The sequence below is a fragment of the Cydia pomonella genome, chromosome 15 (genome assembly GCF_033807575.1).
Source record: "Cydia pomonella isolate Wapato2018A chromosome 15, ilCydPomo1, whole genome shotgun sequence".
In the NCBI taxonomy this organism is placed as follows: Eukaryota; Metazoa; Arthropoda; class Insecta; order Lepidoptera; family Tortricidae; genus Cydia; species Cydia pomonella.
This window is the reverse complement of record NC_084717.1, coordinates 20,847,697-20,919,785: the sequence shown is the minus strand read 5'-3', so window position 1 is coordinate 20,919,785 and position 72,089 is coordinate 20,847,697. Positions and strand designations below refer to the sequence as shown.

The 72,089-nt window shown below is 37.3% G+C and overlaps 2 protein-coding genes across 2 annotated transcripts in view; both read right to left on the bottom strand.

Annotated features, from left to right (window-relative positions):
* Positions 1–639, bottom strand: part of LOC133525468 (uncharacterized) — a 16,245-nt gene extending 15,606 nt beyond the window's left edge. The window contains exon 1 of the mRNA XM_061861717.1: positions 482–639. Within this exon, the coding sequence (XP_061717701.1) occupies positions 482–524 (43 nt within the window). The 5' untranslated portion in view covers positions 525–639. The remainder of the gene's footprint in view (positions 1–481) is intronic.
* A 27,032-nt stretch (positions 640–27,671) lies between these two features.
* Positions 27,672–61,165, bottom strand: LOC133525469 (xanthine dehydrogenase-like). Its single transcript, XM_061861718.1, has 19 exons — positions 60,753–61,165; positions 60,168–60,322; positions 59,338–59,498; positions 56,792–56,986; positions 56,261–56,445; positions 55,420–55,643; positions 53,828–53,930; positions 37,500–37,627; positions 36,496–36,641; positions 35,944–36,088; positions 33,960–34,121; positions 33,431–33,559; positions 32,530–33,014; positions 31,987–32,170; positions 30,734–30,929; positions 29,545–30,308; positions 28,880–29,072; positions 28,362–28,475; positions 27,672–27,849 (listed from the first exon to the last, which is right to left on the bottom strand). The coding sequence occupies exons 1-19, from the start codon at positions 60,793–60,795 to the stop codon at positions 27,779–27,781; spliced, it is 3,783 nt and encodes a 1,260-aa protein (XP_061717702.1). The 5' UTR covers positions 60,796–61,165; the 3' UTR covers positions 27,672–27,778.
* Between the last annotated feature and the right edge of the window lie 10,924 nt (positions 61,166–72,089).

The window sequence follows — 72,089 nt, the reverse complement described above, 5'->3', positions numbered from 1 at the left end:
TTTAAATAATATTTTTTAAGAGTCCATCCATCAGTGCAAATCACTGAGAATTACCATAAAGATTGACCTGTAATGATATAAAATAAGACAATGATGTAGATAATAGATAACCTTAGCTTTATTTCACAAATAGTTTCAGCCTTGACTTTGCACACATGTGGAATGTACAAAATCATTCTTTTTGTTTTACTTAGGTACATAACACACTAATATACCCTAATTACTTGATTGTCCTGAATTAATTAAAAGGATCAAACACATTTTAGAAAAAGGTCACTTCTCTAAGTAATAAAAGTTAACAACTCTAGTATACTCGTAATTAGTCAAAAAGAGTAACCCGCTAGTAAGAACGCAGCGTAAGAATTAGCTTTAGATCTCCTGAATTTGGCGACGTCTACAGAAAAGACGCACATGAGTTAATCATGCTATAAAATCTATGACTCAATTTATTTTAAGACAGAAATCAAACTCATCAACTCACCTGAGTGAGGTTCCCCATTGACGGTAAAATTCACTCGATCCATACTGCTCAAACGTGTCAACTGGACAGTGTACAGCACGGTAAACTGCAATACAGACTATTGACTATTCCATAGGTACGTGACGTTATAATGTGCCCTATGAAAACATACGAATCGAAACTCGTGGCGGCAGCGCTTTGTTTAATTTTTACCTTATTTGTGAGTATTTCATTCACGTATTCAGATCACGCCAATAGAAACTTAAATAATGTATCGAAACTGTCACGTGACTATTCGTAGCATCTGTCATTCAAAAATATGCTTTTGTTTGGCATTTGTTATTCACCATTTTGGCTAGTCCCCCGGAATACTATGTTTTTTGAAAAAGGGTTTTTTGTCAGGTACTTTTTAGTCTCTATAAGTCTAGTCGCCTATTATCGGTTTTTAAATTAAAAAAAAAATAACAATATTTATGTACGTAAAGAAAAAAAAAACAATAATAAAAACTGTTACTCTGGATTTTAACACAATTAAATAGCATTAGCTTATCTTAGATAGATAGATAGATTTATTTATTTCATAATACAGATTACATTATAAATTGCAGGCATGTCAATCTACAAGAATTCATATTATGATCGTGAAAATAGATATACAAAAACATAATCAATAAAATATCTAGTCAAAAATTAAATAATTACAGGATACTAGTATTTTAAAATAATGTCTAGATAGTATATCCTGTAGAGGATCGTCAAAATTTTTATACATCGTTCATAAATTCCTTAACAGAATACAACGGTCTATGAGGTCTATCCAACAAAAAATCTCTCAATCGGCGTTTGAATGTCTGATCACACAGTTCACTTCTTATATCGGCTGGAATTCGTTCATAATATCTAGGTCCTATCACACGAGGATTTTTTTGAGCTAAGGCCATACGGCGGGGAACAGTTCTCAGCCGTCCCGTCGAACGGACATTTATACCCTCAACATGAACGCGTTTGAAATCTGATATACTTATTGTTTCTAACGAACATAATGATTTCAAAAATATATAAGGCAGAGTGCGTCATAATACGATGTTCTACAAACAGATCCCTACACGAGTGTCTAGCATTCACTCCGGCCAAGATACGTAGTATTGTATGCAACGTTGTATAATTAGGTCAAAAAATGCTCATGGCGTATCCTTTACAATGTTCGTCTACGCCGGTGGCTCCGGCTCACATTGTATTTGTAACCACGCCACTCGCCTATTTCTTATACAACGGTTGCATAAAACACTATTTTCTACTCCAGCACTTTTATTTGTCGATTAAATGACTGCCAGTGAGAGTAGTGGGAAATGGCGCATGGGGCCTTTGTCTATAGGGTCCTTAAAGCAGTGTTGTTAGGGATATTCCTACAATATTATGCAACTGTTTTATGTATTTTTTTTAATGTTGTCTTCTAGGCAACGATCTCCGTGTTAGTTATTCTCAATATTAAGGGGAAATCATCATATCAGAGGGCTTACCGCGAACCACGTTCGACGTGTTACCAGTTACCACTCTGTCACACTTACGTACGAATTTACAAGTGCGACAGAGAGGTAACACGTCCAACGTGGTTCGCGGTAGGCCCTCAGAGGGCCTACCGCGAACCACGTTCGAAGTGATGCGTCCCTGTCACACTTACGTACGAATCTACAAGTGCGATAGAGAGGCAACACGTCGAACGTGATTCGCGGTAGGCCCTCAGAGCCAAGTGCAGGCCAAGGCGCCCGCATGATCTGTCTACAAGCGATGATATCATTGTAACATGACTATCATGTTCATTTTAATATGTACCTACATTATTTCACCTTATTCGAATAGATGAAAGTGAAGAAATGTTTACGTAATTAAATCGCCTTAACACGAAACATATGTCAATAGGGTACTTACGGTATATTCTTTATTCAGCTGCGGGTAAATCCTCTGCTTATAAGTACGTAATTACTTAAGGCGCTGTAGGTTTAGATAGCGGAGTTTTCAAATAATCGTGTCACTTTTTCAGATCACAATACGGGTGCCAAAAATTTAATTAACAATGTTGAGGATTTGACTAAGTGACTTCATCGATTCAAATGCTGATTTTTTAGATTTTTGCTCGATAAAAAAGAAACACGAACATATGTCTAAAACGCACTTCAAAAATGTGTACCTAGGTTATATGTACAAAAGCTAAAAAGCTTCTACAACTGCGCAATTTTAATTATGAGGGAACTCATCAATTGCTTGTTTTGCTTTAACATACAACAAATTAAAATTCAAAAACTAGCAGCCCGATTCGAAGAATGAGATACGATAACGATAAGTTCTAGTTTAGATAAGTTTCATTTAGATATCGTTTGTATGTCGTATGACAGAAGCAGCTCGATTCGGGCAAAAAATGTTACTTTGGCATTAGAAATATCGTAGATAGATCTTATTGGGATCACAGCGGAATCGAAACCTCAATTTTGACATCTCGTTTAGTTATTGATCTTTATTTAAAGATCTTTCCAAGATCTTAAACGTGTCTTAATCATTCTTCGAATAAGGCCGTAGATATCCGCGCACATCCATCTCACTGAAGCTTAGGCTCAGTGTTTCTGCTAATGAGTAACGCCAATAAATAAAATATATCTACTCAGTTTCGAACAAGTACTGTCCTGAATAAAGAAAGAAAAATGGTTCGACATAATCGTGGTTACAGCCGGTCAAGACTGGTCACAGAAAGCCTAGGAAAAAATGGGTGAATCTGGAGGAGACCTTCACCCGAAGAGGGGTCTCTACAAAGTAGTTATAATTTTTAACCTTTATGAACCTTTTAAATTTTTTTAGTGTAATATTTTAAAGAATGAAAATAGTGAATAATAGACTTAGAATTTACCTTATATTTTATTTTATTTACTGTCCAAAGAGTGCACAAATAAAATGGACATTGTTTCTATTATGTTAAACTTAGTAAGGAGGAAGAACGATATCTCGTTTTTTTATAAAATGTTTGTATTATAAAACGTTTATTTCATTACTTTTTACAACAGTTCATAGGTATAAATGTTAGGTAGGTAAGTAGTCCATCTTAGGTACAAAGTGTAGGTAAGTATATCTCAACAATGTGCAACAATTTTATTGTGTAAGTAATGAAAAAGGTGCGCATACAGCTTGCTGAATTTAAACCCGCCCTTAGTCAGCTAATTGGAGAGGTATCGGTGTTATTTAGCGAATTATACAATTGACATAAAACGAGAACATTTAGTATTAGATAAATTAAAACACTAACCGGTACCGTCTAACCAGCAAGCAGGCTCATTCAAATCGAAATTGATACAACCTGTTGATATTCCGAATCAGTCGCCGAAAACCTACAGACTAATAGAAACATCCAAGCCAGCAAAAATACCTAAACCACCAAATCAATGTACAAAAATATAAACGACCCTTTGTTCAACCCATACATTGCTGCTTTCCCTTGAACGTAGGTAAGGCTATTGGGAAGAAAACTAGTAATAGAATGGCGCTTTAGAAAAGCGATTGTGGAAATGGTTTTAGTAAATATTAGGTGGTAGATGTAGAACCGGATGCTGGTGCAAATTGGTATCGAAAACCGGAAATGGCTTATCGTAGGCTTTGTTCTGGGGCTGGCCCTATGAATTGTGTTTGTGGTGCGGTACTAGTGGTTTAAGAGGTTATTTTTTAATTTATGTGGTTTTATGGAGCATATTGGTTTGATAACGTACAACTAGGGTTTTTTACGCTAGGTATCGAAAAACGAAGAAGAAAAAATCTTCAATAGTTTTATATTAAGCAAAGTAAGCACCTTATGAGCGTTTTTTTTAATGTAGCTAATCATCGTAAACAATTTTTATTAATATATGTAATGGCTTCCGTGCACAAATTCGTTCGCGTACAAAGTAAAAGAAAGATTGGATTGTAAAAAATCCTCTAAGTGTAGGATCTAGGCTTAGGACTTTTGGTAGCATACCGTGGTTCTAGAAATCCATGGAGACGAAAAACATTTTTTTTTTCAAAGTCAAACTAAATATAACATAAATATTTATGTGTAAAAATTAAGTCAATGCTGGTAAACTAAATTAACGGTTGGGGTAATATGGGGTAGGGGTCGGTTTTGGAACGGAAAATTTTTAATGAAACAATTTTTTTTTACTTCTACCATCGTAAATAATGTATTTAAATAAGTGTGTGATGTGCACTTATGTTCTCAAATCAATATTTACCGAGATATACCTACTGAAGAACCCTAAATTATTAAATATTGATCGGAGAAAAAAGCGTATCTAACAAAACACACTCATTTAAACACATTCTTTACGATGGTAAAAAAAAATCATCAAATATTTTATGTTCAAAAAACGACCCCTTACCATACCCCAGTCGTTTATTCTGTTCACAAACATTTACGTATTATTTACATATCAATATACATATAATATTTACTTTAACTTTGACTTTAAAAAATGCGACTCCATGTATTTTAGAACCACGGTATGCTACCAAAAGTTCTAAGCCTAGATTAATACCTGAAAAATATAAATTCAATTGGATTTATATATAAAGGCTGTGCGTTGTCGGATTGTTTATAATATTTTCTTAGTGCGAGTTTATTTCGGTACCTACCTATGTGCAGGGTTTATAAATAAATGTATATTGGGATAAATAATTATAATAACGAGATATTTTGGACCACTTTTGACCCCTGCGTAGCCTTATATACAATTAACCCACACAATTATGATTTAACAAGTCTCGTTAGACCACCATCTACTTAGTTACCAAATCCTTCAATATAAAACTTTTGACCGTCCAAGATAGTTTGACGTTTATCAATCACACGTCATGTTTTTAGTGCTTGACAAAATAAAAACATCGACAATCCTGTTATCGATATATACCCCTTCATCGTCAATCATTTCCCATATTTTCGCTATGCACCCATTACATCAGTGGAAGTTGAAATTTTTTTTATTCAATTTATGTAGATTTTTTCAAAGATGCGAAGAACCCGGAACTATGGAAAAAATTGATTGTTTACTTCAAGAATCATATAACAAAAACCTGTATGATGGTTGGTGATGGCGATTTGAAAAACAATCTTGGTGTTCTAAAGTATTCATAAATAGATAGTTTCGTTATTCTCGTTCATTTATTTACAAACAGGGCACACTTGTATACATATAATATTATTATGACAGTTATAAAATATCGATACTGTAAGATATCGACGAACTAAATATCGAAAGGAAGTCACTAGCGTTGCCTCGTTCATGCTAGGAAAATTCTAGGTCTATTAATCACAATTTTTACCACTGACTCACGCACTCATCAAAAAATTCGATAACTGCGACGTCGCACTATTGAGTAGCAAATAACATAATTCTCAAACCATTTTAAACAATTAAAGAAGCTTTTTACTTGACAGGAGCATGGTGGTATAAGGGTCTTTGAAAGAACTTGGTTTCCAGTTAGATCTCACTTTTTTATTAGCAAAACCATTAAGAGGCTGTCAACACCCAATGTCCTTGAAATTGATGTTACTTAAACAGTTTTTTAAGAAAGACTATTTGTTTTAGTCAAGTAAGAAAAATATATGTTCATATTCATTATATTTCAAAGACCTAGGTTGTACTCGATACATGATTGAACGAAATCGGCTCGATAGAAAATAATTGCAAAGATTGGTCTTAAAATCACAATTAAACGGTTTTATGTCTTTATTGTTTTGACTTATGGGTCTGCAATTAAAATCACAATTTCAAAACATTTATATCTAAACCGTGGTTGAGTAAAATATTACACTAACAATCCACTTTTTTTTATTTAAATATTTTTCTTATTATTCCCTTGCCCAGGCCCAGTAACATGCGTCATTGCTATCTCATTTACTCCGATACAAATAGACAGTGTGCGCGCTTTAGGTATTGACAGCCTATTAACGAACTTGGCATACTTTAACGTTCATGCTTTTGGTGGAATAAAACAAATAATTTAAATCTGATACTCGTATCTCTACGTCTGGTGTCGAGACTCGATTGGAAACCATGGTAACCCCTCGGGGCTTGTGAAACTTATCGTCTATTAAGTCAGTCTCTGTCAACCTGAATCCCAATGATTCTCGACCTTACTGCCTAAATTTCAAAGTCTAATTCACCCAAAACTGTCACTGCCCACGGTATTTGCGGCTTTCGATTCATTTGTGTAGCTAATACACTGCGAAATGAAATTCACTAGGTATATTGAATTTAAGCTGAAACATCGTCCATACAATTAATTATCAATTTTGACACAAACCTTATTTATTTAGAAGGGAAGATACTAGAGGTCTTGGTTCCTTGGAGCCTAGGACAAATTTTAGCGTGGGATGCTACCTGCGTAGACACACTGGTACCGTCCCATCTCCAACGGACTAATGTAAAAGCGGGCGCAGCGGCGGAAAGCGCCGAAATTTTGAAACGCAACAAATATGAGATCCTCGGTAGAGAGTACCATCTTATACTATCTTGCGTTGAAACTCTAGGTCCATGGGCTCCCAGCGCGCACAAGTTTCTTGTAGAAGTCGCGAAACGTATGGTTGACGTAACTGGTGACCGAAAAGCTGGCGGCTTCCTCGCACAACGTATCGGTATTGCGATACAACAAGGAAATGCCGCCAGCATCCTTGATACAATGCCTTAAGGGCCTATTTTAGATGTAAAGCTATATTCTTTATCTTCCGGCATTGAAATAAAAGTGAACAAACAATTTGTACCAATGTACAAATTACATCGGGGGTAAATACGGGTAGTTATAACATTTATTGGTTAACCAACCAAATACAAAACCGACTGGATCTGTCAATAAACGACCTGATTTACTTGATCATGTAATGTTTTTATGTCATTCCAGATCTAGAGTAGAGCCCAACTGGATAAATACCTCCACCTTACAGAAAGCACAGCCAATTAACACTAGACCCTACTCATAGTGTTGTGTTCCTGCCGGTGAGTAGGGTGACTACCTAGACCTACAAACTACGCAACATATGATGGAGTGTTCCCTGTGTCCAACTACGTGCACTGTAGAAGACCTCATAAAAGCTACCCCCCGGGGGTTAGAGGTGGCAAGATATTGGCAAAATATTATTTAGTCATGATCCCTTCACACGATAAGAAGAAGTAGGGTGCCAGAGCTCAACAAGAGTAACTCCTCTGGAGATGCAGGCCTACATAGGCTACGGAGACTGCTTACCATCAGGCGGATCGTATGCTTGTTTGCCACCGAAGTAGTATAAAACAATAGAGCAAGTAGAACTAGTACAAGACATAGATATATATTATATATATGTTATGTAAATGTTCATGGCAAGTTTCATTTTAAGAGGAAAAGGGATGGTCCGCATCTCCATACAAATGTAGTCCCTGTTTTCCTCTCTAGATGTTGACTTGATGGAAAATATTTTTCCATAATTTGATGTATAGCTATGCCCCTACGTTAGACTTTTTTTTATTGTTGTAAAAATTACGAGCTGTAAATAGATCACTTATATAACGATTGAAAAATCAAAAAAATCAAATGTAAGGACATTCCTGTACCTGATATACAACAAATTAAGTCAAAATATTTTCAATATTGTCAATATTCATAGAGGAAAATTAGGACTACATTTGTATGAAAGGAGGACATATACCACGTAATTAAAACAAATAAATATAACAACCCACCACCGAAAATACAAAACTATAATTTTGTATTTTCGGTAGTGTGTTGTTATATTTATTTGCGAATTTATTTTTGCGGTGGGAGGTTGGGAACATTAATTTCATGTAAAAATACGCAAGTAAGTATAACGGGTTAGCACTGATTGACTAGCATGTTATCTTTTCGCGGATTAGCAAAGTAATATTTTTGTTTTAATTAATATGGATTCCCGCAAAGTAACGCCTGATTCTATTCAGTATATCCATGTGATCGTCCATACAAAAAGAGAAAACGTAGGGTATTCTTCCCTATTAAAATGAATGTGTAACTGCTTATAGTGCTAATAAATGAGATTGGCAATTTGGTTGCGGGTTCGCTGAAGTAGACGTTTTGTACACGCCTTTAAGGGTCCTTACAGAAAATTAACGAAAACACTCATTTTAAAAAGTGTTTAGACTGTCATGCAAGTCGCATAGTCGATATTGATTGCAATATACTCCCGTATATTTTATACCGCGTTATTACTATATCTATTCATTTCTTTATTAACAGTTATTTTTAAATCCATTGTCATATTACTTACCATTATAGTTAAAACAAAACATATTTGTTAACAATGTTGTTTATGACGTAGGTAGATTATTATTATTACCATAATAGAAATACGGTCACAATATGTTTTCATGTTCTTACAATAAACATTGATTCGTGTTTTATTTATCAAAACAATCTAGAGGCAGATCACGTTGCAGTGATAGAGTGCACGGTCATAGTGGTAATTTCACAATTTGTTACTTTAATTAAAGTCCATACAGATTCAGCTTAGAATAATTAGTTTTGGCAAAAATTTCATTTTTGTTACAAGCTTTTATCGCTGACTGTACTTTTCTTTCCACGTGCCACTAATACTCATCGAGCCAATTCTAAAAACCCCAAGCACAATTAGGTTGCGTTGTTTTATCACAGAGTTCCTATGCCCACCTCCTGTCTCCATCATTGGATCAGCTCGATGGTACCGTAACATTGCATTGTCACCCGACTTACATATGTATGCAAAGCTGTAGCTTCATCGGAAACCGGGAAGTGGGTCTAATTTAACCGTACATACATAGGTAATAACAAAAAACATCGGCGGGCATACAGCGCTCAGTGGGTGCACTTCAACAACGCGGTGTTCGGGCTGCCGTGACACTGTAGCGCTCGGGTATGTTCGCGCGGGGACGGATCGACGACTTCCACGCCATCATCAGGGATCGGTGTAGCCAGCTCGAATACCCTGTACACGTTGGCCGACCGGTGAGACTCACCGTGGCTGAAGCACTGGGTGCAGCTACATGTCCCACCAAAGGAACTCTGTGATAAAACAATGCAACCTAATTGTGTTTGGGGTTTTTAGAATGGTCTCGATAAGTATTACCTACTTGTCTGTAGTGTGGAAAGAAACATTCAGCGCCAAAAGATTGTACCAAGAATGATTTTTTTGCCAAAAACTTATAATATAACCATAATAATCACATAATTCACATCTCATCAGATTATGACCAAAGCAGAAACGCTGTCCATATAGATTTTCGTACATTTACCTAGATAGATGTTCCTGCTTTAGGTAGATGTTCCTAACAAAATCACGTATGGATAACAATGGATGTGAAATGAAAGTCATAACATAAAGTCTATAAAGTCACTGAAATTATAAGCATAACATTTCTTGTCTCATATGAGAGGTTTTCAACGCGAAATCTACTATAATATACGTGCGCTCGATATTAAATGTATGCGCGTCACGTACCGTCTTGGCACCCTATTTCTGTACACCCCGCACTGCCTCTTGAAAGGAATACCGCAGTGCTGGCACCATCTATTGCCAACCTATTATCGCGGCTTTGTACTCACTAATTGTATTATTAAAATTTGTTAAAGGAGCCACTGGTCTCTTAACTAACGCGTCATTTATAATCTTAATTTTATACGTACTTATAGTAGATAAAGACATAGGAAAAAAACATATAAAATGGAAGTACAGTGTAGAATATTCATTAAAAATAAAATTTAAATTTAGACTTTAAAATTAGAAGTCTAGTACAATCTAGCACCGTAGCGAACGTCACAGTCCGTCGCGAACTTCCCTTGCCAGCTCTGTGGCAAAGTATGCCGCTCTCGCATCGGTCTTTTCAGTCACCAAAAAAGATGTTTTGCGGACATTGCACTATAGATCGTCTGAAATAGACGCTAAGGCCAGTATGTAGTACATTTAAGAGAAAAATATATTTATGAGTGTTAAATAGGAGCTGGCCTCAGCTATGTTAATTAATAATGTTAATAAATAATTATGAAATGTGAATTCACACATAAGATTCTTTATTTCCTCGAATTTCGTTAAGTACATCCAGCTGCAAAAGTGCATACCCACTTCACCACAAGTGGACAGCGATCACCGGGGTCATTGGTCTCTATGGGTGTACCGCAGGGATCAATATTGGGGCCGTTCCTGTTCCTTATCTACATTAATGACCTGCCTTACCTTGTAAAGACCCACCATGACATAGTATTGTTTGCAGACGATACCTCACTTATTTTCAAAGTCAAACGACAGCAACAAGCTTGCAGTGATGTAAACAATGCTATTTCTAAAGTAGTAAATTGGTTTAATGTTAATAATTTATTGTTAAATGAGAAAAAGACTAAGTGCATTAAGTTTGTTACAAGTCACATAAGGAATGAGCAAACAGGTGTCATTGTCAAGGATGAGGAATTGGAACTAGTAGATAGCACAGTTTTTCTTGGTATAACTTTAGATTCTAAACTACAATGGGGTCCCCATATTGCTAATCTCTCGAATAGACTGAGTTCTGCAGCTTTTGCAGTGAGCAAGATCCGTCAATTAACAGACGTGAAAACAGCTCGATTAGTTTACTTTAGTTACTTTCATAGCATTATGTCATATGGTATTTTACTATGGGGTAGTGCTTCAGAGATAAATACCATTTTTGTTCTGCAGAAGAGGGCTATTCGTGCAATATATAAAATGTACCATAGAGACACACTTAGAGATAAGTTTAAGAACATTAACATAATGACAATGCACTGTCAATATATTTATGAGAATATTCTGTATGTACATAAAAACATTGCCAGTTTTAAGAAAAACTGTGAAATACATAATATTAATACTAGAAATAAGCATAAGCTCGCAGTGCCCTTCACTAGGCCTTCCATAAAATTAAGAAATCATTCATGGGTAATTGTGTAAGATTTTACAATAAACTTCCTAATATTATAACTGAATTGTCTGTTAGTAAATTTAAAAATTATGTAAAACGTAAGCTTATCTCTAAAGCCTATTATAGCACACAAGACTACATGAATGATGAAACACCGTGGGATTAAGTGTGATTGTAAAGAATGAATTATTTATTGTTATGTTATTAATGATGAAATTGATAATTCAATGTACATATATACCGTATTTTTTGACATTTAGATTTTATTCTAGAAAGGTTCTAGACTAGTATTTTTATACAATTTTGATGTTTGACGATCTTTTTGTGAAATTCTTATTATTAAGTTTACCATATCTATAATAGTTCAATGTTTTTTTTAGAACAATAATAACTGCATCAATAAATTGCTCTGATATTTAGATTAAGATGATATTTGTAAAATTTGACGATTTAAAAGTGCTTGTTGCTAGGCCTATTTGAATAAAGAATATTTTGACTTTGACTTTGACTTTGACTTCACTTGATACCTACGTAAAGTGAGTATGCACTTATGGCTGTGTGTAAATTTTAATGATTATGGGTCCGTAATTTGCCAAACGATGGATCAAGAAAATAGTCACAATATGGCTGCAATTAATTTACTATTTCGATCTCATCTATCGCCGTGTGTAAAAATTGTTTCTAGGTTTTTAGCATCATCGAGAATTACATTTTATTATATATGGGTAAACCATGCATATTTTCTACCTCCCTCAATAAATAGCAGTTTTCTGCATTGAAAAAAAGTAGGTGTGTTCCTAACCCAGTTAAGAAGACACAATTTCACTCACTAAGGAGTTTTTACCATTTTTCATGTATTAAGAAATCATCGTCTCACAGATAAAACATTTGTTTTACTCGTTTTTACAGTCTCAGTAAACAGGTAAATAATTCTCCTCCCATATCTATTGGATTGACTGCGAAATCCGACCGCAACGGCAAATTGGGCTAAATGCGATCAGCCGGCCAGGATAAAAACAATTTTATTAGAACCGGGGGTCGCTTACGAATCCAACAATTCAATCAAACTTAGATCCCAAGCTGGCACAGGCACAGCAGGTAATTATGAAAGACAGTAATTAATTTTTGAAAAAAAAACGGGCTTCCGTAAGACTTGCGTGTGCGTGTATTAGAGAAATAAGTATGCTTAGTATGGTTATTCAATTACTAAGATTTTAAATAATAAGTTGTATGGAGCTGGAGCCGCAGGGCAGCTTGTGGCGAGCTGTTGAGGAGCAACGACACCACGAGCCCTAGTGCTCCCAAGAGGTCAAGGTTTCCGTCTCCGTCTTCTTCCTTCAAAGAAGATCCCAAGGGGACCCGTAGGACTCAGCTCTCAGCTCTGGCTTGCCTCAGCTATATGATCCTGAGGTGGAAGTGAAAGATGCATAAGACATGAGTTGGGACAGTGGTTGTTAACAGCCACGGTAGAAAGCGACGCACACCTCTCGACGCCCCTGAGCCGCTCACACCGGTGTTGCTCCTGGTCGTCTTCCCGATGGTAGTTTCAAGGGCCCATCTAGTGTGTGGCAAGTCACCGTCTGCCTCGATAACCGATATAGGCTGGTATACTGTTCACTTTTTTCCAATAGTCCCAATACTTGCTGAGACCGGTTCATGGGTGTCTATTGTTGCATTCTACATGACATTAAAGTCTACAAGGGGCTCTACGTATTGGATCTATATCCCTTCGTAAGACTATCAAAAGACCGGGATTTAGAGGCTCACGAAATCCAAAGTAGAGATAAAAATACATAAGTTGTATGGGAGGTATGGCAAAACGGATTACGCATAATTTTAAACTCACTTAAAACTTATAGTTAAAACTTAGTTACAAGAGTTATGAATCATTCAAATATCAAAAAGCACTCAATAAGTATTGATAACTGTGGCTGACTTTAACATTAAGGTCTGTTTACGAACTGATTAATGATGAATAATGATCTACCAAAGAGTATAATGTCTACTGCGAGTTCATACGTTTGCTACTTGCTACTTGCATTTAGTGGCATATATATGAACTCGCACTAAACACAATATGTTAATAGGTCCCTATGTACGGTCAGCTGTAGAGAAAAAGTACCCCCCTGCATACAAAATCTATATTACAGATGTAGTGCATAATTGTTTTCCATCGTATTTTCTCGGTAACGATCGTATTTGTCACGCTAGTTCAGTCAACCTCAGTACTTTTTGTACTGACTGAGACTGGCTGAAATAGCAAGACACATTCGTACGTTTCTGTGAAAATACGATGGAAAATAACTATATACTACATCTGTATAGGCTGGCCACACTTACCCACAGTTATCCGTATTGTCCTTAAATTTAAATTGGGTGGGGCCTGTAAGAGAAACAATTTTTTTTCTGTAGGCTGTACTCTTTAAACTGACCACCATTTGTTTAGAGATTTTAAAAAATAACTTGTGTTTTGATTTTTTTGGTACACTTTAAATTGTATTCTAAGAAGCAAAATTTGTTTGTTGTCAATTACAATAATGACGCCGTATATTGAATATCAGCATTATCATCATTTTAGCTTCCAGTCACACACTGCTGAGCATATGCCTCTCTTCGTGTACGCCACTTATCCCGGTCCTGGGCTAGTCGCATCCAGAAGTGTCCCGTGATTTTTCGAATGTCATCCACCCAACGAGCCAACGGACAGGCGCTTCTTTCATCCGAAAGAGGCCACCAATATGTCAACATTCACCTGCCATCATTCTGCGTGGCAACATTGAATACAATATTTAATTTGAATGAAAAATAGGAAATTTTTTAGACTTCATAATTTTTAAGTTATTAACCAGTGTCACCGTTTGAGAAGTACAATCTATGTTTTATTGATATGCTCGTGTTTTATACCCCACCCGGTATACAGAATAATTTTAGACTGGTCTACTGCGACGTGAACTACTGTGTCTCGTCGGACACGGCGTACCGCTCCTAGGGTTTTTGGTAAAAAGCCGAGCACATTCCAACACACGTTGCTCCTAAGCCACAAATTAAGGACACCAAATTGGTGGATTTGAACAAGTCCACTGGTTAGGACAAGAAATTATTTGGAGAAAATAGTGGAGAAATCCAGTAAAAACAGCTAGAAAGCAATAAAAATGAGCACATCGTTTTAGGAATACCACTCAAAGGTAACCAGTTTATTCTAAAGTAATTACATTTCCATCATCACCACTTAGATTGTTGATGGTTAGCAGTCCTCATCCGTGCATTTCTCCGGAAACTTCCTAGTTCACACGGCTAAACTGTGGAATGGACTGTCGACTGAGATATTTTCGGATCGATACGACCTTCAAACCTAATGAGGTAAATGAGGCTTTGTGGTCTGAAAAAAAGGCATACTTTCAACATAAAATTAATAATACTTCAAAAAATCCTCGACAACTATAATAATAATAATAATAAAAAAAAAAAAAAAAAAAAAAAAAAAAAAAAAAAAAAAAAAAAAAAAAAAAAAAAAAAAACCGCTGACACTGACGCACGCGTCAATGAAAAAAATCACTATTTTATTTAACTTTTTAGTATTTTTATCGCCGTTTTTACTTTTGGAAACAGTTTTTGTGTATTTTTACCCTTTTGAAATTACATATACCTAACATCCAACATGTGTTCCCAAGATCATAGTGCTAAATACACGGATTACGTAAACTGTCAAACGGCGATGTGAATATTCAAAATAGTGACAATGATAACAAGATCGCGTACGAAAGCGGCACAACAAAGCGCACGACCACCACCCCCGCCCGCGTCGTCCAGCTCCTCGCATTCGTCGTCAGGCGACGAATACGCTACTGCGCCTGACGCGAACAGCAGCGAGTCGAGCAGTGACGAGCGCGGGCCGTCGCCCTCGCCACCACCACCACCAGCGCGACGAGGAAGGCGACCGCTGCCGGCACGCTTGGGGCCTGCGGGACATCCTGCCCCGCCCAAGGCTCCCGCTGCCGGTGGTGCAGTGCGCCGCATGAAATGGACTCCATCTATAAACGAGAACGTCATGCGAGCGTACTATGGGGCTACAGAGGGGGGAACAAAACTATCCGCGTATCGTTCAAGAATACTGCCTCTGTTTCAGGCTCTTGAACCCACCATCATCGTGTCGGAGCAGCGATTATCGGATCAGGTGCGCGTCATTCAACGGCTAAAGCGGTTGGATGACGCGACACTTGATCGGCTTCGCCAGGAGGCTCTCTCTGCTCGCACGGCCTCCACCTCGGTGCGGAATCTGCCTGCCACGTCGCCGGATCCGGTGCCCGCACCCGACCTGGCACCGGGGGCACCGCCGGCTGATTTCAGTACCGACGAGGGGGACGTTGCGAGTCAGAGCGTGAGTATACCTGTTAATGAGCAACTGAGGAGGACTTTGGAAGAGGCGATTACGCAGTATCGCGCCACAACCAATTCTAGGCCACGATTACCACGTTTGCCTATGAATAGACGCAATCTAGCGCTAGTGGGAGCCCTAAACGCTTTACTAGAGCCATACATACGGACTAGTAAAGATTTAGATGATACGCACTCGATCATGTACTGCGGAGCCATCGCGGCGTGCCGTGTTGCTCGAGTCAAGTTTCCGGACGCTGAACGTGCACCTAGGACCGTCGGAGGTGTCCCTGCATGGCAAGCGCGGATCGAGCGTCGTATCAGCTCGTTTAGGACTCATTGCAAAGCTGATCTGCTTCAGGGAGGGCAACAATCGCCCTCGAGTAATGCGCTTTGTGAACCAGGCGTTCGCGGGGACGAATATCAGGCCCCGCGAATACATGGCCAATGTCACGGAGCGCATCGACTTTCTAAAGCAGAAAGTCTATGCATGGGCAAACCGTATTCGCCGCTACAGAGAGCGTGTGGATCGATTCCAGCAGAATCGTCTTTTTCAGAGTGACCAAAGGAAGGTGTACCGGAAGTGGGAGGAAACCAACCCTCGTGCGTCCGACACGCAGCCGCCGGATGCTACTGCCATGACTGACTTCTGGCGTAGCATCTGGTCGGTGCCTGTCGGACACACCGAGGGGAGTTGGATGAGTGTTGTCGAGCGTGAGTGCGAGTCCATCGAACCTATGGGGGCAGTCACCATCAGCCCCGATGACGTAAGTTGTGCCATCCGCACGGCCCAGAATTGGAAAAGCCCTGGGCCGGATGGATTGCACAACTTCTGGCTAAAATGGTTTCGATGCTCGCACTCGCGCTTGGCAGCACAATTTCAACAAGCCCTCGAGCTTGGTTCTCTCCCACCTTCCTTAACAACTGGTGTCACCTTCCTGCTCTATAAGTCCGGTAGTACCACGGAAGCGAAGAACTACAGACCCATCACGTGCTTGCCTACACTTTACAAGCTCCTTACATCCATTTTGAGATCAAAAATCAACGCGCATATTGTCGCTAATAACATTTTGGCCACTGCTCAAAATGGATGTAGGGTTGGGTCCCGTGGTACTAAAGAGCTCCTCCTCATAGACATGACTATTTGCCAACAAATCCGACGGAACAGGGGGGCCTTTTCCGCCGCTTGGATTGACTATAAGAAGGCCTATGATTCGGTGCCTCACTCATGGCTGGGGAGGGTCTTAGAGCTGTATAAAGTTAATACAGCTTTGAGAGCCTTTCTAAGCGCGTGTATGAGGCAGTGGACCACAGTCCTTCGTCAACCAGGAGGCGAGGATGACCGCCCTGGCCCGCAGGATTTTATAAGGATTGAGCGAGGAATATTCCAGGGTGATAGTCTGAGTCCTCTGTGGTTCTGCCTAGCTCTGAATCCCCTCAGCACCCTGCTGAAGGATTTGGGACTAGGTTGCCGGCTTCGGAGAGAGGGTGAATTAATTTCTCACCTTCTTTACATGGATGACCTCAAATTATTTGCACCAAATAGCCAAGATTTGTTGGAGCTACTGAAAACCACCGAAGTCTTCAGTAGTGCCATCAACATGGAGTTTGGTGTCGATAAATGTGCGGTTATGCATGTACAGCGGGGGAAGGTTGTAAATTCAACAAATTTACAACTTTCTGAGACAATGTCTTTCAGATCTATCTCTGAATCAGAAACCTACAAATACCTTGGTATGTCACAGTCGTTGGGTATTGAGGACGAGGGTATTAGACAGTCGGTGAAGGAGCGCTTTTTCAGTCGGCTCACAAAAGTCCTTAACAGTCTTTTGTCAGGAGGCAACAAAGTGCGCGCCTTCAACGCCTGGGTAATGCCCCTACTCACATACTCCTTTGGCATACTAAGGTGGACTCAGACCGAGCTGGACGCCCTGGATCGGAGGGTCCGACTACAGCTCACCACATACCGTATGCTACACCCACGCTCGTCTGTTATGAGATTGTACATCCCACGGAAGTGTGGAGGTCGAGGCTTCCTAAACGCCAAAGATCTCCACAACCGCGAGGTGTGCAATCTCAGGAATTATTTCCTTAACAACGAGTGTGGGATGCATCGTGACGTGGTGGCAGTAGACAGGAACCTTACGCCGCTCTCCTTGGCAAACGAGAACTGGCGCAAACCTGTGGTACTAAGTACTGCGGATCGCAAGGCGGCATGGGAGAGTAAGGTGCTACACGGGCGGTTCTACAAGGCCCTCACGGGACCTGACGTGGACCTGCTCGCGTCGGTGAACTGGTTACGATTCGGGGACCTCTTCGGAGAAACCGAGGGTTTTGTCTGTGCAATTGCGGACGAAGTTATGATGACGAACAACTATCGGAAATATATCCTGAAGGACGGTACGGTCGACATTTGTCGGGCATGCCGCCGTCCCGGAGAGTCACTCAGGCATATCATTTCCGGTTGTTCTCATCTTGCTAACGGCGAGTACTTACACAGACATAATCTCGTAGCCAGAATTATTCACCAGCAGCTTGCTCTTCTATACCGCCTTGTGGACCGCGAAGTACCGTACTACAAGTACTCACCTGCGCCAGTTCTCGAAAATAGTCGTGCCACGCTCTATTGGGATCGATCTATTATCACTGACAGGACTATTGTAGCCAATAAGCCTGACATCGTGATAATAGATCGATCGCAACGCCGGGCCGTGCTCGTCGATATCACCATCCCCCATGATGAGAATCTCGTGAAAGCTGAGAAGGACAAGTCCAGCAAATACCTAGACTTGGCTCATGAGATAACCGCCATGTGGGATGTTGATTCGACGATCATTGTCCCAATAGTCGTTTCAGCGAACGGTCTCATAGCGAAGAGTCTCGACCAACACCTTGAGAGACTCTCGCTAGGTGGTTGGATCAAGGGTCAGATGCAGAAGGCGGTGATCTTGGACACGGCGCGGATAGTGCGGCGGTTCCTCTCTCTGCAGCCCTGACCACCGGCAGCTTGGGCCCTGCCCCGCTGCTGGCGGCACACTAGGTTAAGTTTTTTACAATGTGTTTATATGTGTTTTGTATAGTATTTTTTGATGTATTTTTATATTTTACTTTTATATCCATATTGTAAAAAACATAACCTAAGAAGGAAGAGAAATAAAGGATAATAATAATAATAAATCTTTATTTCGTAAAGACATAAGTATGTTACATGAGTAGGTAGGTATTTATGATAGAATTTAACAATACTTATTACTTTAGGTTGCTACATTCGTTGCCGTCAACACTATAAATATATTCTTATGCGTAGGTATTAAGTAATAGATTACCATCGCGACATCGAATGTATCAACATGAATTGAATAACCTTATAATTAGGTAACTAATGTTTTATCATTCTTAACAATCTGATTTGTGATTCATCACTTAAGTTGTCATTAACATCCTTTGCACTGAATGCTGACCTTTACCTCCCGTACTAGTTCTAAACTGTATCACGGTGAGGTAAGAATCGTCATCCATCTGCATGTGATATGAACAACACAATATGGAAGTTGGAGTGTTACAATTATTCTACAAAAATGTATTAAATACTAAATATTTTATCAGTTATGTTACATTTTACCAGTTAAGTAATTTAACACAAAATTCTACGATGGTTGCTATCAGCTAAACTTAAACGTAAACAAGTAGTATATGCACAAGATGCAGGTGAAAAGTGAAAAATGCTCAAACTAATATTGACAAAAAAAAAATGTATTTTACTTATGTATCTATAATATCCACTGTTGTGTGTGTGTGTGTGTGTGTGTGTGTGTGTGTGTGTGTGTGTGTGTTGTATATATGAATGAATGTTTCGTTAGCCATTTATTTTATTAACTGTTCCGTGTCTTCATAACTGAGGGTTTTCAAAAATGTATCTAACACCTTTCTACATTCATAATAACTCAGGTAACGTAATTGTACATGTTTACTAACACGATTATATACTTTAGGTGCAAGCACTTTATGAAATTTGCGAGAATATGCAGACTTGCATGTAGGGATAGAATATACAAAATCACATCTGCGACGCATTGGAGAACTATGGAAAAATATTAAACGTGATATTGTTAGCTTCAATTCAAAAGAGAGTAACCTTCCTCCCAATTTAAATGACCCAAATTCAATAAATGCTCATTTCCTTACTCTCCCAGGAAATGATAGTGTCGCGATCTCTGAACTTACCTTTTATGAATTTAACCGCTTCAGCTCGTCTTCATTCAGCTTAAAGCCGGTGAGCGAAGATACTGTTTCCAAAATTATCATGAAAATTAAGTCAAATGCCCTAGGTGCAGATGGCATATCACGCGACATGATCGTACTGACACTACCACATACCCTAAATATTATTACAGCTTTAGTCAATAAGTCCATCCAAACTGGAGTTTTTCCGGATATGTGGAAGGAAGCTCGAATCAAACCAATCCCTAAAAATAATAACCCGGTTGATTACAAAGATCTCAGACCGATCAGCATTTTACCATTTCTGTCCAAAGTAATCGAAAAAATCGTTTGTCAACAAGAAACAGAGTACCTTAATGCTAAATTAATCTTGCCTGAAAAACAATCCGGGTTTAGAGCAGGTCGTAGTACAGCTACAGCACTTCTAGATGTTGTCGATGACATTTTATCAGAGGCAGATCTTGGAAACGGAACGTTATTGGTTTTACTAGACTTTTCGCGTGCGTTTGATACAATTAATCACAACCTACTTATATCCAAGCTTGCTTACTATGGATTTGACTTCGTTGCGTTGAAATGGTTCTCTAGTTATTTAAAAGACCGTTCTCAAAAGGTTGAACTGTGCAGTGAAAGTGGCACTTGTAGCTGTTCTGTAGCCTCGCCTGTTCCTCGCGGAGTTCCACAAGGCTCAATATTAGGACCAATATTATTCATTCTGTATAGCGCGGATATAATAAACTGTCTAAAGAATTGTAGCTATCACATCTATGCCGACGATCTACAAATATATTTGCCATGTCAACCCAGTAAAACCATATTCGCGGTAGACGCCATTAATCAGGACCTGAACCGTGTAGCTGATTGGTGCTTACGCAATAACCTAGTTTTAAATCCGATAAAATCTAAATTTATGGTTATAGGCACAAATAAACAAAGGCAAAAAATCAACGAGTTTGTACCGCTGTTGAAAATAGGAGATAACAACATTGAACAAGTTACACAAGCGAAAAATCTAGGAGTGATCATGGACGAAAACTTAAGATTCCATAATCATGTTTGTGATGTTGCTAGAAACTGTTTCTATAGGCTTAAGATTCTATATCAAGTTCGGAATTACTTATCCATAGAGCTCAGAATTACTCTATGCGAATCACTGATACGATCAAAACTTAATTATGCTGACACAGTTGTAGGTTCCTGCCTCTTATCTCACACAAAGAAAGTGATTCAGCGAGTCCAAAATGCCTGTGCACGTTATTGTTTTATAATTCCACCAAGAACTCACGTAACTCCCTATCTTAACAGAAGCGATCTAATGAACATGGAATCTAGGCGCTCTCTCCACTTTGCTTGCCTACTGTTCGGGATCGTGAAGTTTCAAGCACCTCGTTACCTGCATGAGAAGCTCCGGTTTTTGCAGCGCCAGAGATTATCTACTCTTCTCATGTGTCCCAAACACAAAACTGCAGCATTTCGTGGCAGTTTTAAGTACACCGCCACAAAATGCTGGAACAACCTACCACCACCTTTTAAGCAACTAACTTCTTTGCAGTCTTTTAAAATAAAAGTAAAAAGTTACCTTCTCTCTAAGCAAAAACTATTGTCAGTGTGATTGAGTGAAGCCATTACAAATCTTAAGTACTGTAACTAATTATTTATATTATTATTTTGGGTACATATATATATATTTTCTGGACCATGATAGTCATGCTAACATATGATGTCAACTGCTTCATTGCCGCTTTGTTTTTTACCGTCGTAATTATTATAGTTATCTCAGTAACTTAACTGTAGTTGGTAGCTGCGCGCAACTACGCTCCCTACAGGTGTCCACGGAAGACCAGCGTCAGCGTACTACTTCAGTAGGACCTGGCATTATGCTGAGTGTTCACCTTTTTCAGTATAATTATATACAGTGTACAAGTTAGTTATAAGTCATTTTTTCTCTTTCTTCCTCTATATGTATTGTATAACTGTGTACTTATACTGAAATAAATGATATTCTATTCTATTCTATTCTATTCTATTCTAAACCTTCAAGAAAAGAGTGTATCCCATATCCATCGGCTTCGGTTATTCCTTACCATCAGGTGATTCGTCTGTTTGTTTGACTCCTATATCTTAAAAAAAGCGGCCAAGTGCGAGTCGGACTCGCCCATGAAGGGTTCCGTACCATTCATGACGTATTAAAAAAAACTACTTACTAGATCTCGTTAAAAACAATTTTCGGTAGAAGTTTGCATGGTAATGTATATCATATATTTTTTTCAGATTTTTCATTCGGTTATTTTAGAAGTTACAGGGGGGGGGGACATTATTTTTACTTTGGAAGTGTCTCTCGCGCAAACTATTCAGTTTAGAAAAAAATTATATTAGAAACCTAAATATCATTTTTGAAGACCTATCCATAGATCATCTTTTTCATCACACCCATGAAAAAATCTTTTTTCATCACACCCACACGTATGGGTGTGATGAAAAAAGATTTTTTGAGTTTCAGTTCTAAGTATGGGGAACCCCCAAAATTTATTGTTTTTTTTTCTATTTTTGTGTAATTATCTTAATGCGGTTCATAGAATACATCTACTTACCAAGTTTGAACAGTATAGCTCTTATAGTTTCGGAAAAAGTGGCTGTGACATAATCGGACAGACAGACGGACATGACGAGTCTATAAGGGTTCCGTTTTTTGCCATTTGGCTACGGAACCCTAAAAAGGCCCTCTTTGCTGACTTTTGGATTTTAGAGATACACCGTATTATCATGCATTTAAAAATAAAATTAGGATACCTACGTAAAATGAGACATACATTTACTTTGTTCACCTATCTTTTGTATTTCGATAGGCCTGTATGTATTCAGGATCCCATCACACACAGCACACTGTCGTTTACCTAAGACACTTATATCATAATATGATTCATATCATATTCATATTATGAAATATGAGGAAAGTTCGTGTCCTTTCAGAACGTAATAGACAATAGTCAGAGCAGGCTATAAACTATTGAGATCCGAGAGCGTGCCAAGTTGGTGCCAAGTTTCACTTACAAGCGTTTTTCGGGTTATTCAACTTTTGGGTGAAAAGAAAGTACTGACCTGCTATCATGAGTTGCGTTCTCGCCCGTCACTCCATACATCTAGCGCGACTTCAAGTGTGGACTCGCGCGCGAGAACGCAACTCATGCTAGCCGGTCTGAAGACAGTCAAGGTCATCATATTTTGAACTTTTTATTAAGTAATATAATATTTCGCACACAAAATGATCAATATATACATATAAAAAGTTCTCCCCGAAACGAGACCTCGGGCGTGCTATTTCATTGCATGTAAGTATTTATAGTATCTAATATTCGTAAAAAATATACTAGGTATCACCTTAAAACACTTTTTCAATTCTCATGATCTGAAAGTGGGTCGTAGTTATTCTAATAAGTGTGCAGAAAATTATATGTTTCTGCTCTAGAGGACTTTCTAAGTTCGTTTTTTTCCTATTTACGATAAGCAATTAAAATGTTGGTTTGTTGTACAATTTTTACCTAAATTGTTAATTGAAAGTACCGTCAAGAAATACTACTAAAGTTTATACCTAGCCGTGTTTTTTTTTCTAAATGTACATGTATTTTACTTTCCTCGTATTCCAAATGAAACGTATAGCGCTCAACTCGAATGAAAGGCACCATTTCAGTCTCGGACTATTGGCGCTCTCACTGCGTTCGGGCGCCACACTACCGCGACAGAAATGGGTGCCTTTCATCCCTTGGTTAACAATCTACTATAAAAATATGATACTAAACGTCCATTTATAATAGATTCTATGTGCCTGCTTCTCTTGGTTGAAAAAAACGAGAAAATTTTAACATTTAAATACTGAATGAGTTTTTCAATGAGTTATCTACGGCTGTGTGGTGGGACAGAATATACGCTTTAAAATAACAGGCATATGTTTTTTTAGAAATTACTTAAGATAATTTCAATGCCGTAAACCTTTGTAGTACATAAAGCACTTGTCTGTAACTTGTATCACGTGTTGAAATAAGTAATTAAATATGATTAAAACTAAAACCTTGCAAGAACCATATTCCGGTTTCCAAAATACGTCTGCTACAAATAATATCAAGAAACTGTAGTTAATGAAACAAAATAAATGTCTCACCAACTTATTATAACTTTACCTTATAATTTAACACTTACGCAATTTGTTAACAAATTAATTAAAAACTCTTGGAATCAAGATTGTATTTCGCTTGTAGGGTGAGTTTGACTTTAAAATTTACTTCAGATAAGTTGGATGGAAGTTACAGCCGTATAAGGCTGCGTTTCTACCAGAGACACGTCTCTGTGCGAGGATGCGAAGCGAGGGATGTGTTTGTCATGAACCAATAGAAACACTTCATTTACTGGATACAGCTCAGCAGAGCGATGTTTTTGTCATATAAAACGCGCGAGCAAAAAACTAATAGCCACTTGAGCGTGTTTGTTATTTGAAAAGAACCCACTACATATCCTCGCTACGCATCCTCGCACCGCTCAGCTACCTCGCACATCTCTAGTGGAAACATTCAGAACGTTCCACATCCTCGGTACGCCTCCTCGTACCACTGAGCTACATCGCACATCTCTGCTGGAAACATTCACAACGTTCCACATCCTCGCTACGCCTCCTCGCACCGCTGACCTATCTTGCACATCTCTGGTGAAAACATTCAGAACGTTCCACATCCTCGGTACGTCTCCTCACACCGCTGAGCTACATCGCACATCTCTAGTGGAAACATTCACAACGTTCCACATCCTCGGTACGCCTCCTCGCACCGCTGAGCTACATCGCACATCTCTGCTGGAAACATTCACAATGTTCCACATCCTCGGAACGCCTCCACGCACCGCTCAGCTACCAGGCACATCTTAAAACTGTACAAGAGGTAATGACTTATAAAAAAAATCTGATATTTCCACAGTAAAAATACTTCTTATTTCTAACAGATTTTACCAGGTGCGAGTCCCAGCCACGTATTCTTTCTTTATAAATAGCGGGGATCCTTTTAAGAGCATATTTGGTATCTTGTTTTGATTAGGAAAAACTAGAAGAAAAATATTTTGATGCGAAAACATTTTTTTTTATGGGACAGGTCGACCAATATGGCCAACCCTCATACAAAGGTCAATAAATTTCCCCGCAAAATAATGTTCTTCTACTTTTTCCTAAGCAAAACACGATACCAAATTTGCCCTTAAACGGATCCCCACTACTTTTGTTACACCGTGTATCTTTAAACTATACCTTTACTCGAAAACGTAACTCCTTAAGAACCGAACGAATTTTGCACTTTTGAGAGATTTAGGTTGGATGGACTTTAGAAAACATTTCATCTAGTTTCCACTTTCTCCTATCTGTCCTATTAGGTTCACCTCGTATATGTAACTAACCTAACTAGACAGCTAGGACTAGTGTTGGTCTCGAAAGAGGACTCAAAAGACTCGAGTCTTTTGAGTCCTCTGCTTTAAGACTGGAGTCGGTTTTTCAGTCTTATAATTAAGTCGAAACTCGAGTTCTTTTCAACTTGTTAGAAATCCGAGTGTTTTGTAGAGACTTGAGGCCTTTTCATAGAACTCTCATTTTTTTTATTATAAAATTGTAAGGCTCACTTATTTTCTTTACTGTTACTAGTAGTTAGATGAAACCCACAAAATTTATGACGGAGTGTTTCTTCATATTCTTTTTTTTTTTTTGAAACGTAATTATATACAGCATAACAGGCGAGACCAAAGCACTGTACAATTCAGATTATATAATAGGATTACATACTAGGAAAAACAAATCACAATCAACTTTCGTCCATCACCTCGCAATACCGCAGACACATCTGATACACAGCCGTCCATCGACATGCAAACATATCACAATCTGGTGCCCATGACAGAAGGGAGTTCAGCAGCCTTAGAGCCCGCACAGCAGGCGAGTTGTTTGTTATTTTTGATTTTATTTATGAATGCACAGGCAGCTTATAGCTGACACGTGCACATCAATGTCCTGCACTTATGTTTTGTCCATTTATAAAATGTTTTTCGAGTCTGTTTTTAAAAGAGTTCACTGAGGGTGCACTGATTACGGATTCGGGCAAACTGTTTCACATTTTCACTACGCGGTTGGATAAGAAGTGTAGTCTAGGGTTGCTACTACTCTGCGTCCGCGTCAGCTTCAGAGAATTTCCTTTCAGTCTGCCACACATAATTCAAGTGATAATATCACTCAATGCGGGTACATTGTAGTGTCCTGTAGGGCTAAGATGGTCGGCTCTTTATCATTTGTCACCATGCCTGTCACCTTCTAACAAGTATGTAAGCGCGAAAGTGACGGGAATAGTGACAAGTGATAAAAATGGAACCATGCTGCAACCGCTGTAAGTCTTTTGTTTGTTTCTATAAAGTCACCGCGTTCCGCGTTCTATTGAGATATAAGTTCTTTTTTTTATGACACAGGAGGCAAACGAGCAGACGAATCACCTGATGGTAAGCGATTACCGCCACCCATGGACACCTGCAACACCAGAGGGGTTGTAATTGTGTTGCCTGCCTTTAAGATGGGAGTACGCTCTATTCTTGAAGTTCATTGGAAATGCGCTAGAAAAAGACTCAGAAGTTTGTTTAGCGCAGAGTCTCTCAAAAACGAGTCGAGTTTTTCAAATTTAGACTCGATAGACTCGACTTCCACCATCACTAGCTAGGGCTGCCCACCGAGGTCGATTATTATGGGTCACTGAGCACCCTAGCTGATGTAACTTAGCTAAATTGATTTGATTTTATATGATGGTGGTAAACAAGCCTGCGGTTCAGTAAGCGGGCACTATAGCGGATGGATGCTGGTTACTATAAAGATGCCACAAGCACTTTACCGACACACATATGATTCGCTGAAACAATGCAGATCTATGTGTCATAACTGTGTATCACATTTCGTGTCATCCACGACGACGCGCAAATTTGTCAAATCTAACTATGGAAGGTGGAGATAAAGAATGGAATCTCCATGTACTAAAAAGTGTCATCAAAGAACCTGGCGCTACAATACCTAGAATACTTGAAAAAAAAAAACAAATCATAGATAGCGCACTTCACTCCGTCAATAACGCCTAGGTTCTTAGCTACTCTAGCGCTACTCTGGAGAGATTTGGAACTATTATTTATAGCTAACAGCTGGACACTTTTGCATAAGTTCTATGGAGATTGCGTTCCTTAACTCTACCTTCCATAAGTTCTACCATAAATATTTCACTCCTTTATGTCCACACTCCATAAATCTAAACGAGTGAAGGCTCGCGACTTCGTGAATGACGCGGTGTATATACTATTGACCCATTGGGTTTGGCTGGTCGAAGTATTTTATTGAATAGATGGCGTCAGCATAGGTTTTACTTCTAGTGTCAAATTCTTGTTTTTATTTTATTCTATGGCATGGATGCTTGCCCCTCAAAGGCACACTTAGATATTATACGGGAAAAATTACCAACCTGTAACATCGTCTTTTTGTATTTTTTTTTTCTCTAACCCCATTGAAAATGAAAATATGTTGTAAAAAAGCGCTCTGCAACAAAAATATGGCAACATGGCGTTTACTAAGAAAACGACTAATTTCGCTTTCATTATTTTATTGTCATAATATCATATATTAAAAAAACAGGTAACATATACACTGGTAACAATAAAATTGTAATAAATCAATACTGCGTATCATTGTCGTGACCTCAACCAAATCCTGAACTAATATTGATTCTAAACATTGATTACGATATTCACTTCAATAAAATTTGAAATCACTGAACTTGGTAGCTGTGTTTTGTTGTATTTTCTCCCTAGTGTACGGGCCATCTGAAATCAAATTTGATTACCAAATTATAATAATCTATAATCAAAAATAATTGGGAAACAAATAAGTAGGTAACCGATTTTTAATTAATTCTATCTCATTCGAGAGTTCTCGAAGTTCCTACAAAATATCGGTTATTTAGACGACCCTACTTTATCATATAAATCTATAAAAGATGCCTTAAAATCAATAATCAGGTCGCCCAAAAATACGATGAAAAAGGACTTTGTTTTTTAGTTACATGTTTATTATTGAATATCATTAAATATTTAGAACTAAATATCATGTAACTTAAACATTATCATCAAAACATTAGCCTTTAGCTTTAATACACAAACACAAAAGTTTGTTAAAAAATATCAACAATATGCCACAGTAAAAAAAATTACCAACATATTTTTGGGCCACCTGTATTTCTTTAATACCTTTTATTTTCGGTGGGGTAAATAGTTGGAGAGATCTCAGGTTTTGTGTAAAAAGCCAATAAGTATTGATAGCATACCCTAGTTCTTACCTATTTGGACCCATTGGTTGGAGGGTTTACCGGCGTCGCTCCTGGCAGCGACGATGGCTTCACGCAGGGCAAAAGCTACGGCCACTGACATGCAGATCGGAGGTTCGCCGATTGCTAGAACATTGTTATGTAGGTAGACTTCGTTGTTTAGATTGGAAAGACGGTAGGAAGAATTAGCCTATAAAAGCTATACGTAAAACACCCGCTTGTTCTTATTCCCCTTTGATCGTCAAAGACGTCAACCGAAGCGGTTACAGCCCTTATCAAAATGGTGGCAGTATTCAAGCGTGAGTTTCTCCAAAAACTTCCTACCTCGAACAGCTAAACTGTAGAATTAATTGTCGCCCGCGGTATTTCCGGACCGATACGAACTACAAAACTTCAAGAAAAGAGCGTACTCCCATCTTAAAGTACTTGCTTTCCTTTTTTTTTCTTACTAACTATCATTCTTGCCTAAGCCTTTTCCATTAAACTATGTATCATCATTAACGTCTATTTACTGTTAATGGTATACTTACATTTAGCGCCAAGGAGCCTAGGTTCAGAGTAAGACCTATTCCGAAAATACACCCGGAAGTCCTGCGGGATGTCCCTGGCCTGTGGCACATGGTAGTTCCAGGTGCGGTCCGTGAGCACCTCGCCAGTTCCAGGGTCGATGACCAGCTGTTCGCAGGTCCAGTAGCCCAGGCCCATGATGAAAGCACCTTCGACCTTAAATTATAAATTATTACGATGTTAGGATTATTAGGGCCTGTTTAGACATTAATTAGGGTGGTTCATGCTTTTGCTATTTGCGTTTAGTAGAAATTGTATGAACTCGCAATAAACACTAATTAATGTGTAAATAGCCCTTAATGGTACAGAAACTGAAAAATCGTCCTCGAGTGTTTCCCCACAAAATAAGAAAACTATAAAATAATTCAAGTAATACATAATAAATAAGAATATTGAAACGGATTACTAGCGTTTTTTAAGTCGAAAATTGCTCGACATGGTTTTATCCGTGACGAGCAGCTTCAATAGGAGCCACACGCGTTGTCAGATCGACGCAGACGCAGAGATTTTGCGTCTTCAGCTTAAAAATCGCGAGTGACCCGTTTAAATATATTTTATATACTGTCTGCATCTCACAGAAGTTTTGTAATACATAATAAGGGATACAAAAAATCTTGAAGGTTCTTACTTGTCCGATATCAATCTCAGGGCTGACGCTCTGTCCAACATCTTCCAACACATCAACGCGTATCACCTCCCACTCTCCAGTTAGGATGTCTACCTCCACCTCTGCTAGCGTCACCCCATACACATCCACTTTCTGCGTATCAGCCATCGTAACAAATCCATGCGTCTGTAAGTCCACATTAGCGTTAAATGCTGCCTTGACCAACGCCTCCCACGTCGCACTAGGATTATCCTTCCTTATAGGCGCCAACCGGACTAAGAGCTCCTCACAACACCGCTGAACACCTATCCCAATATTTATAGACGTCAAACTACCTCCAGATATAAACCCATTAGGGTTTATTATCGTATTATTCCCCTTGATTTGTATCTTATCAATAGATATTCCTAGGAAATATGCAGCAATTTGAACAGCTTTCGTATTTAAACCTTGGCCCATTTCTATTCCACCGTGAGTTAGAGTAACACTTCCATCGTCATGGTAAACTGAGAGTGTTATATCAAAATATTGTCCACCGAAAGGCTGCCATCTCAGAAGGGAAAATCTCAAGCCTCTCTTCTTCCACCTGTTCTGACTATTGAATTTATCAACGAACGCTTTTCTTTCATCATATTGTCCGTCTGCTTTTATTCGGTCTACTTGTTCTCTCAGATCAGTATAGGCAGGGTCTAGATTTCGCAATCGCACTTCTAAAGGATCTTGTGATAACTCGTATGCGATGCGCTCCAAGATAAATTCGGCTGAAGCAATAGCTTCCAGAGTTCCTGTAACACATAAAAAGAACAGTATTGTAAAAATGTATTTATTTCTGTATTTAATTCTATAAGGTATTCTCTATTACCAGTCAATGTTCGGGCAAATCAGATAAGTTTCAAATAGTGTAACACAAAAAGGAGAGGTATCTATCCAAATGGAGTTAAATATTATATGAAATAAAAATAATTAGGTTAAAAAACACAACATCAATAAAAACTTGTAATGTAGTAAGAAATAATATAAAACTATAAAGAACGTCAAAAGAGAGAAAGTCGACGAAAAGAAAAAAGCAGAGATACCAAAAAGAGCGCACATGGATCTGTAAAGAAATAATAAACAAAGTACGTCGTTTTGTGGCATTTGCAAAAGACAAGTCATAAGATACATGAACTTATAACTGGAGCACTATAAGAGCCAAGCTGGTTACTCTTACCCGGTGACCGGCACCACGTATTGCTTGCAGTATCCGTAGTGACATTGAACACCTTATAGTCGAACCGCGCCTTCTCATAGCAGTTGTTGAAGACGTCCAGCGTCGCCAGGAACAGGGGCTCGTCAACGACGTAGCCGTGGTCCATGTAAAGATTTTCGTTGCAGTATTGGATTTTGCCTGTAGCATCTACTGCTACCTGAAATGCCGGGAATATGTAAAAAGATATTAATTTGTAAATAACAGATTTCACTGTATACTAAACTCTATTCACATTAAGTACACTGTTTTATTTTGTATACCTAGATACAATGTTTCTTGGACCCCAAGTCAAATCAAAGCTGGAAAAAATTACATGTATAATAAACGTTATGACGTTTTAGTTACAATGTTTTTTCTTTAACAAAATTAAAACTGTTTCTTTTAATGCAAAATATTATACCCTAAATAATTTTAAGGAAATATATAGTGTTAATTGCCAATCAAATCAACGAAATAAATTTCTAAAACCGCTACTATTAACGCCATCTATTGGGGAATTAACTGTTAATGAAGAAAATAAAATCTGTACTTGTCGTTATTTTCTTCTTGCTAAGTATATTTTCGCCGTAACGCCGTCTTTATCAGTTAAATTAAATTATTGACTCTATCTTTATGCCCATAAAACATAAGTTTTCTTTTGGTTTTCAAATGCACAGCTTACAATCATCTCTACTTTGCCATAAGGTAAGCTCTTAGATAATGTCGTATAAAGTTCGCATTTTGTATTTTAAGTTTGGTACATTAAGTTTTTCTTATGAGAGTTTGTATTTTAAGTTTAAATAAATTATAATCAAATATTGCTATACAAATTATAACCAGTGGACCCTGGCAGTTGTTTCCCTGCTGCACATATAGTATATTGAGTGGCAGATCCAGCGTGGACAATTGGGTCAAAATATTTTTTGTATGTGGTAGTAGTAGTAAATCACTTAATTAACATAAAACAGGAAAGAACAGGGATCTCTTCCAGTTAACCTTTGAGCAATTGAGGAAGACTATGTATGTTTTAAGATTACGCGACTCTCCTGTGGATATCATAAAACAAACGGACTTAAAAGCCTAATTTTCGTATGTTATCCTTATCGTCATGTTAAAACCAAATGATTCTTATAATTTATCTGATAATTTTTAAAAAATCACAGAAAAACCGGTTCTTCCAATCGTTTTCGACCCAGTTCATAGGTATTTTTTTTAGGTTTTCTAAGCAGACTAACCTCATATTCAGTAGAACACGGTAGCCGCTTGCCCACAGCATGACTCTGCGTAGTGAGAGGTAATAATATCCTGCATGGACGGTTCAGCTTGTGGGTAACCAGTGCGCTTGCCACAGCCGCCTGGTTTCCTCGGGATATTTTTATTCCGTACGCACCGCCCAAGCGACGCACGTGTACGTCTATTCTGGAAGCATTCTATAATTGTGTCAATGAATTTTAATAATGTGCTCCGCCCATTACTTTTGTGCGTTCAGTTTTAAGAACTTGTTCAAGATAAAAAAAAACCTGAAGTTAACTCTTTCTGTCTGTCTGTTACCTCTTATCGATAAACCGCTGAACCGGTTAATATATAATTTGGTATAAAGAAAGCTTGAGTTCTAGGTTCTAGGAAAGGACATAGAATATTTTTTATCACATAAATAATTCCTTGAGGAATTGTTTCCTTCACGGTGGAATTTACCTATTTTACGCAGACGAAGTTGCAGGTAGAAGCTAGTTTCTATTGATTGAGTAAACATTTCATGACAGACAGGGAGAACTTACTTATTTTCCGGTATCTTGAGAGCCCGCGATATCATATACTGCACCCCGTCCATATGCTGCGTAGTGCAATGCACCTCCAAACCCTCTTCCGTCGGTTTTGCTACACTCACTAGCACTTCCATACAAAAGTGCATCTGTTGGTAAATCGTTTCCTCACCCTTTATCACTTTAGTAATCTCCGATCCTTTACTAGTAGCCGGGACTGCTTGTCCCAATTTAGTCCTGTTCGTATCTTTCTTTGCAACTTTTATATCTATGACTGGCTTCTTAACATTCTTGTATCTGACTTGAACAAGTTTCGCGGCGTATTCTGCTATAGTCCTGGTCTCAGCTACTAGAATTCCAATGACTTGGCCGTTATATTTGACGGGACCAGAACAGAATAGCTCTTCTTGAGCGAGAAAGAAAGGGTTGTCTCCTGGAGTGAAAGAATTGACGCCTGGAATGTCTTTTGCTGAGTAGAATGTTACTACGCCTGGGTGATGCTGGAATTAAGAACAGAGGACAGAAGAATTTTATTGTTCTTTGATATAAATATCTCACATCTCACCCATTTGGAATGACAGGAAATAAAACACTAAGTAGGTAGGTATTTTAAACTCAATGATTGTAGGTATGCTACTGGTGTAGCGTACACCTCACATCAGCCAATGCAAGTTCTGGGCTTCACGTTGGATTGCACTATATGATTGTTTTATGGACTTGTGAAAGAGCTCTTGAGGCCTACTCCCAGAAAATAATTTTGAACACATATATTGTGCAACTTTATTTTTTTTTGTAAATTTTTGCAAGTGTCCCTGGTCATTCATAGCGAAAATACCCTTTGTTATTATTCTGAGATGCAACAATTGTAACAACTTAGATTGCAGAAACAGATTGTTAGTATAGAAGAGTAATTTACCAAGGCTTCACTGGCATCAATGTGGTCAATCTCACCAACTGGGACTCTGGCCAGAACAAATGCTCCAAACACTTCTCGCGGGAGGGCCGGCAGGTCTTCTGTGTACGGTGCTTCACCAGCACACTGGATCTAGGTATAAATAAATGAATAATATGACACAACCTTACACGGTAACACGGATCACTACAGATGGTGCAGGTCTGCCTGCACCCCAGGCAGACCTAAAAAAGAGATGGCGGGACGACTTGGATGCATTTTATCCGGATTGGCGAGAAAGTATAAACGACAGGTCGAGTGGAAGAAACGAGAGGAGGCCTTTGCCTAGCAGTAGGATATCAATCTAGGTTAATAAAAACTTTGCACAGTGATCCATGCCCCAAACTAAGCAAAGCTTGTACTATAGGCAAATAAAGACATACTTGAATATATGAATACATACTTCGATTTTTTATCCCTTCTTGATATGTTTTGTTTGATATGAGTATGTGATGAATAAAATAAAGGAAAGTAAAAGTCGTTACCTACTTACCAGTGCCTCAACCTTCTCAATAGGCTGGTTGAGGGGCCACAGCATGGGGTTGGTGGTAAAAATCTGCCTGCCATCAGAGACGGGACGTGTTTTGCTTAAGACGATCCCACCAGAAGCGTATTTAGGGGACACTATGTTACCGGGACACAGTGACAGAAGACCCTGTTGGTAAAGGTCATAATAATGTACCTATTATAAAGTTAGATTCATCTAAAACAAACCATAGATAGAGATGAAATTAATGATACTTTTGTTACATTTACCTCAAGTTTCCTAAGTTTTAAGGCAGTTTTATTGTTCCTTCAATGGTACAATAAAACTGTGTCCTGATAGGACTATACCGTCATTCAAGCGACAGGAGTCATAGGTATCTAGGTTTTTTGCTTTGTGTGTGCTGATAGTCATAAGGGGCTTAAAATCAAAATTAAATCGAAAGCCAGCGCGGCTGGCCTACAAGCAAGCACCATGATGTGTACTATTTCGTGGTTTTCATTATTTTTGTCTTTTGTACGTAAGTAAAATCACACTATCATCAGATTATATCATTTTCTTTTTAGACTGTGTAACAATGTCGTTTTTAGGGTTCCGTAGCCAAATGGCAAAAAACGGAACCCTTATAGATTCGTCATGTCCGTCTGTCTGTCCGATTCTGTCACAGCCACTTTTTTCCGAAACTATAAGAGCTGTACTGTTCAAACTTAGTAAGTAGATGTATTCTATGAACCGCATTAAGATTTTCACACAAAAATAGAAAAAAAACAATAAATTTTGGGGGTTCCCCATACTTAGAACTGAAACTCAAAAAAACTTTTTTCATCAAACCCATACGTGTGGGGTATCTATGGATAGGTCTTCAAAAATGATATTGAGGTTTCTAATATCATTTTTTTCTAAAATGAATAGTTTGCGCGAGAGACACTTCCAAAGTGGTAAAATGTGTGTCCCCCCCCCGTAACTTCTAAAATAACAGAATGAAAAATCTAAAAAAAATATATGATATACATTGCCATGTAAACTTCCACCAAAAATTGGTTTGAACGAGATCTAGTAAGTAGTTTTTTTTTAATACGTCATGAAATTAAAAAAAAATTTTTTTTTTCAACATACCCATACATGTGGGGTATCTATGGATAGGTCTTCAAAAATGATATTAAGGTTTCTAATATCATTTTTTTCTAAACTGAATAGTTTGCGCGAGAGAACCTCCCAAAGTGAAAAAAAGTGTGTCCCCCCCCTGTAACTTCTAAAATAACAGAATGAAAAATCTAAAAAAAATATATGATATACATTACGATGCAAACTTCTAACGAAAATTGGTTTGAACGAGATCTAGTGAGTAGTTTTTTTTTAATACGTCATGAAATTAAAAAAAAAAATTTTTTTTCAACATACCCATACATGTGGGGTATCTATGGATAGGTCTTCAAAAATGATATTAAGGTTTCTAATATCATTTTTTTCTAAACTGAATAGTTTGCGCGAGAGAACCTCCCAAAGTGAAAAAAAGTGTGTCCCCCCCCTGTAACTTCTAAAATAACAGAATGAAAAATCTAAAAAAAATATATGATATACATTACGATGCAAACTTCTAACGAAAATTGGTTTGAACGAGATCTAGTGAGTAGTTTTTTTTTAATACGTCATAAAATTAAAAAAAAAAATTATTTCGTCAAACCCATACGTGTGGGGTATCTATGGATAGGTCTTCAAAAATGATATTTAGGTTCCTAATATAATTTTTTTCTAAAGTGAATAGTTTGCGCGAGAGACACTACCAAAGTGGTAAAATGTGTGTCCAAAGTGGTAAAATGTTGAACGAGATCTAGTAGTTTAAGTAGTTTTTTTTAATACGTCATAAAGGAACCCTTCTTGGGCGAGTCCGACTCGCACTTGGCCGCTTTTATTTTTTCATTACCATCAAAGGCTACAAAATGCTTTCATGACAGATATCAGGGACGCTCCTATATCTTTTTTGTTTTATTACCTTATAAAACAAATTCACAGCAAGGTCTCTCCTATAGTTCGCCGAAGGTTCCGGCGGATTGTCTACCACCACCAGTTCCTGCATGAGGACCTTGATGGCGCTCTGCAGCGTGTCGTTGGAGAACAACTGTCTTCCAAGAAGAAACCTTAATGAAAGAAATATGTGGAGCAATGATTAACGAATTAAAGAATCAATATGGCGAAGGACGCCATTTAATATTTACTACGGGAAAAATCGTCTTAGGGCAAGAAATCTATTATTTGTATACCTACGTATAATACGTCGCTTAGACACATTCAGAAAGAAAGAGCTTCACTCTTGCTCTACCGACCTTCTATAAGTGGAGTAGATAATATGTGTACAAACGCAAGAGTTAAAATCAATGAAAGAGCTTGACGGTCTTCCCTTGGAGACGGGTTTTCCCACATTTACCGTAATGTAAGTTTTTTTAAATAAAATTATATAATGATATGAGCAATATTACTATCGACACAAACCTCACTTCAGGTTTTGTCGTTGTCTAACTACATTTAAGGTCAGACTCTAGTTTACCTCTCAGTATTCTTGGCGTGTGTGAAGTGCGGAGAAAGCCCGCTAAAGACCATTCGAGCTAGACATACATGGTCTTGCGGTGCGCAGAACTTGTAAAGGAATGCGGCGTTGACGATGGCGTGAGCGTTTTGAGCGCGCGGCATTACCTGTAAAATTAGTTGGACTATAAGGTTGCAGCCACAAACATCTTTACAAGGCAGCTTTCCAAAAATATATGTACAAACCTCCAAGACACTGACAATAAGGTCGTGTAAATTTATACCTTATATTTAAAAAGTGAAGAAATACTAGGTGAAGCTCCTCAGCTTCCCCTTTTTCTTTTTCTCCTTTTCCCCCTCGGAATCTGAGTAAACAAGTGAAGAGCGAAGTATAAAAGGAGGGAGAACAGCAGCCATTGGTTCAAGCAGCCAAAAAAGAGAGAGAAAGAATAGAGATAAAGAGAGGTATGGGAATCATTGTAAATTTCATCACGTCGTGTTTTTAAACCGTCCGGTTCGAAATGTAATCCGTCCGGTACGTACTATGTGCCTGATGAGTTTTTTTTTCACAAAAGTTTACTTTTCGTTTTTGAGTAAATTTATGTAGAAGTTGCATTTGTGTTTTCTAAAGTTTGTTGACTGAAATCATTCAAAATTAAAAATACGTTTTTTCAAACTCTTCCCCCTATCTACTATTGAACTTATAATCTATTATTGTTCATAGAGATCGGCGATAATCCATTGGACCTTCAAGAAGGTTCTAACGACTGCTTAATACGTGCTTCATTACTGTGTTTTGCGGTAATTCTTACAATTGCTTTGTTTTTTCAAGTACTCTGTTAAGTAGATGGGGCAAAAAGAAAAACTAAACACTATAAACATGTCGATTTGCATCAATCTAAACGTCTCTTATTACTTATTTTATAGGAGACTGAGACTTTCACTGGGCGTCCAACGTGAGTTTAGATCCTCGGGGACCGATCGGGGCACAGAAATATTTCTGTGGATCGGGGTCTGGATATTTACCTTAAAGGACACGAATTTATACGAACGGCTAAGAGGCGGGAACAGGACGTTCAAGATGACCTTTCCTCTCATATCCACCCGGAGAAACGCTTCAGGCGTCATCGTTATGTGCACTCCGTAATGGTCCACTAAAATTGTAAATATAAACATGAAAATAATCAGATTATCGAGATTTTTTTAATTAAATTTCGCATTTGCGTGATATTACTGGTGATTGCAATAATATCAAAATCGAAGTTGCTGCCCGGTTTTTTGAGTAATGCTGGTGTAGTCTGAATCTGGAACCTTTATGGTATGCTCCAAGGATATTTGGCATCTTAATAAGTTTATGGCAAAAGGAGAATGGGCAATTTGTCCCATGGATGTATACTGTTGAGACATATCTCGTTTGAAAGGGTTGACTCTTAGCATTATTTTATTGTATGACACCAACTTTGGATAACGTGCAGGGACTGAGCAATTAAAAAAAAAGAGTGGCGAATATAAACTGTTGTTTTACAAAGTACTTGTTACGTAGCCGGTTGTTAGGTGTTTTGTATGAAAGAATATGAGAAATTCTAGATTTCTGTTTACCACTACTTACGTTTAAGTACGTACAGGGCTGGAATTAGTTGATATAACATATGCTTGAATGAAAAATATTGCTATTAAACACTGAAACTTGCTTGTATACTCAAGCCATATATATCATTTAAAAGACATTTTTATAAGGTATTTTAATATATATATACTTGCACTCAAATGCTTGCAGGGGCGGTAATAAAACGAGTTTTTTCGTTAATTAATTGTGGTAAATGCCGCTTTGTTTGTTCTACCTGGCACTAGATGGAGCCTTGGTAGCAGTTTGGGTAATTTTTACTATTGGTATATACAATTGAGTCATATCCTATTTGGAAGGTCTTCAATTAAGCATTAATTACTTATATGACACCAAAGACCGAAAGTGTCCAGGGAAGATGATATTAATAATTTTGATCATGCGCTGCGGCGTAAACTGGAACTAAAAAATGTCATTCATCTAGAGTTACTTTTGTAACCATTTACATCACTTTGCATGCCTGAAATATAATGAAAAAGTAATTTATATATTTTTTTAAATTATTACTGCTCAATAAATGGCACTAAACTACTTAATTATGATTTTTCAAATCCTCTCTAGTACTGACATCTTGCGTGCAATAGGAGAACCGAATGAGCGGCAAATGCTGGATCCGTATAGTCGCTTATAAACGCTAAAAATGTCACCGAAGAATAAGTTTGTTTAATTCGGAACTTTGACAATAAAAGGAGTGGTTACCTTGAACTAGTAAGTTTCGTCTATTTATCTCTCTTGCTCTTACATATTCGAGTGATAAAGGTAGAAAAAGCATTACATTTTTTAAAGTTCGCGTTATGTCCCGCTAGAAACGTTATATAAACTTATTATTAAACATGAAATAAGATTCCTAAGCAATAAGTAGGTAAGTAAATGTATTTATGGAGTAGTTGGAGTACCATAATTAGCAGCAAGAAAATAAATCTAAGTTTATATGTTACGATAAAATAAATCGTAAAAAGGTACTATGTACATACTTGTTTTGTCTCTCTGCAGGAAAATTGTGTAAAAGTGAAACATTTGAGATTGCGTCGCGGTTCAAAGCAACGTTTCCTTCGTTTGCCATATGAAGCAGGATTAAATTGTGTAGTTTTAAGTTCTCATGTAAGTGAATTGTCAAATTCTTAGTGAGAATAAAGAATCTTAAACCTAAAATTAACGCAGTGAATACAATAAAAGCATCAGCGACTCTTAACTGCTTGCCAAGCTAAGATAGTAGCTGTATTTCGTTCCATTATATATACATATGAAATAAAAACTTTTGAATACATTTAACACCTTTATTTCATATAAATTGAAAAATAACTGACGGCATACATTTTCTTCACGGTCGCACAAATATTAGCAGGATGAGTCGACAAGTTAATTTAAAGCAAGCATTGGTGAATAGGTGCATCCAGATCCAGATAAGAGAATGCATGGTTATTGCGCCAATCTCGGACCATTTGCGATTAGTTTGCTAGCTGAAGCGGGTTAACGAAAAACAGTAACTGGCGACGCTAGCTGGCGCGGACGCGTGCGACGAATTTTACCTACAAAGGCACCCGCGCACGTGCACCCGCTCCGTGCACTCGCGCCAGCTAGCAAACGCCCTTAACCTTTTGAACGCCAAGAATACCTTAAGGCGTCGTAACTAGCTATGCTCAAAGCGTCATAAATACATTATAGCTGATATAGCCGCTGTCAGAGTAACCTTCACACTTTCAAGTAAGGTTTAGGGCATAGGGCGTCCGCAACGTCGCGCGTGTGCATGGAGCGGGCGTGCGGCTTAGAGCTCGTTCCCACTATGTCGGATGTCGTGGCGATTTTTAATCGTGTGTCGTTGCCGCTGTTCTCACTATGTCGGATGTCGGATCCGGATTTCAATCGGGTGTCGGCGGTACTGTTCCCACTAGTCGTCTGTCGTGCACGATCGCAGCTGGCGTGTATTTTTCGAGTGGGTAGCGAGGCTTAGTACAAGATGAACGTCGACGAAATGTTTGTGGTTTTGTATTATTTGCGAAAGAAACGATTAGAGGCAGTTAAAAAAAGCGGCCAAGTGCGAGTCGGACTCGCGCATGAAGGGTTCCGTACAATTTAAGACGTATTAAAAAAAAATCTTCTTACTAGATCTTGTTCAACATTTTACCACTTTGGACACACATTTTACCACTTTGGAAGTGTCTCTCGCGCAAACTATTCAGTTTAGAAAAAAATGATTTTAGGAACCTAACTATCATTTTTGAAGACCTATCCATACATACCTTACACATATATGTTTGATGAAAAAAATTTTTTTTTAATTTTATGACTTATTAAAAAAAAACTACTCACTAGATCTCGTTCAAAACAATTTTCGGTAAAAGTTTGCATGGTAATGTATATCATATATTTTTTTTAGATTTTTTATTCTGTTATTTTAGAAGTTACAGGGGGGGGACACACTTTTTTTCACTTTGGAAGGTTCTCTCGCGCAAACTATTCAGTTTAGAAAAAAATGATATTAGAAACATTAATATCATTTTTGAAGACCTATCCATAGATACCCCACACGTATGGGTATGATGAAAAAAAATTTTTTTTTTTTATTTCATGACGTATTAAAAAAAACTACTTACTAGATCTCGTTCAAACCAATTTTCGGTGGAAGTTTACATGGCAATGTATATCATATATTTTTTTTAGATTTTTCATTCTGTTAGTTTAGAAGTTACGGGGGGGGGGACACACTTTTTTTCACTTTGGAAGGTTCTCTCGCGCAAACAATTCAGTTTAGAAAAAAAATGATATTAGAAACATTAATATCATTTTTGAAGACCTATCCATAGATACCCCACACGTATGGGTATGATGAAAAATTTTTTTTTTTTAATTTCATGACGTATTAAAAAAAAACTACTTACTAGATCTCGTTCAAACCAATTTTCGGTGGAAGTTTACATGGCAATGTATATCATATATTTTTTTTAGATTTTTCATTCTGTTATTTTAGAAGTTACGGGGGGGGGACACACATTTTACCACTTTGGAAGTGTCTCTCGCGCAAACTATTCATTTTAGAAAAAAATGATATTAGAAACCTCAATATCATTTTTGAAGACCTATCCATAGATACCCCACACGTATGGGTTTGATGAAAAAAGATTTTTTGAGTTTCAGTTCTAAGTATGGGGAACCCCCAAAATTTATTGTTTTTTTTCTATTTTTGTGTAAACATCCTAATGCGGTTCATAGAATACATCTACTTACCAAGTTTGAACAGTACAGCTCTTATAGTTTCGGAAAAAAGTGGCTGTGACAGAATCGGACAGACAGACGGACATGACGAATCTATAAGGGTTCCGTTTTTTGCCATTTGGCTACGGAACCCTAAAAAGGAGATATTGGGTACACCCAATTCTCAAGGAAAGATTTACCTTATGAATATTTCAGAATTTGATAGCTGAATTAAGAAGCGATCGCAACGACGCGGCAGCGACGCGCGGGTGTGTGAGGGGGTGCCGCGCGGGCGGCGCGGGCGAAATCGTTCCGACATCCGACAAAATGTGAACAGCGCTATATTCACTCGTACGCGAGCGAGACACGACACGATTTTTTTCCGGGCTGGGAGGGCTGGCAAAACGCACGACATTTTATGTCGTATCCGACACAAAATCGTTGTCGGACGAGTGTGAACAGCTTCATATAAAATGTTCTGCCAGTGGAACGTACGATTAAAAATCGCCACGACATCCGACATAGTGGGAACGAGCTCTTACAGTATGAGCAACGCTAACTGGCGCGGACGCGTGCGACTGATTTTACTTACAAAGGCACCTGCGCGTGTTTGCCCGCTCTGTGCACTAGCGCCAGCTAGCAAACGCCCTTAACCTTTTGAACGTCAAGAACACCTAAAGGCGCCGTCACTAGACATGATTTAAGGGCCATGAACACATTAATGATTATAGCTGTTATAATCGCTGTCAAAGTCCCTAATGTAATACTCATGCACTTTCAAGCTCACTTGCGCCCGTGACCTTGGCATGTGAGTAACGTTTTTGTTATGGCGTTCAAAGGGTAAAATATCAATGTCGTAATGCGTCGCTAGCGCGTTATTTTCGAATCGCACCCGTGTTCCCGTGTTGGACTGCACACGCGGTGTACACTTCTTGTTATTGTAACCGTTTGTGCGCCTAGATAACACAAGTACACATACACAACTCGCAAAATGCTCGCGTGCTCTTGTTTATATGTAAAGTACGTCTTCTAGGGCCGTGGATTGGACCCACGCGACCGGCGGGGCGGTGAGCGGCATACATTGGTCGCAATGCAAGCTGTAAAGCTAGTGCAGTGCATGAGGGACGCGCGGCTTTCTCTCACCACATCTTTAGGTGTTCTTGCCGTTCAAAAGGCTAAAAGCACCCAATGAGGTGGCTTTACATTAGCTAGATGCCGGCCCACACGCCGATCCGGTGTGCAGGCTAAGGAAATCGCTATGTAGGCCAATTCGAAAGTGCAACTGACATTAAACCAATTTTAGAATAATATTGGAATGATACCAGTTAGCTGTCATTCGTGTGTTCATTTCGCACTTATACGCATGTATTTGTGCGAGCGAGACGCCCGCAACTAACTGATATGATTCCAATATTACTCTAATATCGGTGTGCACGCCCCTTATATTCATAAGCAAGGTAAGATTGAACCACTATAGAAGGCAGCGAAGAGGCCGGCAATGGAACTGGTAGCGTTTGATGGAGTCAGTTTTCTGTCAAATGCAAGTTCAAATTGGCCTGACTGTCTCACTCGCACACCGGAGTAGCGTTTCATATAAGCGTACTTTGTTATATCCAATCGACCCGCTCTATTCAGTAGGTTTCATTATCTCGATCCATCAGTTAAGTAACAATCTCTTCAATCTGGTGGATCGAGATGGTGGATCCTACTGGACAGATGGAACCTATGGATAGGAAAACGTTATGCTCAACAATTTGGTAGCAGAAGCGATGTGATTTTTTAAAATCGCGACTGTGTCGTTGACATAATATATCTGAGGACGGGCCTTACGGGCAATAAGAATGGGGCCAGTACAGCGGTGTTACGCACACGAGTTTGAGCCAATCGTGCAGTCTAACGCCACAAGTACCACGACGTGATTGGTTGATGAGTTCGCATTATGCACGCGATTGATCGCATCTAGTTGCGTTAGACAGCACGATTGGCTCGAATTTGTGAATGACACAACTGAACTAGCACTATCGTTATTGCCCCTAAGGTCGGTCCTTAGATATATGGTAAGCGTCAGGATGGCGGTGGACCTCAGCGAATTTCAAAGAAATATTTATAAACATATTGTACCTTCTGTGTACCTTTAATATAAACCAGTGTACCTTTCCCCAAAACGAGATATTTTACAAAACGGTCCACCCGCCAACCTGACGTCAGGATGGCGGGTGGACCTATGAAATCTTGCATTATACCGCACTAAAAGTATGCAGTTATATTGTGCATGAGCTTAGCCTAGCTAGCTTGTTTTGGGGAGAGGTACACCGGTTTCTATTTCTATTTACAGAGGTAAACTGAAGGTACAGTCACCATCATATATATCGGAGCGGCCAAGGTACCCACGAATATCTGAACATGCCTCTACTGTCAAGAGGTTAGAGTGCGTGTTTAGAGATCTTTGAGCACCTCGGCCACTCCGATATATCTGATGGCGACTGTACCATATAACTGCATACTTTTAGTGCGGTATAATGCAAGATTTCATAGATCCAACCGCAATCCTGACGTCAGAATGGCGGGTGGACTTTTTCTTAAATATCTCGTTTTGGGTTAGGTACACAGAAGGTACAGTATGTTTATAAATACTTACTTACTGCTATGGCGCAGCGACCCGAAGTGGATCTTGGCCTCCGACACCAAAGACCGCCATGCTTCTCTGTCCAAAACCGTTTCCATCTAGTCGACGGCGCCGAGTTCGCTAAGGTCTTTTTGCATTTCATCTCTCCAGCGGGACCTACCTAGGACGTCTAGACGGTCTTCGGCCATTTGGAACTTCAGAGTACGCCCTCCAGGCTGCACGATCCTCACCCATCTGGACTACGTGCCTGAGTCATCGGAGTCTGGCAGCGCGAAAAATCCTAGGACTCACACGTGGAGAGGATGGAACCTGGAGACTCCACAGGAATCAGGACATTGAAGATCTGGTGTCCGAGCCGGACGTCATTGGATGTTTATAAATATTTCTTTGAAATTCGCTGAGGTCCATCCGCCATCTAGACGCCAGATGTCAATGCCGAGTGCGACCGCCCTTAAAGCGGTATATTATCTCTAGTCTCTCCAATATGTTCTCCTGGTGGGTCCACGGGGTTTATTTAGCGGGTCTACGTGTACCTAATTATTTTTACCATGGGCCGACCATGAACACGATTCTATTTTGAAAACGTTGCCCGCGTAGCTACTTCAGTCTTAGGCGGTATATACTCTACACCACGTTCACAAAAGATTGATATTTTAGGTAAAAACTCACATTTCGCTATATTTGTCCATAGTAAATACTAATTCAAAAACTACTGTAGGGCCTAAAATCTTCTGTGATAGTAATGTAGAAATAAATACTGTTGACAGGCGGTCAACGGTATTTAGTACAATAATTACACTGAAACAATTCGTATAGAATACAGAACCTATGAATAATATATATCTAGAGAATCTAACTTTAATGCAATAATATAATTGAACAAAAGAAATACATTAGTACGAGTAGTACGATCAACCTATATGTCTATTTTTAATAGTCTTAATGTTCGTGTATCGGTTCTGTATTCTATGGCCATTAATTATGCTTTATTTTTCAACTTTCTTTGACTACACACAAGTACACATTATATTTGCTTTTTTCTTGAACTTTATCTTGCCCATGTTCGATTCTTCTTATGTCGATGCATCCTCATTATTTCCGTATGGTTTCTGAAAATACAATAACAGTTTTTGTATTGTTTTCTAATACCTATGTTTGAAGTCGGTTTCCTATTTTTAAGAGAAGTTTTTTTTTTCATGTAAGTACCGTCAAGTGGGGTAAATTAGAGCAGATGGGATACCTATCGACAATTATGTCAATAAACAGTTTTACGTTCCATCAAGAATTGAGAGGTTGCCTCAATTCCTCATGGAACCCATGATGTAAGCTAGACCTTTACACAAATATTCCTTAAACCTCGTTAACCCTTTACCAGGCCCCGAAGAACCAGCGTGTCTTAATACGTACTTTATATGCTGTTGCAACCGTATTGAACGCCTTGTAAAAAATGTATTTATGAACGTCGGAGATCTTCCTTTAAACCAGAAATAAAAATGTGGGTTAAGGTTATCCCATCGCCTGTCTAAGTAATGAACTGTCATACTAGATTTTGTCTTATTATATTCTTGATCAGGCCAAGGGATATATTCCACCCACATCTTATATCGGTTATAATAGTCAAGGTTTAACTCCAAATCTCCTACGAAACATTATATCAATCACTGAAAAAAAATCACTTACTTACGTGAGTTTTTATGACATGACAAGACAATTTACCGGGCCATGGGAAATATAGCTCCCACACAGTTAAACTCTAATAAGGCCATGGGATAATGTCAACCCACATCCTAATTCTGGTCATACACAATAATGCATGAATATTTAGCAATGTTTCCGATTACATTAGCTTTCAACACTCAAAATCTACAAAATATCAAAAAATTATTCGACCTATGTACTTCTGTTTCATAGAAATTATGAAAAGTGTTCGAATTTATCCGTAGTTTACTGAAATTAGCGTTCAAGTGAATTTAAACGGCTGCCAAAGATATATTACGCAATTTAGAAGCGTGTTGTGAATGAAGATCATAAAATAATATTTTCAGGGATTGACAAAATATTTTGTAGGTGGTTTGGAGTTAAAACCTGACTACGGTAACCGATATAAGATGTGGGTGAAATATATCCCTTGGCCTGGTAAAGGGTTAAGCAAGTAGCTTCTTTACAAACATAACAAAGAAGACAAATCGTCTAGGGTGAAATACGCATCGTTAAAGAGTTATTTTCTGGTCCTGATCAGAAGTTCCACTTCTTCAAATAGCACTTTTTTGAATGGCAATGCCTGGTCTGTTGATGAAACTAAAAAACGCCTATAAGATTTGGGGAGTTCCCTTAATTCCTCGTGGTTTTGTCAAAAATAGGACCATCTTGGAACTATATACCCACTTTCAAACGATAACTAATTTTCAACATTGGTTCAGAAAATTTTTGAAGTCGGTTAAAAAGTAGTATCTTTACAATACTTTCCTTTTACTAAGAAGGGATGACTACTACAATTTGCTTACTAAGTAAGTACTTACTTACTATTAGTATCAGATTGGAGTCGACTCGAGAGTCGATAAAATGGGCGTCGCTACCCTTTCCGGGTGGGGGGGATTTCACCGCATGAAAAAGAGACACATATAGTGAGTTCTTACTGTTCTACCAAACTACATATATAAAGTAGTCGTACTTTTTGAGTCAAATTAGTTTAATTCTAAAGGTGCGACGTAATGGCCTGAAGCCCGCTCTTAGCATACCTAGTTATACTATTTGATGGATATTGGTGTCAATTTATAATACGTTTAAGTATTCATTGTCTTTACCTAATTATCTTTACCTTTTGCCGACCGGTTTGGCCTAGTGGGTAGTGACCCTGCTTATGAAGTATGAAGCCGATGGTCCCGAGTTTGAATCGCGTAAGGGCATTTCTTTGTGTGATGAATACAGGTATTTGTTCCTAAGGCATGCGTGTTTTCTATGTATATACGTAAATATATATTTATCTAAATAAGTATGTTTAACGTCGCCTAGTACCCATAATACAAGCTTTGATTAGTTTGGGGCCAATCTGTGTAAGATTGTCCCTACCTATTTATTTATTTATTACCTAAGGTAACCTACATAAGGTAATTAAAGCATTTTATTTTTGTAAGGGTAACAGTTTTGTTGGGATATAAAATGGTTAATGATAAAAACTAATACTTTTACCAGCATTTTAACTTTATATTCATGTATTCGAAACCTATACATTTATGACAATAACTTTTGCAAGACGATAAGATTTTTTATTCACAATAACTTGTCCGTATTCGAACTGTCTGGCTACCCGGCTGGCCGTGGCTGTGTACCCGGATTTTATACTCTGAAACTGGAACTAGTGACAGATAAGAGTCGATTGATGTTTTTTTTAAAGACACTTATACTTAAATAGAATTACTTACCTATGTTTAATTAAAAGAAAGACTACTTATACATAATAATCCTTACAGTTTTAACCTATTTAACCTACCTACCTACCTACTTTTAATAGTAGCAGTTCGGTTCACTTAGTAGAAATACCTGTTCTAAGAATAATGAAAAAGAAAGAAGAGTAATAAAAATAAAGAATCTGGAAGTCGTTGAGGTGTTCCGTTCTTCATCAGCAATTCTACTTCAACAAATGTCACTTTATTGAGTAAAAATGCTTGTAATATTGATGAAAATCCTAAAATGACTATATGTATGCCTATCCTATACAATATGAGAAGCTCCTTCGGTTTCTCGTAGAACCTATCATCAGAACTGGACCTTGACACAAATGTTCCTTAAAAGCCTTACATGCTATAAACGAAATAAAATAAAAAACACGCCTAAGGTAAAATACTTGTCGTTGAAGAGTTCCATTTTGCTCAATATAAGCAGTTTCACTTCATCAATTAATGTCAATTGTTCAAATAAAAAAAACTTGATATGTTGACGAAAATCCTCAATTCCTCCCAATTGTGAATTCAAATCGATTTAAAATCCTCAATTCCTCATTGAATCCATCATCATAACTGGACCTTGACACAAATGTTTCCTAAGAACCTAGCTTGCTACAAACTTAACAAAGAATAAGAATCGCGCGCGTTGAAGAGTTCCGTTCTGGTCAATATCACTAACTTGTTTAAATAAAAATGCTTGATATGTTGACGAGAATCCAAACATTACTGTATGTATTGTATGCCTATAAGATTTGAGGAATTTCTTCGATTTCTCATGGAACCCATCCTCAGAACTAGACCTTATGACACAAATGTCTTCAAGAACTTTACTTGCTACAAAATAAACAAATAAAACATATCGCGCGCGAATTGGCGAGTTCCATTTTGGCCAGCATCAGCTGTTGCATTTCGTCAAATGTCACTTTTTAATAAAAATGCTTGATATGTAAATAAAAATCCAGAAATTATAAGATGTCAGGAATTCCCTCGATTATTTATGAAACCCATCATCAGAACTGAACATTGATATAAATACACCTTAAGAACGTTACTCGCTACAAGCTTAATAAAGAATACAAAACGCGTGCGTTAAAAAGTTCCGTTCTGGACAACATCAGCAGTTCCACTTGATCAAATATAACTTTTTTTAAATAAAACACCTAGAGATATTGATGAAAAAAAAAATTATATGTATTTCTATAAGGTTTGAGGTGTCCATCATCAGACCTAGACACTAGACACTGGTGTCTACCACAGATATTTCTTAAGAACCTTACTTTCTACAAACTTAAAAGTTCCAAGGAATTGTTCGGATTAATCTCTGCCGCCTCTTTCCGTCACCGCTTTACGCTACATCATTTATATCTTCACCACTTAGATGGTTGGCAGTCCTCAACTGTGCATTTCTCTAGAAACTTCCTGCCTCATACAGCTAAACTATGAAATGATCTGTCGCATGCGGTATTTCCGGCCCAATACGATCTTTCAAACTTTAAGGAAAGAGCGTGTTCCTATCTTAAATGCCGGCACCGCACTTACAATCCCTATGGTGTAACAGATGTCCATGGCTAGCGGTAATTGCTTACCATCAGTTGATTCGTCTGCTAGTTTGCCTCTTATATCACAACAAACAAAAAAAGAAAAAATCTCACGCGTTGAAGAGTTCCGTTTTAGTCAACATCACTAGTTCCACTTCATCAAATGCCACTAATGTGAATAAAAAAAGCTAAAGATATTGATGAAAATCCAAAATGACTATATGCCTATAAGAATTGAGGAGAATGAGGAGTTCCCTCGCTTTCTCATGAAACACATCATCAGAACTGTACTTCGACAAAAATGTTTCTTGAGAACCTTACTCGCTACAAACTTAACAACGAAGAAAAATTGCGCGCGTTGGAGTTCCGTTTTGGTCAACATCAGTAGTTCCACATCATCAAATGTCACTTTTGTGAATAAGACTTGATAATATGTTGATGAAAATCCAATAAGTACTATATATATACCTATAACATTTAAGAAATTCCCTCGATTCTTCATGGGACCCATCATCAGACCTTTACCTTGACACGAATGTTCCTAAAAACCTTAATACTTAAAACTTACTTGCTACAAACTTAACTAATAAAACAAATCGCGCGCGAGTTGGCGAGTTCCATTCTGGTCAACATCAGCTGTTACACTTAGTCAAATGACAATTTTTTAATAAAAATGCTTGATATGTAAATAAAATCCCAGAAATTATTACATGTATGCCTATAAGATTTTAGGAATTCCCTCGATTCTTCATGAAACCCATCATCAGAACTGTACTTTGACAAAAATGTTTCTTAAGAACCTTACTTGCTACAAACTTAACGAAGAAAAATTGCGCGCGTTGGAGTTCCGTTTTGGTCAACATCAGTAGTTCCACATCATCAAATGTCACTTTTGTGAATAAGACTTGATAATATGTTGATGAAAATCCAATAAGTACTATATATATACCTATAACATTTAAGAAATTCCCTCGATTCTTCATGGGACCCATCATCAGACCTTTACCTTGACACGAATGTTCCTAAAAACCTTAGTACTTAAAACTTACTTGCTACAAACTTAACTAATAAAACAAATCGCGCGCGATTTGGCGAGTTCCATTCTGGTCAACATCAGCTGTTACACTTAGTCAAATGACAATTTTTTAATAAAAATGCTTGATATGTAAATAAAATCCCAGAAATTATTACATGTATGCCTATAAGATTTTAGGAATTCCCTCGATTCTTCATGAAACCCATCATCAGAACTGTACTTTGATAAAAATGTTTCTTAAGAACCTTACTTGCTACAAACTTAACGAAGACAAATTGCACGCGTTGGAGTTCCGTTCTGGTCAACATCAGTAGTTCCACATCATCATATGTCACTTTTGTGAATAAAAGTTGATAATATGTTGATGAAAATCCAATAAGTACTACATATATGCCTATAGCATTTAAGAAATTCCCTCGATTCTTCATGGGACCCATCATCAGACCTTTACCTTGACACAAATGTTCCTAGAAACCTTAATACTTAAAACTTACTTGCTACAAACTTAACTAATAAAACAAATCGCGCGCGAGTTGGTGAGTTCCATTCTGGTCAACATCAGCTGTTACACTTAGTCAAATGACACTTTTTTAATAATAATGCTTGATATGTAAATAAAATCCCAGAAATTATTACATGTATGCCTAAAAGATTTTAGGAATTCCCTCGATTCTTCATGAAACCCATCATCAGAACTGGACATTGATGTATTAAGTACACCTTAAGAACCTTACTCACTACAAACTTAATAAAGAATACAAAACGTGTGCGTTGAAAAGTTCCGTTCTGGAACATATCAGCAGTTCCACTTGATTAAATGTAGCTTTTTTTTTTAGTAAAACGCCCAAAGATATTGATGTAAATCCAAAAAAAACTATATGTATTTCTATAAGGTTTGAGGTTTTCTATCAGACCTGGATCTAGACACAGATGTTTTTTAACAACCTAACTTTCTACAAACTTATCAGGACAAATCTATTACGGCGAGTGTTCCATCGAATTGCTCGGATTAATCCTTGCCGCCTCTTTTCGTCATCGCTCTACGCTACAACATTTTTATTTTCACCACTTAGATGGTTGGCAGTCCTCAACTGTGCATTTCTCTAGAAACTTCCTGCCTCATACAGCTAAACTATGAAATGATCTGTTGCCTGCGGTATTTCCGGACCAATACGACATTTAAAACTTTAAGAAAACAGCGTATTCCAATCTTAAAGGCCAGCACCGAACTTACAACGCCTATGGTTTAGCAGGTGTCCATGGGCGGCGGTAATCGCTTACCATCAGGTGTGACGTCTGCTCGTTTGCCTCTTATATCATAAAAAAAAAACAAAGAAGAAAAATCTCGCGCGTTCAAGAGTTCCGTTTTGGTCAACATCAGTAGTTCCACTTCATTAAATGCCACTAGTGGGAATGAAAAAGCTTAAGGTATTGATGAAAATCCAAAATGACTATATGCCTATAAGATTTGAGGTGTTCCCTCGCTTCCTCATGGAACCCATCGTCAGACCTTTACCTTGACACAAAGGTTCCTAAAAACCTTGGTACTTGAAACTTACTCGCTACAAACTTAACAAAGAAGACAAATCACGCGCGTGGAAGAGTTCCGTTTCTGATCAACATCAGCAGTTCCACTTCACCAAATGTACTTACTTACCACCCATTTATTTGAAACAGTACCTAGGTACTCCATTTTGATGCCGCCAACTTGAAACTTCAATGGCCTCAGTGTCCGATGAACAACTTAAAAATGCTGAAAGTAATAACAATTATAATAAGTTGGGGAGTAGCGACCTTACACACCCGAGTGCTCCTGGGGAGTTCTGTTACCGGACATACAATAATAAATATTATAGGGACATTCTTACACAAATTAACTGAGTCCCACGGCAAGCCGAGAAGGCTTGTTTTGTGGGTACTCATACAACGACATAATAATATATAATATACAAATACTTAAACACATAGAAAACATCCATGACTCAGGAACAAATATCTGTGCTCATCACACAAATAAATGCCCTTACCGGGATTCAAACCCAGGATCATCGACTTACTAGGCCAAAACGGTCGTGAAAAAAAGAGCAAAAAAAAAGAAAAATATGTCAAAAGAAAATGCGATTTGGAAACGTTATTCGCCACTTAATATATATCTGATTCACAGCATTTATTTGGTGCTGATATAATGCCTGCAATATTAACTACCCGAGTACATTAAAATATGAATAAATTATCATAAATTCAAAAGATGGTCCCTATAACAGTTCATTTTTACATGGAAAAATGGCTTTCATATAAAATGTTTGTCAGACATATTTTTGGAAGTATAGTACAATCATTAACTTAGAAATATAGGTAACATTTCACGAATAAAAATACGGTAACACATATTTTTAATTATTTTTTTAACTTATCCTACGCAAAATAGAATTGGAGAAACTGACATAGGGACTATCATTCGACACGACACGTATAGTAAAGTATGAATCCGCTCTAAGTCCCCTTACATAGACAGTGGGAAGTAAAATAATTCTTGTTCTGAAAACAATAAAATGTAAAATGATTAGGTAGGACAATCCAAACTTCTAAGGTCGCGTAGATCAGAAGTAGATATGAATTTGTTCGACAATACGATAGGAAACTTTTCAGCATTTACATAGGCGCATTTTTTTCTGGAATACTATCTAAATTGCACTTTGTATATATGCTACATTTTTTATATAATTTGGAGCCTTTATTTTCCATGGAGTCGAACGCTATATAGCAGCTATACGAGAAAAAATAATACTTTGATCTTACCTACCCCATGAATAGTGAAGATCATCAAGGAGCATACTCTCTGAGATCAATGGAATGGAGTGCCTTTCGATTGGAGAAAATTATAGCGTATTAGAAATATACTATTTTGTAATTACAATGTTGAATATTTTAAATTGCGTGTTTTGACAATTATTGTTGACAATATTACATTCAGAGTCATCTTGACATTACTTTAGAAATCCATAAACTAGTCTATACTTTTTAAAATGATGGAGTAAGACTGACGAGATTACCGCGATGTATAAATGTTTTACGTCAAGTAGAATTTTGCTTTAGAGCGACATCTGGCGTTGAGTAGAAAAGTTAAGGCGTAATTAACTACAATTAATTAACTCATTAAATGGTTTTATTTTGGTCCCTGCAACGATTTGACCCCAGTTATATTATACGAAAAATAGCTTATAAAAATACTTTTCACATGATATACATGGCATTTGTATACACTCTTATTTCGCTGTGTATCAAGTAATTTTTAGAATGACGATTTTTTAAAACTGTTCATTGTGTCCCTTTAAATACTTTATCATTGGTGTTGATACAAAAAACATAAAGCATTTTTTATATTCTTTCGAATAAAATACGCTAAAACTTTTTATATCCCACGTATAAGGAAATATAACTGCTTATATGCGCAACTTCTTTTTTTATATAGCTCGGTCCCTGCAAGTGGTCCAAGGTTGGTGCCATACAATAAAATAATACTACGATTAAGAGCTTTAAAACGACATATGTCTCAACAGTATACATCCATGGGACACTCCCCATACAAAAGTGCCCATTGTCCTTTACATTTTTCGTACAAGATTTTATAGCTGACTGTTTTTTTTCTTTCCACAGGCAACTAATACTCATCGAGGAAATTCTAACAACCCCAAACACAATTACTTTGCGTTGTTTTATCACAGAATTCCCATGGCCACCGCCTGTCTCCATTATCAAATCAGCTCCATGTCGTCATAATATTGTATTGTCATCCAATTTACACATTACACTTCTGAGATTTGACCCACACTAACATAGTGCCAGGGCAATTTAAATAAAAGCTTGTAAAAATTTTAAACGAAAAGAAGCTCACCGATAGTAAGATATGCACCAACAGTCTCAAGCAACAGAAATATGTCTGACTGGAATTCATTGTGTTGGTGCTTGATCATCAAATTGCCGGCGATTGTACCCAACTGAAATAAGGTTGCCAAAGATTACGATACAAACACAGGAATATAATGAAGATGACGGGTCATATTGCATACGTATCATTACACAGTAAAATTAAATTGTCCTATCTGTTTGTAAAATAGGATTCGGAAACAGTCGAGTTCATAAATGTGTATATATTTCTTCACCCATTGCAAAGTGTAAACCCATTGCAATAAGGTGAAAAAGTGCATTTATATTTATGTTCTCGACTATGTACTTGTAACCTCGCAAAACAAGTTCCAAATTCAAACTGGTTTTCCAATTGTGTCGATTTACGACTGTCATCTTAACTAGGGCCTGCTGTCTTGAAAATGAACGTATCTAATTGTGACAAAGTAAATAATCAGAGCTAAAATCTCCGGCAGCGTAGTTTTGACACTTTTGGCCTTTAACTAAATCGTATGAATTTGTTTCACTGGTGTTTTTGGGAATATAAAAAACAAATTAAGTAGAATTTAAGTAAGTAAGCTTGTTAAAAACGTTAAATTATAATTATATATACCGGGTGTGACCTGTAACATGAGCAATAAATTTAACTGTAGGCTGTACTCCTCCAACATTTGTTCAGTGACTTCCTATTTTTCTTACAAATTAAATATTACCTTCAATGTACGCTGTCATCAGTGTAAACGTAACAAAATTCGCAATACAATGCGACTTACAATAAATTTTAAAGTGTTCTAAAAATCAAAATAAAAGTTATTTTTTAAAGTTGTTGATCAGTTTGAGGAGTACAGTCTACAGCAAAAATTTTTGCTCCTGTTACTGGCCACTCCCGGTAGATGTACTATCATGAAACTTAATACTTAAGTAGGTTGTAAGTGACTTAGCAAAAACCAGTTGAAGATTAGAGATAACAAATTTCAAAAAGAAACCTAAATTACGGTCATTGACCAGCGGCAGTGCATAGGTTCCGCTTATATTTCTAACGGGTGTAATATATAATGAAACACAACCGACTTGTCCGTAGAAAAGGCGCAAAATTCTTTTTTTTTTATAGCCCACCACTTTCTACTAACAAGGTCGCTGTGCCAGAGTATATGTAACCAACATCAAGCGGGTCTAAAAATTGCGCTTTTTCGTCTTTCATCATGGCCGTAACTTTCTAAATGTGACATACGCATGGCGACTGCAGAAGCGTTCTAATCTAATCGCAAAAGCAATTCGGCAACGTAATTAACCCAATGTATCACAGAAACTGTGGCACGGCAACGCTGCACCAACAAATCTGCAGCAGTGGTGCTTGTTTGTGTTTGTTTGCTTATTCAGATATCAAAAGGAGCCCAAAAAAGTATGTTCAGTGTCATTAGTAAGCTCAAATAGCCTGCGCCTAAGATAAGTTTTTGTCAAAATGGTGGCCTATTGAGTTCTAGGACATTACTTATTCGAAATTCTTATTAGAAGTGTCCAAGAACTCAATAAAATTGCGATAATACCTTTAAAACTATTACTTATTATAGATCCACTTACATTCCTAACAGGTATATGTGCAACCAACATCAAGTGCTCCCTCAACTTCTCTAGATACGAGAAGGAGTCCACAGAATTTGCCAGCTGCTGGAATATATCCATGGTCTCTGTTAGGGTGTTGCCTGCTCCCAGCACCAGGTTTTGGTCGAAATGGTAGCCTTTAAGCTCCTGAACGTTGCTGATATCGATGAGGATCCGAGGATATTCGTCTATGGGGTAGGCTCCTAAAAACCACAATGATTTGTAGATTTACAGACCCTTAAATATTCGGCTAGCTAATATGGTAGCCGAACAGTTCAGGTCAGTGATTTTCGAACTAGTCACAAGTTTCGATTCCGTACCAATGATTTTCTGGAAATTTTTGTAATAAAATCGCCTATTTAATACAACTACATAGGTTTTTGCTATAATGCTAAACCTTACCATCACAATTAAATTGTTGGTATGGGTCCCGATCCTTACCCGTACTATATTCTAATGAGAAAGGTCTGTTAATTTTTGTTCAAGATACCATGTGTTGACGTTGATAATACTCGTATAATTGTAATCAAACTTCACAGGTAAGTTCGTTTGATTATTAATTAAACCTATTTAGACCTTGACAACGCTCATTTATTTCATTCATAGCCAATTTCAGGCTTGGTGGTTATATGTATAGTTATAGTTAAAAAAACTGATAATACGAAGTGATGGTGTTTCTTGCCGTAAAAAAGATAAAAAACGCATTAAAAAAGAAATATAAATCAAGCAGCATAAAAATATTTTTTATGATATCTTACTCTGACCATTTAGTGTGGAACTATCTTTCTGTCTATATTTCAAATGGTCTTCTAATCCTTACCTTTGGCAGTATTTCCAGCAACGAACATGTAGGAATCATCGCCCTTCCTCCGCAGCACTTCAAATACATCAGCAACGAACTGCACTCTGAACCAGGACTTGCCGTCTTTCAGCTGGATTTCTATCCTTTCAGGTAATTTCAGGTCTTCTGCCTCCACTAGGCACCAGTCGCTTTCGCTACACTTGCTTTTGATGAACAGAAAGAAATAACGTAATTAATATCCTGAAGAAAAAACCAAAAAACTAAAAATTATGGCTCATAAAATATTTTAAAGTACATTAACTGATCGACTGTGGATGACGTCTCTCGTAATGGCTCGGAGGATATTGGCTATATTCGCCTTTAATTATGCGAGCTACTTTTAAATTGCGATATTATACTACTTTAAAATGGGATTAGACGAAGCATGATACGTACCATCTTCCACACTGTTAACGACTGATAATTCGTAAACCGTGAAAGTAAATTGTAATGACATGGTTCGTCGATATGATCATCAACTAACAGTGTTGTCATAATACTTATCCAAACCTTTTGCGGCATGTTTCACCGCTTTTCTTGCAAATGCTGAGATCTTCTATATCAAGTATTTTCTCCTTCGGGGCGTCACTGGCGAACTTCTTGAAAGCCTCCAGGATGGGGCGGTATCCTGTGCATCTGCAGATGTTACTGCCTAAAGACTGCTCTATCTCCAGCATTGTCAGGTTCTCTTTACTTTGCAGTAGGCTAGAAAACAAAAGTATGACTAGCAATTTAACACTGGACAAATAAAGCGTCACAGCTTATTTGATGATATGATGATATTCAAACATAAATGGCAGAATATAGAACTATCAAACTTTCAATTCATAACAGACGTTAAAATTATGTAACCATGTGGTAATGAAAATAAAATGCATTTGTATCTCATTTGGCTGCCACTTTATTTGTAGCTACAAAAATACAAACTGGCCAAGGTGACCGAATGCAGAGTCTAGACTCTGCATATAAATAATATTATTATAATATTTACTAGACTCTGCCGGATGTATCAACTGGGCCAAAAGTGTGGCTAAATAGTAATAATATTAGCCTGTTTAGTTTTTTTTTGACTCCTCGATCATATAATATTTATTTATTTAAAATTTATTGCTCAATAAAAATAAGTACAGATGGCGGACTTAATGCCTCAAGACATTTTCTACCAGTCAACCATAGGGCAAAATAGAAATTCTCGAATGTGGGTGAAGTGAAGAATCACAAAACATGACAACTATAAGTAATTTTGTTTGGACATTAACAACATCATTTACAATGATACACAAATGATATTACTAAATATATAAAGACATACAGCTATATAAATACTAATATAATATAAATAAAACATATAATATCAATATACATACATATTATAATAACTATACATATGCGCGGAGGAGGGCTAACTCACTTGTGCTGTACTCAGCAGGTGCTTGTGCAGCATACATTTGAAAACAAACTTGCTTGGGGCTTGTCTAATTGTCAGGAGAAGTGCATTCCAGAGACGGATAGCTTGAACCACTAATAATTATAATAACACTACTACTACTATACTAATAATATTGTGCAATTTTACTCTGAAGAGTCACAATATTTAGGATTTCGATTTTCACCCGACGGGTAAGGATTTAAGGAATCCAATATATGGTTACGTAAAATATATGGTTATGGTATAATATATGGTTGCGATGCGTTTATATCAGGCGTTAAGAAGGAGAGTATGTTTTATTTAAAAACCGGACAAGAGCAAGGAATCCTTAATAATACTAGTTAATAAGCTGTAAGTCATAACTGTTGAAATTGAACTAACAATTCACGTTACGAAACAGGCAAATTATTCTACCTTGACCAGAGAAAATCATTTTTTCAACCGTCTTTAAACTTTAATAACTATGTGCATTTTTAACTATCTACTTAACATTGTATAGGTAGTAATCTGGTGCTGATACATAATGCATAGAGCGGTCAACGGAGGAATCATCTCGCTGCCTTGCTTGAAGAACAGTTAATAACTGGCCAGTTTTAAATCTTACTCCAACGATATAAGGTCTACCGATGGTTCGTTGAACTGTGTTTGTGCAATGTCGAACCGATTTCGAAGATAATGCCTAGTCGGTGTTCAATTATATGGTTTGCTTAGTAATTAGGTCTTGTATTAGAATCGCGTTTCCGTATAAAATAATAAACTATTTATTTAAGCATTATAACATATTTGTGAAGTAACCGGTGCAAGAGGTTTATGGTTTAATTAGCATATAGTTAACGATACTTAAACGAATACTTAGATACCTCGAAATGATGTTGATATGATCACAGATAGTAAAATTACGGCATTACTTCACACAACGATTTCTGCGCATTTTTTTTACACGCTTACAATATTTATTGAAAAACAATACATTACTAATTAAGTCACGATTTTCTTAAACTTTTATTTTGGAACGGAAATACTTACTCGTATGCCTGATAAATAAACACACCGTACCAAAGACACTTAATTTGCATTTTATTAAAACACCGGTTCTTATCTGTAGCGAAAGTAATATGTTTTTGTTTCAAACCAGAAATAATATTTCATTATACGAATAAGTTGGTATAAATAAAGTGTTAGATAATGATCTAGGAATCCACTGGAAAGAGGGCCACTATTTTTAATCAAATATGTAGTAAGTATATTTAGGCCTGATATAATTCTGAATTTATTGTTATTGAATATGTAGATGAAGTTATAAATAGTTAAACTAAACTAAGTAAAGCTAGACCAACGGCATGCCAACGGCTAGGAAAATTGAACGCACAGATGAATGACGCTCACGTTTGAAGTTAATTGAAGTGTACAAAAAGGAAACCATCAAGTGTATGAACTTCCAATAACACTTAACAACATTCCAAATTTGACCGCACTTTTGATATTTGATAGATAATTTTCTAAGTTATAGATGAACGAACCTCTGTAGAATAAGAATCACAAAAACTTTTTATAGGCTTCTATCTGTTTGACCACAAAGGTTTGCAACGATCACTGTAAGGTTCCCTGGAAATGGTGATACCCTTACCCATACATGGCCATGACCCATCCTGGTGAGCAGTACCCGCACTGGGTGCCGTTGAGCTTGGCGAGGGTCTTCTGCAGCGGGTGGTAGCCCTTCAGGCGGTTGCCGATGTCCTCGATGGTGGTAATCTCCCAATCTTGGCATGATGTAACGGATACGAGACACTGTGAACCAATAAAAAATGAAAATGCAAAATTATACAGGCATAACCCATATAAGTGTTAGTAGCAGCCTTAAATAATAATGTTAAACTATGACTATTACAATTTCCTAAAGTCTACCATGCAACACATACTTCGGGCTAGGACTATACAATACCGGACAATATAAAAACGTACAGATGGTGGTTACCATAAGGCCAACCATACGCTTGTTTGCCACTGACTTGGTATAAATATAAACACTACTAACTACAACTAATCCTTTGTGTATCAGAGATGTATCCAATGTTTTGTTAGGTATCTGTTGGCTGCTGTGTCAACAGAATTGAACTGCATAATGTAGCTATTGGCATAACGTCAATATTTTCGTAAAATGAAAATGAACAAAATGTACATGTAAGCATTTGAGAGGTCTTACGTACTAAGCCATATATCAAATATAATAAAGGACCTAAATTAGTACCCTTAGGCACCCCTGTTATGATCTTATAAATTTTAGTTATTATGCCTCCATATTACAAATGGCAGTCCCGGTTTTTATCAAATAATACGTTTTTAAGCTAGATTTGGAAGGTAATTTAGTACGTATTTATTTAAAGAAGCTAATCATGTCATACGCATTCAAAAGCATGTGACAGATTAACAAACTAATATTAAGTAAATATTACTTACAGAGTTAACAGCATGCGGTCGCTCACCGGGTCGTGCGGCGGCGACGACGCATGCACCGCAGCCGCCTTCGCGGCACATGTACTTGGTGCTGCGCAGATCATTACTCACGCGCAGGTAATCCAGCAGGGAGAGGTCGGAGCTGATCTCGCATCCCACTGTGTTCACAAAATTTTATAATAAATGTTCACGTGCTTTTACAACATTTTTTTTTAACATTAACTTACACAATGGAACAAATTAGCTCTCACGACTCATATCTTTTTCCTAACTGACTCATATTCAGGCGCATAACATATTTAAAGTTCAACACTAGGGAATGCTCCGATTCTCATTTTTGTACGGCAAGAATCGGCAATTCCCAGATTTAATACTGTTTTTGTATATGTCGCGGCTAGATCATAACTATTGATAATTTCATAAAATGCCATTTTAGAATTAACGACTTCATGTGGTTTGGTTTTCTTTGACTTTTTCATGATATGGCCTACCGATCATTTCATGAAATGATTGCCACATCATAAATTCTAAGATAGCCACTATGCATATATGAAAAATTACCCGAAGTTCACCCTACTGAACACTGACCAGAGTGGGGTTCTCCGTTAAGGAGGAAGCTGACGCGGTCCATGGCGCGCTGCACTGCGTGCACTGCTCGACTTGCGATATCTTACTTGCCATTACGAGTATAACTTATGCGATACACACGGGGCCATATTGCGAACTGGTGCGTTGATAAATATAGCTGCGTTAGATTTATTTGACTTTTGAAGCAGTGCCGTCAACTAGGATTAATAAGGATGGCGAAATAAATTTCATGGAGATCTGAACTGATAATTTCTTTAAACTGACCATCAAAAGTTTCAAAATGCTAATCAATTATTTATGCAAATGTAAGGATGGCAACACACATGGTGAACGATCCAGATACAGGTTTGTGATACTTTCTTTTTAAGTTCTTAAATTTTATATTAAAGTAATGTTTTAAGTTACCACTTGAAAATCTTGAAATCCTTATTCTTTGACTTATTAAGTCAGTTAGCCAAAACCAATGGTTTGTTTAGTAGAAACTGTAGGTAATATAAAAATAGTGAACCATGATCATTTTTAAAAATCCTAAGTTTAAAGAAACGCGTCGAGGGTCGATATGAGTAGGTATAGGGGCTAGGGGTAATTAAGATGTTAAAAATTGTAGCATCAAGTGTCTGAAATAGTGTTTTGTGAAAAAGTTTACATAAGTAATAAAGGTTTTTAAGTTAAGTCAAAGTTACAAAACGAAGTGGAGTCGAGTCGAGTGATTTTTTTTTCTACTCCAGAACGTCTGTTTGTCAATTATAACTGCCAGTCATACGAGTGATATCTAAATCAACTTCATTAGTAGCGTGGCAGCCGGCACTTGCTTATAGGATCATTATAGTAGTGTTATTATGAATATTCATATCATATAGTACAACAGTTGTATTTTTTAAATGCTTCCTTCTAGGCAAATATCTGCAAACCAAATTGATTTCCTTTTCCTTAGGTATTCAATTTGTTTTAATATAGGTAGTCTACGATTACCGCGATAGTTATTTAAGAAATATAGTTAGATAAATTAGTTAGACGGATTATATTGCTTATAATGAATTTAAAATACTTTGTTTTTATTTATCATGCTAAGTGATTGCTCCTATCTTAGAAAAATTAGGTCTTAAACTAAACTTACGTCGTACATAAATTAGGTTTTTAAATTCTCGGGCCTGTCTTTACGAAGCCTTGTAACTTCGGTTTTTGAATTTTAAGAACCCTTATTATGTACCCGTTGCACAAAAACCTATTGTGCGTGTACTTAAAAGCGGGCGGTTTTTAAACGCTGTTTTCACCCGCCCGTGTGTTTTCATACACACCGTTAACTTACCTAATTATAATGTGCACCTTCATACTGTTAAGAAACTGGTTTAATTCGGCTACTTTGTTTTTTACTTTTGCGGTACGGGCAGACGAATGATTTTGGTAAAAAATACACGCACGCCGTTCAATAATTATCTCTGCAACCTTGTTATTAAAGTTTAATTTATGTTGATAGTGGATATTATGAATATTGGTATATAAAATATTGTGCATCCGCCATGGCTGTGGTCTGATGGATAATGTCAGTTGGTACAAGGTAGCGACATTTGCAACTTTTGAAGTTTTGAAATATTAACGATATACAAGTTGGCTGATAATTTTAACAAATATTTGCGTTTGTGTATCAAAGCCAAAATGATAATATTTTGAAGATGATGAAGTTTTGTTTTAGTTAATTTAGTGTACTTAGTTTTAATTTCTACGACATTTTAATTTAATTTAATTTCATTTATTCCTTGCTTTGTGTGTGTGCAAAAGGGAAAGGGAAGAGGAGAAATAAAGGAAGGGAAGGGGGACGGGGTTAAATTTGTAAAAGAAATTTTGATAAATATTCTTATTATATTAGTGGCTTTTTTAAATAATACCGAAGTATTATTTAAAAAAAAAGTGGCAAACAAGCATACGGCCCGCCTGATGGTAAGCAACTAAGCAGTCTCCGTAGCCTATGAACGCCTGCAATTCCAAAGGACATGCGCGTTGCAGCCCCTAACACTTCGCACCCTCATTGAACCCTGGCAACCTTACTCACCGGCAGGAACACGACACTATGAGTAGGGTCTAGTGTTATATGGCTGCGGTTTTCTGTAAGGTGGAGGTACTTCACCAGTTGGGCTCTGCTCTAGATCTGGAATGACATCCGCTGTGCTGTGCCCTGCCACACAAAGCGAGATGACATTTATAGCGTTGTTATAATAACACAGACATTACATTTAAGTAACTCAACTAAACAATTGAAAACTGTGACATATCAATGTCATTTCGAACATCGATCGTCCGAGATAGTACTTATATACGTTTAGTAGCAAATGTATAAACTCGTACTAAACACTAATCAAAATGTAAACAGGCCCTAAGGCAAGTGTACACGCTCGTAAGGGCTTTATAAGATAAAAATTAATTATTGATTATCTCCGAAATGGAGTTAATTAGAATAGCGGTGTCTTTGAGAAAGTTACTTTAATTTAAGCTCAGGGATGTACCCTTGAAATTAACAAAAAAAAAAAAAACACGGTGTATATTAAAGTGATTGTTAACCGATACTTTATATTGACATATCGCCGTACACGTTTAACACGCAAAAAAACATATATTAGGCTGCACTTCCACCAGAGATGTGCAAGGATGTGAGGCGAAGGACATGTTAGTTGGGAACCAATAGAATCTAGCGGACAGCATTATATTGAACAAACACATCCCTCGCTACGAATCTTCGCGCATCTCTGGTGGAAACGCAGCCTAACACCATCATCTATCTGATAATTCGTAAACCTTTGTCATTAGAAAATTCCATGCAGAGTTAGTTTGGTCCGATTCTATACAGCGTGTAAACTCAATACGGGCGAATATTACACGGTGGTTAAATATGTAGGTTAATATTAGTTTGTAATTCCACTAACACAATTTTATAAGTTAAATGTAAATATTTATTTATTATTTATTTATACTTTATTGCACATAAAATATTACGTACAAATGGTGGACTTAATGCCTTAAGGCATTCTCTACCAGTCAACCACTGGGTCAAAAAGAGACGTTTGTTAGGTGCGGGCTTTGTACTTGAGAATAATTAACCGATATCACTACATACTATTTACAAATTAATATAATATAATAAAATCATTAACTTAAACATATACTTTGTATAATATACGTACATAAATATCTACATAATTATATACATTACACGTTGTAATATAAATAACAACTATGGATTGATATCCGAAATAAAATAATTTTATTTATTTATTAATAGGACCTAAGAAATAAATTTTACTCAAAAATACAATGTAAATAATACCCATACAATATAATTCTGCCCGCAATGTTAAGCAACTCACAAGTTACGAAATACGAGCTTTTTAAAGTAACTGTCAAAGCTTGTTGGCAGTTACTATAAAAAGCTCGTATCAGGTAATGTCATTTTCATGTTAATGTTTGCAGTACATTTCTGTTTGTTAAATTTTTTAAAAATAATTTTGGGGTTAAAATTAAGTGTAAATTAAAAAAACTTCTTAATGATTACACGGATAAATTCAATATCTGGTTTAATTTATCGCCCGTACTCGATTTACACACTAGATAATAATAATAATAACCGCAGGGCAGCTTGTGGCGAGCTGTTGGGGAGTAACGACCCCACGGACCCGAGTACTCCCGAGAGTCGGTCAGGGTCTCCGTCTCCGGCGTGTCTTCGTCGGTCGGAGTGGACCCCAAAGGGACCCGCAGGACTCTCAGCTCTGGCTTGCCTTCATTGGCCGTCCAGAGAGGAGTCGTTAGAGCTAAATGCTCCAGGGGTGGAAGTGAAAACTTGCATAAGACGCGAGTTGGCACAGTGGCTGTTATCAGCCACTGGGTAGAAAGCGGCGTACACCTCTCGACACCCCTGAGCCGCTCACACCGGTGTTGCTCCTGGTCGTCTTCACGACGGCATTTTCAGGGGCCCATCTAGTGGGCGGCGAGTCACCGCCTGCCTCGATAACTAGTGGAAACATTGTTATGGCAGGTGTCCGGACGTCTTTGCAATAACCCAGTCTCATTGTCCTCCCAAACTTCAATCCATAGACCGTTATACTGTTCACTTTACTACAATAGTCCCAATGCCTGTTGCGACCGGTTCATTGGTGTCTATTGTTGCGCCCGTGAACGGGTTCCAGCACGCGTTCTACATGACATTAAAGCTCTCCAAGAGGCCTCTAAGTGTTGGATCTATATCCCCATGCAAGCCTATCAAAAGACCGGGATTTATAGGCCCGTGAAATCCAAGGAGATACAATAATAATAAAACATACTTTATTGTGCACTACAAAGAAAAATACATGTTACAAACAAAAAAGGAACAACAGGCGGACTTATCGCTAAAAAGCGATCTCTTCCAGACAACCTAGAAATAAAGTTATTGGGCAGTGCAAAACCACATAAGTGTAAAGTTTATAAAATAAGTAAATAGAAACTACAAACAATGAGAAATAAACTACATAAACTACATATATTGTATAAGCACTACATAACAATAATACACTACATATACCTACACAAAATACATAAATACATAATGAGAAATCGAGCAAGAGAAAAATAACGATCAGGTAAGAAAAATATATGAGTGAAAGGAGCATGACTGTATATTTGAGTCTTCTGTAGAAAAACGTCAATGTTCAATTAATAAATATATCCTACCTTTTTTACTTGGTATGTAATTCACTTATGCAGGAAACAATCAAAACAGAAAACAAACATAACAGTTATCCAGCAAAATATATACAATTTAAAATCTTTTTAAATAGCAGGCAGCTATTATATATCCATAATGCAAAATTAATGACATCCCTATATCATAATTTGGTACAACACCTGATTATTAAAAACGTATTAGTGTTCAATCACAAACCAATGTTTAACACTGAACCAGGTAGTGATCTCAAAACGACCACATTGTTTTTTTTTTTGACAAGCAAAGTTAATACAAGGGAACTGAATGTCATTTGCGTATTCGCTCCGCGCATGACTGTAGCGCCACCCTAGTGTGGGTGTGTACATAGTGCTATTTGATAGTTGGGTGCAGCCAAATAGCCTCCTGGATTCTAGAAGCGAAGTTTTATTTTTGAATTTGGAACCATGGTCTTGTTTAGTGAAGGTTAAAAATAATGTTTGGAACTTGTCCTTTATAAAGGCCTCTGGGACTCGGGAGGATAGTGTGAGTTCAAAAACATAAACCTTTAGATGGTGATCTCATAGCGACCACATAGAATTTGTTTTTTTTTTTTTTTTGATGAGCAGAGGTAATAATAAAAATGTAAAGATTTTTAGTTACCTGCAGGCAAACTGTAAATACAGTTTTGCAGGATCTGTTTAGATTTAATTCTGAAGCAAAAATACATATCCAACCCCTACTTTTTTCTTGGAACTATGATGAGTCAGAGGATATTTTGAAATGGCTGTAGTAGACGACAATATTCAATTGCGTCTGCTCCCGAAAGATGAATAACTTGTACAGCAACTTATCTTTTCTTCTGTTTTCTCACAGGTTCCGTATTATTCACACGCACGTATTCATACATATTATACGCACATACATATTATACTCACATAAACACTTTATTTATTTATTAATTTTAAACTTTATTGCACATAAAAAAGAGTACAACAGGCGGACTTAATGCCAATAGGCATTCTCTACCAGTCAACCATAAGACAAAACAGAGAAACTTCAAGGTGGGTGCAGTGAGAATTAAACAAAAGAAACCGTAAATTTTAAGCGAAATAAAATTTCTAAATAAATACTATAGTATGTTTCATTATACCTTATCACTTACAACTTACTGAGACCTTTTTAACTGTCTTTGTACTTAGTTTGATAGTTAGTCATATAATAAAAAAAATCTTATATATAATTTAGCTTTAACAACAATGTATTCTGTTAAAACAAGAACCGCACCATTTCGATACTTCTCTGAGATTCCCACGTGACAGGCTGAGCCTAGTGTGGGGATCAATGTACTGCTGGTCTTGTAATGCCTAATTCTTGAAATAAATATATTCTTCTTCTTCTGTTATGTATACATATAGTCCTCCACATCGATGTCGATGACGGCGACCTCAGCAATCAAGGGTTTTTCCTCTTATGAGCTCTTATGTGGCTGGCCAGGCCAAACTTGCTCTTAAACACCCTTTAACAAAAAACATTTTTTTATGTTATGTAGTACCGTGAGTTAATCCACTGAAAACCAGTGCCAAGGATAGGCGCGGCTATGTGAGTAAGTATAAAAATCTTTTATATACTATAAACATTACCAGGTACATAAGTGTTTATGCGATAGGTGGTAGGTTTCATGTTTAACCATGGATGGTGTTTTACTGGTCGTATTATTAATGTCTTGTTCGTGATCATTAACTATCAAATTTAATCACTTTTACTGTGGTTTCATGATGTCAATGATAACAAGATGTAAACATGAGTAAGCCTTAAAACTTATTATTGTATGGCTAGCAGGGTAGTGGCCACCAAACTGCCAACGCTGCCAACTCCATAAATGAAGGGTTTTTGTTAAATGTGTCACCTATATTTCGACTCTTAGATATTTGTTATGTATATAAGTAAATATTTATTCACTGTACGTACAAAATTACATTCAAATGTATAATCGTCTAATTTCGACGACCGGTTTGGCCTAGTGGGTAGTGACCCTGCCTACGAAGCTAATGGTCCCGGGTTCAAATCCTGGTAAGGGCATGTATTTGTGTGATGAGCATGGATATTTGTTCCTGAGTCATGGGTGTTTTCTATGTATTTAAGTATTTATATATTATATATATCGTTGTCTAAGTACCCTCAACACAAGCCTTATTGAGCTTACTGTGGGACTTAGTCAATTTGTGTAATAATGTCCTATAATATTTATTTATTATAATATTTATTTATTTATTATTTATTAATCTTTAAGCAATTATAATTTATACAGTACAAGCCTTGCTCCGTTGGGGACTAGAGTATTTTTAAAACATGCTGGGTACGGTGAAAGGTGTCATCTCCATACAATTTACGATCTTAAAATGTCAAATCTTGCAAAATTGTATTGAGATTACATCTGTTTTTTTCTGATTACCCTTTCTGTTTGAAAAACACTATAAGTAACAGACGTCAGATGCCGAATGAAGTGACAACTTCACTTGACAAGTGTGTGTCATGGCCGCAATAAATCTATCATGGTAACTACGGAAGGTGGAGATAAAGGAACGAAATCTCCATGTACCAAAAAGTGTCATCAAAAAACTTTATATAGGTGGCGCTACATTACCTAGAGTACTTGAACAAAAAAATCATATCATAGACAGCGCAATTCACTCCGTCAATAACGCCTAGTTTCTTAGCTACTCTAGCGCTACATACGCTAGAGAGATTTGGAACTATTATTTATAGCTGACAGCTGGACACTTTTGCAACAGTTCTACCATAAGAGATGCCACTCCTCTTAATTCCACACTCCATAATGGTAACCATAAGGGCGTATTACACTATCCTGTAGATGTCGTTTTCGAATTTACGTGTTAAGGTATAGTAATAATACTAATATATCTTAAGACGATAATGTTATTGTATTAAAAAGGAATACCAAATGTTGTTTAGACCTGAAGTATTACCATTTCAAAACGAACATTTCTACCTCAAAATAGTTTTAATTCAATATTAATTAATGGGACTACTTTTTTAATAAGTCTGATTATTTAAACTAACCATTCAAATATTGTATTTCAAATTAGTAGTAATTTATTTTCTTACGTGCATTCGTCCGCCAATAATATTACGATTTATGGAACGTTTCAGTTTACTGGCAACACAGTGGTAGATTAGATGGAATTTAATTATGAATCAGGGTATCTGTTCAGGCGATAGGCCTGTGAAACGAGCCCCTTAAGAGCCTCTTAAAGCCCGGTAAAGATTTTAGAGCAAAAATGTAAAATTGATAGATTTAGTCGTTAAAATTGTTCACCTTTTGTAACGTAATATCTAAATAATAAGTATTGGTTTATATTAGCATGTCTTCTCATCTTGCCTTTAATACTTAATGATGTCGCAAGCGTGCGCCCCGGTAAGATGTGACGAGAAAGAATAATTTTTAAAATTCATCAAAAAATTATGGTAGTAAATTATACAAAATGATGTATAAGAACAGTTTCAGCAAATGTTATAGATTGTTTAAGTATCAACATTACGTTGAAAATAAATCGATTTTCAGAGAAATTGTCACTTGTTTTGAAGCACTCGTAATTTCTGGAGACAATTGATTTCGTCTAACTTTCATTTACACTACTTCAAATTAAAAATAACAAAAATGTAGTTTATTAAAGTTGAACTACAGGATATGTCTCATACAAAATTACCATTTTTAGCAGTCCAAAATTTATGAAATTTACAAATAAGAACTTTACAATCATTGCTGCGTGCTTTACGCGCGTTTACCTAAACGTCCATCAGAAAAAAAAACATTACTAATTTAGTGTCTGTTTTCAAAAAAATTATGTATTAAAATGAATAATAACAAGACGTGCTAAAAGAGACCAGTATATATTAATCAATATATTATATATAAGAGTAAAGTATTAGTATTATTAGTATTTAATTTGTAAATATTTGGTAATGATATCGGTCAATTATATTCAAGAACAAAGCCTGCACCTAACAAACGTCTCTTTTTGACCCAATGGTTGACTTAGAAGAGAATTCCTTAGGACATTAAGATCACTATTCGTACTTATTATTTTATGTGCAATAAAGTATAAATAAATAAAATGCGAGTATATAGAACAAATTAAATAAATAAATAATAAATAAATATTATAGGACATTATTACACAAATTGACTAAGTCCCACAGTAAGCTCAATAAGGCTTGTGTTGAGGGTACTTAGACAACGATATATATAATATATAAATATTTATAAATACTTAAATACATAGAAAACACCCATGACTCAGGAACAAATATCCATGCTCATCACACGAATAAATGCCCTTACCAGGATTTGAACCCGGGACCATCAGCTTCGTAGGCAGGGTCACTACCCACTAGGCCAAACTGGTCGTCAAAGTTCCAAAGTTTTTTTTATTATAGGGTTGAAGCGTTTTTGAGTTCTCTCAATTGGACGTTTTTGAGAGTTGCCTGTGTTTGGTTTTTATAATTTTGTATGTAGGTACTAATCACAGCAGTTAAGAAGTAACATTTCAACGGCCACACACGAATGACGATGATGTTACTATTATTATTCGGTACCTACGTAATTTGAATCCGGTCAAAGCTCTTATAATATTAGAGTACGTTTTATACAATTTTACCGAAAATAAAAGAACATACAATCAGTCATACGATTTAGTACCTTGTTCTGTAACATCAAAGTATAAAATAACTTTAATGGTCACAAAGGGTCACCGGTGACCGACCGATAAATGGTCCAAAAATAAATCCGTTCCAAAAATAACAAATAAACCAGTTCAGCCCTAAAGATCGGGATTTTTTGGGCAAGGTCCAGTATCGCTTGAGTTTGCATGGTGATACTTGTGTTTTGCAAATGTATTTATTAGTAGTGAACTCTTTATTCTACTAAAACATTATAAAAGTAGTCAAATGATGGAGACGCTTGAACGAGTTAGCTTTCTCGTCAATGGGAAGCCACAATCAGGTAATTGTTTGAACTAAGCGACCTGCTATGGAACTAAGGAACTAGTCAATTTATTTTAATAAATATTAGTTTGATTTGTAAAATGAAAGAAAAGTTTGCATAACAATCAATCAATCAAATCGTTTATTCCGAATAAAATGTGGTACATAAGTTATTTACATTAAACATAGGAAACAGTTAATAGTTAGGTACTCAAGAATTGGGGCTTGTGCGAACTAGAGATGAGTAGGGGGTAAATACTCGGTATTTACCCTTGAGTATTTACTCACTACCCATCTCTAGTTAGACCGACCAACAGGTCGGGTTTTAACAACAACATTGTTTTTAAAAAAATATTTATTTAATATTTAACTTGAGTCATTTTCTAATTGCGCAATGAGTTCGTCTAGTTATTTTTTCTAAGATCCCAGGGGTAGTGGAGCTGGAGGGTTTGGTAACTTTTTAGGATTCCGTACCCGAACCCGACAATTATATTTCAATTTAACGGCCTCCTTCTAGTGGTTGTTGTTGTGTTGGATTATTAACCTTAGATAATTGTTAACATTTTTAATCCTAGAGACTACTTATACATCTGTGTTATATTGTAGTAATTATTTATTTTATGGTTATTAAAATGCTTGAAGCCTACCTACAGAATCAATACATATATTTTTTTTATTTTCTATTAAGGTAATTTTTTATAACATTGTCCCATCAGTTTTATAATGTTTATTATTAATCTACGTAAGTCACTTCTTTTTTAAACATACTATATACTAAGTATACCTAATGTACGAAGTGATTTCCCGTCAAGTAAGCTGCCGAAATCAAGTTTCACTTATTAGCTAAGATACAATGTGTAGAATTAGAATAAAAACTTGATTTCGCCGTCATAAAAATAGTTCTAAATAGCCGGTTAGGAAAGGTCGCGGTAGCCGTTTAGTTTGAGCAGTTTTTGAGTTTTTGCAAAAAGCCTTCCCTTCTTAGTAATAGTGCGGCAAAGGTACTTGTTATACACAGGATACCACCTTATAGCCCCCGTTTAAGGCAGTGGGTAACTAGGAAACCCTACATTAAGCATGGCCCGACATGCTCTTGGCCGATCTTTTTAAAACTATTGACTTTTACACGACAGGCAACAATATTAAATTTGGTCGTATATAGGAAAGGGGGGTGAGGGGAACGGAACAGCATCGACTCATGGTCCCAAGCCTCAAGATCCTTCTGCGAACATCTGGCGGCAAGTTCCTGTGTTACCATCAAACGAAAGCTCTTAATTAGTACCTACCCGATCTATTTTCTGATACCAGTTGTACATACTCATCGCGACATACTGCTCCCATCTCGGCTCTCTTAACTCGTCTCGTCTCACACCTCTCCGATTGGATCGGAGTGGCGCCGAGACTCCTGGCGAGAGGCTCTCGACGAGTGTGCACAGCCCGCATAAGTATTCTTTACGTGATTACATCATTAGCCTTTGGCCGGACTTGCTCCGACCCCAGTAACAGAGCATCAGCAAGCACAACACACACTCGGACACAGCCTCACCAGCACGCCGCACACGCCAGCTAAACTAATACCGGTCGCCTTCACCGTGGCCCCGCTGAAATAGTATCACCAGGCTAGGGGTCGTGGGGTAGGGTAACGATGGGTAGCGAAGAGC

What these genes read in the sequence shown, in the direction of transcription:
- LOC133525469 (XM_061861718.1), bottom strand. Translation starts at nt 60,795, where the DNA reads ATGGACCGCGTCAGCTTCCTCCTTAACGGAGAACCCCACTCTG. An exon ending in CTGTGAATTTGTTTTATAAG is followed by an intron (nt 34,122 to 35,943) that starts GTAATAAAACAA and finishes CTTTACCAACAG; the next exon opens with GGTCTTCTGTCACTGTGTCC. An exon ending in TTGATGCCAGTGAAGCCTTG is followed by an intron (nt 33,015 to 33,430) that starts GTAAATTACTCT and finishes TCTTAATTCCAG; the next exon opens with CATCACCCAGGCGTAGTAAC.